Source organism: Crinia signifera, chromosome 8 (genome assembly GCF_055691185.1).
Source record: "Crinia signifera chromosome 8, ASM5569118v1, whole genome shotgun sequence".
NCBI lineage: Eukaryota > Metazoa > Chordata > Amphibia > Anura > Myobatrachidae > Crinia > Crinia signifera.
In genome coordinates this window covers 58,690,539-58,762,627 of record NC_139224.1, presented here as the reverse complement: position 1 = coordinate 58,762,627, position 72,089 = coordinate 58,690,539, and the positions used below count along the sequence as shown (strand labels likewise).

The window sequence follows — 72,089 nt, the reverse complement described above, 5'->3', positions numbered from 1 at the left end:
ATGCCATAAACAAAAGTGCTGATTCTCTAGGGTACAGTGATTCAAGTAAGTTTGGCAACCATTGAGCTAGTTTAATATATGTGCTGGCTGTCATACCCAATGAACAGCAGCACCGCTCTGCTTCGCTGACCTTGCCGCAGCATAGGACACCGCGCTCAGCTTGCCTGTCTTCTATAAGCCCACCCCCAGATTCCGGTAGGCTACTTTCCCTGGAATCTGGGGGTGGGTTTATAAAAGATAGACAAGCTGAGCGCTGTGTTCCATGCTACAGCAGGTCAGTGAAACACGGTTACGGTATAGATGATAGACAATGTCTACGTTGGCAGTCACTAGGTCGACACAAGCTTATGGTCGACATAGGCAAGGTCAATAGTTAAAAGGCTGGTACTGTATAAGGGTTACATGATTTTTTTGGTGTCTATGTAATCATACATCGACATGGAGACCATATATGTACCGCTTTGCTCGCCATACTATTATATTCCCACTTTATGCCCACTTGGATAGTAAAGTATGAAAATCCACCTTTTTTCTGAAAAAAATCATGAAAACCTCATGTCGACCATAAGTCACTAATCACTGTCCAAGGTGTCCATCTAGTCACTGTCGAACCATTAGTGGTCAACCTAGTGACCGTTGACCTAGACATTGTCTATCCACTGACCGGATACCCTGAAAAACACGGTGCTGCGGATCACTGGGTATGGTTGTCAGCACATATATATATATATATAAAACATACAACATTACATGTACATATGCTAACTGGCTCCCCCATGCAATGTGTGGTCGGTACTCCAAATTAGGGACAGCAGCAGCCACTGCTCCTTGATCACCTTCCCCTGTAAGCTCATGACCCACCTGCTGCCTCTGCACCGAATGCATCTCCCTCCATTAGCCATTCTTGCATACACTCCAGGAACAACCGGGAGGCTCCCGAAGGTTGGGTAGCCCTCCCAGCCCCTTGGGGCAATAGACAAGTTTCCTGGGTCATGCCGCACAGGCCCCACCCCAGGTAGCCCCTGCACCTGGCCATCGAATATAAAAATGGATAGATGCAAAAAAAAAAAAACAGGTACTTGTTTCCTAGAACGGCCACAATCGTGAGTGATCGTGGCTCTTAATTAAGGGACACGATCCTCACGATGTGGCCGATTTTTAACAATTTTTTCCCTTTGATTGACAGAAATCGGGTCAATCGGTCGGTCGCGACCAATTAAAATCGGCCGCGATGCGACCGACCGATTGACCCGATTTTTCCATAGACTTCAAAGTTAAAAAATCTTTTAACATTGAAATCGGGAGGATCTTGTCGGTCTTGTGCCATTATAATGGCACAAGATGAGATGGACTTGATTAAGTCCATCTCACATAGGGAAAAATGATAAAAAAGGTGAAATGGGCCAATATGACCCATTTCACATTTTTTATGTGCCCGCCATGACCCCACGATAGACGTCAACCCGAAGCGTGGCGAGCGCAGCGAGCCCGCGAGGGGTGGCGGTGCGCGTCCTCCGACCTTTTCATTCCCCTACTATCCACTAGGGCTTGGAGTGAGAATAGAATAGTGTGGCGAGCGCAGCGAGCCACCGAGCCCGAAGCGTGGCGAGCGCAGCGAGCCCCGCGAGGGGACGCGTATACCTGTGAAGTTATACGCGTCTCCTCGCGGGGCTCGCTGCGCTCGCCACGCTTCGGGCTCGGTGGCTCGCTGCGCTCGCCACACTATTCTATTCTCACTCCACGCCCTAGTGGATAGTAGGGGAATGAAAAGGTCGGAGGACGCGCACCGCCGCCCCTCGCGGGCTCGCTGCGCTCGCCACGCTTCGGGTTGACGTCTATCGTGGGGTCTAGCCCACTTAGTAACATTTGGGGGGGCAATTGAAAATAATCAAGTGAAAAAAAAAAAAAAATCGGGTGAAAAATCGGTCGATCGGATCGGTCGCATCGCATGCGACCAAATCGCATGCGATGCGATCGATCCGATTTTTTATCTTACGACCACAACGATCTAAATCGTTGTGGCCGTTCTAGGAAACAAGTACCAAAAAACATGTAGTAGTCAGGGGCGCCTGTTGGCACCCCTGACTGCTACATACATAATAACACCTTTCCTACATCCACTCCTCCAAAATCTTATTTTCTATATGACATTAGTTTTATTATTTTATTGAAAAATGTTTCTTTTTATTCATAAGGATAAAATTATGAGATATACTGTTGCAGTAATGGAGATCCAAATAACAAGATATGAAAAGATCAAATATAAATCAAATGAAACCTTTATTCTATAACTTTTAGTGTAAAACAACGTAAACTTCATTAACTATATAAAGAGGGACAAACTGTCAGCAAGGCACTGGTAGAGTGATCTCACAATAGCTTGTGATGTCACAATAGCTAGTGATGTCACGATGGAGCTTGGAGGGTAAAAAAAAAGCAGCACACTGCACAGAGAGCATTATTGTTGCAGAGTCACGGGACATAGAAGCAGCTCTGACAGATTTTGTCTTATTATCTTCTCAAACCATGGCGGAAATACCCTGCAACGTAGCGGTATACAGTACCTTATGTTTGGATGACCAAAAGATCGACTTGGTGTATTCAGTTTCAAAGCGAGTATGTGATGATGGTGAAATAATTCACCCAGGAGATCTACAAGAGGACCAACTGATGGTGACTATCAGGGATGGCTCTACAGAGATTGAGATGGTTGGTGCTCCAAAAGCATGGAGCTATGATCGTTATTTAGGCTGGATAGAAGAGGCACATAACTATAGTGCCATGTGGACGCTCACAGAAAGTCTACTGCCTCATACTGTCAGCACGGACGTGACTGGCGATGATAGGAGTGACAGAGAAAGGAGCGGACAGCTGGAGGAAAACATACAAGAGACTCCAAATGACGACATGATGGACGCATTACAGCTCAAAACAGAAGTGGAGGAGGAAATAAAAAAGAAAGAAGCTGAACTTAGAGAACTCCATCAAGTGAAGGAAATTTTAAATGACATTCTAAAAGAAAAGACCCCACGCTCAGGCTGGCGAGGCTTCGTCAGCAGCATTAGAGGGTCAGTGCGCAATATATTCAGAAGACGCAGCAGCACTTATTTCCTCACTACAGAGGGTGAAGCAGGCCCACAGGCTGAGACAGACATTAATCAATGGGGCTCCTGGGGAATGACATATTCCCAGCTCCTATACTAGATCAGATTTGTCCGTGGGATAGGCTGAACACCTCAGAGATGAGCATTGAAGTCGCAAGGCTGAGCTCATCTAGGTGCAGACATTCCACACCTGAGAGATGAGCATTGAAGTCGCAAGGCTGAGCTCATCTAGGTGCAGACATTCCACACCTGAGAGATGAGCATTGAAGTCGCAAGGCTGAGCTCATCTAGGTGCAGATATTCCACACCTGAGAGATGAGCATTGAAGCCCCTGCCCCTTACACACCCTCTGCTGCACCACATTATCCTGGAACAGAGATTCAACACCTGAGATCATCACATACAGCACCTGGGGATTAGGGCTACTGGCGAAACCCCATTAAAAAAACGACACAGTGCAGCCACCTCATGGGTGTGTTGGAAGAGCTGCTAATTATTTATAAAATGTTGACAGTTACATCTAACTTGTTGATAACTTATAATACCAAAAAATCAGTCGCAGTTCCGATATGTCAATTAGTACCAAAATTAAAACAATAACACCAAATAAATGAATTATGATGATCACACCGAAGATTTGGTAGTGCAGCTCCCAGAAGTAATTTGATTAGATTACTTGCAGAAATAGTTTTAAAAGGACAGAGAGTGCAAAACCAAAATCTGAATATTTGTTATAGGTTTATTAACCAGTAAAAAAAAAATCAAATATGCATTTGTAAATATATACAATAAAATACATTTATTACACACTGGTGCCCATCTATTTAAGAGTGTGACTCTGTTAAATAAAATAAATAATGTATTTTATTGTATATATTTACAAATGCATATTTTTATTGTTTTTTACTGGTTAATAAACCTATAACAAATATTCAGATTTCGGTTTTGCGCTCTCTTTCTTTTTAAAAATATTGTTGGTAACTTAATAACCTGAATATTTAAACCCAGGCAACGCTGGCTACTTCAGCTAGTGCAGTGATTCCCAACAGTGGTTCCCTTGGGTGCCACCTGACTCCTGCAGGGGTGTCGTCTTGCAGTAGGTTGGTGGTCAAGTTCCAAATCTTATTATTCATGGTTAAAACTATTGCCAAAACCAGCACTAGTGGCTGCCAATGATAAAACATGTGGACAAAAAGATGCACAACTATCAACCACAACAGAACTAAATAATGACAGGTAGGCAAAATTTACTTCATTTAATATTTTTCCCAAATTTGTCAATAAAAACAGCTTTTATCCTAGGGATGCCATAAACAAAAGTTCTGATTCCCTAGGGTACAGTGATTCAAGTAAGTTTGGCAACCATTGAGCTAGTTTAATATATGTGCTAGCTGTCATACCCAATGAACAGCAGCACCGCTCTGCTTCGCTGACCTTGCCGCAGTATAGGACACCGCGCTCAGCTTGCCTGTCTTCTATAAGCCCACCCCCAGATTCCGGTAGGCTACTTTCCCTGGAATCTGGGGGTGGGTTTATAAAAGATAGACAAGCTGATCGCTGTGTTCCGTGCTACAGCAGGTCAGTGAAACCACGGTTACGGTATAGATGATAGACAATGTCTAGGTTGGCAGTCACTAGGTCGACACAAGCTTATGGTCGACATAGGCAAGGTCAATAGTTAAAAGGCTGGTACTGTATGAGGGTTACATGATTTTTTTGGTGTCTATGTAATCATACATCGACATGGAGACCATATATGTACCGCTTTGCTCGCCATACTATTATATTCCCACTTTATGCCCACTTGGATAGTAAAGTATGAAAATCCACCTTTTTTCTGAAAAAAATCATGAAAACCTCATGTCGACCATAAGTCACTAGTCACTGTCCAAGGTGTCCATCTAGTCACTGTCGAACCATTAGTGGTCAACCTAGTGACCGTTGACCTAGACATTGTCTATCCACTGACCGGATACCCTGAAAAACACGGTGCTGCGGATCACTGGGTATGGTTGTCAGCACATATATATATAAAACATACAACATTACATGTACATATGCTAACTGGCTCCCCCATGCAATGTGTGGTCGGTACTCCAAATTAGGGACAGCAGCAGCCACTGCTCCTCGATCACCTTCCCCTGTAAGCTCATGACCCACCTGCTGCCTCTGCACCGAATGCATCTCCCTCCATTAGCCATTCTTGCATACACTCCAGGAACAACCGGGAGGCTCCCGAAGGTTGGGTAGCCCTCCCAGCCCCTTGGGGCAATAGACAAGTTTCCTGGGTCATGCCGCACAGGCCCCACCCCAGGTAGCCCCTGCACCTGGCCATCGAATATTAAAATGGATAGATGCAGAAAAAAAAAAACATGTAGTAGTCAGGAGCGCCTGTTGGCACCCCTGACTACTACATACATAATAACACCTTTCCTACATCCACTCCTCCAAAATCTTATTTTCTATATGACATTAGTTTTATTATTTTATTGAAAAATGTTTCTTTTTATTCATAAGGATAAAATTATGAGATATACTGTTGCAGTAATGGAGATCCAAATAACAAGATATGAAAAGATCAAATATAAATCAAATGAAACCTTTATTCTATAAGTTTTAGTGTAAAACAACGTAAACTTCATTAACTATATAAAGAGGGACAAACTGTCAGCAAGGCACTGGTAGAGTGATCTCACAATAGCTAGTGATGTCACGATGGAGCTTGGAGGGAAAAAAAAAAGCAGCACACTGCACAGAGAGCATTATTGTTGCAGAGTCACGGGACATAGAAGCAGCTCTGACAGATTTTGTCTTAATATCTTCTCAAACCATGGCGGAAATACCCTGCAACGTAGCGGTATACAGTACCTTATGTTTGGATGACCAAAAGATCGACTTGGTGTATTCAGTTTCAAAGCGAGTATGTGATGATGGTGAAATAATTCACCCAGGAGATCTACAAGAGGACCAACTGATGGTGACTATCAGGGATGGCTCTACAGAGATTGAGATGGTTGGTGCTCCAAAAGCATGGAGCTATGATCGTTATTTAGGCTGGATAGAAGAGGCACATAACTATAGTGCCATGTGGACGCTCACAGAAAGTCTACTGCCTCATACTGTCAGCACGGACGTGACTGGCGATGATAGGAGTGACAGAGAAAGGAGCGGACAGCTGGAGGAAAACATACAAGAGACTCCAAATGACGACATGATGGACGCATTACAGCTCAAAACAGAAGTGGAGGAGGAAATAAAAAAGAAAGAAGCTGAACTTAGAGAACTCCATCAAGTGAAGGAAAGTTTAAATGACATTCTAAAAGAAAAGACCCCACGCTCAGGCTGGCGAGGCTTCGTCAGCAGCATTAGAGGGTCAGTGCGCAATATATTCAGAAGACGCAGCAGCACTTATTTCCTCACTACAGAGGGTGAAGCAGGCCCACAGGCTGAGACAGACATTAATCAATGGGGCTCCTGGGGAATGACATATTCCCAGCTCCTATACTAGATCAGATTTGTCCGTGGGATAGGCTGAACACCTCAGAGATGAGCATTGAAGTCGCAAGGCTGAGCTCATCTAGGTGCAGACATTCCACACCTGAGAGATGAGCATTGAAGTCGCAAGGCTGAGCTCATCTAGGTGCAGACATTCCACACCTGAGAGATGAGCATTGAAGTCGCAAGGCTGAGCTCATCTAGGTGCAGACATTCCACACCTGAGAGATGAGCATTGAAGCCCCTGCCCCTTACACACCCTCTGCTGCATCACATTATCCTGGAACAGAGATTCAACACCTGAGATCATCACATACAGCACCTGGGGATTAGGGCTACTGGCGAAACCCCATTAAAAAAAACGACACAGTGCAGCCACCTCATGGGTGTGTTGGAAGAGCTGCTAATTATTTATAAAATGTTGACAGTTACATCTAACTTGTTGATAACTTATAATACCAAAAAATCAGTCGCAGTTCCGATATGTCAATTAGTACCAAAATTAAAACAATAACACCAAATAAATGAATTATGATGATCACACCGAAGATTTGGTAGTGCAGCTCCCAGAAGTAATTGGAATAGATTACTTGCAGAAATAGTTTTAAAAGGACAGAGAGTGCAAAAACAAAATCTGAATATTTGTTATAGGTTTATTAACCAGTAAAAAAAAATCGAATATGCATTTGTAAATATATACAATAAAATACATTTATTACACACTGGTGCCCATCTATTTAAGAGTGTGACTCTGTTAAATAAAATAAATAATGTATTTTATTGTATATATTTACAAATGCATATTTTTATTGTTTTTTACTGGTTAATAAACCTATAACAAATATTCAGATTTCGGTTTTGCGCTCTCTTTCTTTTTAAAAATATTGTTGGTAACTTAATAACCTGAATATTTAAACCCAGGCAACGCTGGCTACTTCAGCTAGTGCAGTGATTCCCAACAGTGGTTCCCTTGGGTGCCACCTGACTCCTGCAGGGGTGTCGTCTTGCAGTAGGTTGGTGGTCAAGTTCCAAATCTTATTATTCATGGTTAAAACTATTGCCAAAACCAGCACTAGTGGCTGCCAATGATAAAACATGTGGACAAAAAGATGCACAACTATCAACCACAACAGAACTAAATAATGACAGGTAGGCAAAATTTACTTCATTTAATATTTTTTCCAAATTTGTCAATAAAAACAGCTATTATCCTAGGGATGCCATAAACAAAAGTGCTGATTCCCTAGGGTACAGTGATTCAAGTAAGTTTGGCAACCATTGAGCTAGTTTAATATATGTGCTAGCTGTCATACCCAATGAACAGCAGCACCGCTCTGCTTCGCTGACCTTGCCGCAGTATAGGACACCGCGCTCAGCTTGCCTGTCTTCTATAAGCCCACCCCCAGATTCCGGTAGGCTACTTTCCCTGGAATCTGGGGGTGGGTTTATAAAAGATAGACAAGCTGAGCGCTGTGTTCCGTGCTACAGCAGGTCAGTGAGACAACGGTTACGGTATAGATGATAGACAATGTCTAGGTTGGCAGTCACTAGGTCGACACAAGCTTATGGTCGACATAGGCAAGGTCAATAGTTAAAAGGCTGGTACTGTATGAGGGTTACATGATTTTTTTGGTGTCTATGTAATCATACATCGACATGGAGACCATATATGTACCGCTTTGCTCGCCATACTATTATATTCCCACTTTATGCTCACTTGGATAGTAAAGTATGAAAATCCACCTTTTTTCTGAAAAAAATCATGAAAACCTCATGTCGACCATAAGTCACTAGTCACTGTCCAAGGTGTCCATCTAGTCACTGTCGAACCATTAGTGGTCAAGCTAGTGACCGTTGACCTAGACATTGTCTATCCACTGACCGGATACCCTGAAAAACACGGTGCTGCGGATCACTGGGTATGGTTGTCAGCACATATATATATAAAACATACAACATTACATGTACATATGCTAACTGGCTCCCCCATGCAATGTGTGGTCGGTACTCCAAATTAGGGACAGCAGCAGCCACTGCTCCTCGATCACCTTCCCCTGTAAGCTCATGACCCACCTGCTGCCTCTGCACCGAATGCATCTCCCTCCATTAGCCATTCTTGCATACACTCCAGGAACAACCGGGAGGCTCCCGAAGGTTGGGTAGCCCTCCCAGCCCCTTGGGGCAATAGACAAGTTTCCTGGGTCATGCCGCACAGGCCCCACCCCAGGTAGCCCCTGCACCTGGCCATCGAATATTAAAATGGATAGATGCAGAAAAAAAAAACATGTAGTAGTCAGGAGCGCCTGTTGGCACCCCTGACTACTACATACATAATAACACCTTTCCTACATCCACTCCTCCAAAATCTTATTTTCTATATGACATTAGTTTTATTATTTTATTGAAAAATGTTTCTTTTTATTCATAAGGATAAAATTATGAGATATACTGTTGCAGTAATGGAGATCCAAATAACAAGATATGAAAAGATCAAATATAAATCAAATGAAACCTTTATTCTATAAGTTTTAGTGTAAAACAACGTAAACTTCATTAACTATATAAAGAGGGACAAACTGTCAGCAAGGCACTGGTAGAGTGATCTCACAATAGCTTGTGATGTCACAATAGCTAGTGATGTCACGATGGAGCTTGGAGGGTAAAAAAAAAGCAGCACACTGCACAGAGAGCATTATTGTTGCAGAGTCACGGGACATAGAAGCAGCTCTGACAGATTTTGTCTTAATATCTTCTCAAACCATGGCGGAAATACCCTGCAACGTAGCGGTATACAGTACCTTATGTTTGGATGACCAAAAGATCGACTTGGTGTATTCAGTTTCAAAGCGAGTATGTGATGATGGTGAAATAATTCACCCAGGAGATCTACAAGAGGACCAACTGATGGTGACTATCAGGGATGGCTCTACAGAGATTGAGATGGTTGGTGCTCCAAAAGCATGGAGCTATGATCGTTATTTAGGCTGGATAGAAGAGGCACATAACTATAGTGCCATGTGGACGCTCACAGAAAGTCTACTGCCTCATACTGTCAGCACGGACGTGACTGGCGATGATAGGAGTGACAGAGAAAGGAGCGGACAGCTGGAGGAAAACATACAAGAGACTCCAAATGACGACATGATGGACGCATTACAGCTCAAAACAGAAGTGGAGGAGGAAATAAAAAAGAAAGAAGCTGAACTTAGAGAACTCCATCAAGTGAAGGAAAGTTTAAATGACATTCTAAAAGAAAAGACCCCACGCTCAGGCTGGCGAGGCTTCGTCAGCAGCATTAGAGGGTCAGTGCGCAATATATTCAGAAGACGCAGCAGCACTTATTTCCTCACTACAGAGGGTGAAGCAGGCCCACAGGCTGAGACAGACATTAATCAATGGGGCTCCTGGGGAATGACATATTCCCAGCTCCTATACTAGATCAGATTTGTCCGTGGGATAGGCTGAACACCTCAGAGATGAGCATTGAAGTCGCAAGGCTGAGCTCATCTAGGTGCAGACATTCCACACCTGAGAGATGAGCATTGAAGTCGCAAGGCTGAGCTCATCTAGGTGCAGACATTCCACACCTGAGAGATGAGCATTGAAGTCGCAAGGCTGAGCTCATCTAGGTGCAGACATTCCACACCTGAGAGATGAGCATTGAAGCCCCTGCCCCTTACACACCCTCTGCTGCACCACATTATCCTGGAACAGAGATTCAACACCTGAGATCATCACATACAGCACCTGGGGATTAGGGCTACTGGCGAAACCCCATTAAAAAAAACGACACAGTGCAGCCACCTCATGGGTGTGTTGGAAGAGCTGCTAATTACTTATAAAATGTTGACAGTTACATCTAACTTGTTGATAACTTATAATACCAAAAAATCAGTCGCAGTTCCGATATGTCAATTAGTACCAAAATTAAAACAATAACACCAAATAAATGAATTATGATGATCACACCGAAGATTTGGTAGTGCAGCTCCCAGAAGTAATTGGAATAGATTACTTGCAGAAATAGTTTTAAAAGGACAGAGAGTGCAAAACCAAAATCTGAATATTTGTTATAGGTTTATTAACCAGTAAAAAACAATTCAAATATGCATTTGTAAATATATACAATAAAATACATTTATTACACACTGGTGCCCATCTATTTAAGAGTGTGACTCTGTTAAATAAAATAAATAATGTATTTTATTGTATATATTTACAAATGCATATTTTTATTGTATTTTACTGGTTAATAAACCTATAACAAATATTCAGATTTCGGTTTTGCGCTCTCTTTCTTTTTAAAAATATTGTTGGTAACTCATCTCTCAGACATTCCACACCTGAGAGATGAGCATTGAAGCCCCTGCCCCTTACACACCCTCTGCTGCACCACATTATCCTGGAACAGAGATTCAACACCTGAGATCATCACATACAGCACCTGGGGATTAGGGCTACTGGCGAAACCCCATTAAAAAAAACGACACAGTGCAGCCACCTCATGGGTGTGTTGGAAGAGCTGCTAATTACTTATAAAATGTTGACAGTTACATCTAACTTGTTGATAACTTATAATACCAAAAAATCAGTCGCAGTTCCGATATGTCAATTAGTACCAAAATTAAAACAATAACACCAAATAAATGAATTATGATGATCACACCGAAGATTTGGTAGTGCAGCTCCCAGAAGTAATTGGAATAGATTACTTGCAGAAATAGTTTTAAAAGGACAGAGAGTGCAAAACCAAAATCTGAATATTTGTTATAGGTTTATTAACCAGTAAAAAACAATTCAAATATGCATTTGTAAATATATACAATAAAATACATTTATTACACACTGGTGCCCATCTATTTAAGAGTGTGACTCTGTTAAATAAAATAAATAATGTATTTTATTGTATATATTTACAAATGCATATTTTTATTGTATTTTACTGGTTAATAAACCTATAACAAATATTCAGATTTCGGTTTTGCGCTCTCTTTCTTTTTAAAAATATTGTTGGTAACTCATCTCTCAGACATTCCACACCTGAGAGATGAGCATTGAAGCCCCTGCCCCTTACACACCCTCTGCTGCACCACATTATCCTGGAACAGAGATTCAACACCTGAGATCATCACATACAGCACCTGGGGATTAGGGCTACTGGCGAAACCCCATTAAAAAAAACGACACAGTGCAGCCACCTCATGGGTGTGTTGGAAGAGCTGCTAATTACTTATAAAATGTTGACAGTTACATCTAACTTGTTGATAACTTATAATACCAAAAAATCAGTCGCAGTTCCGATATGTCAATTAGTACCAAAATTAAAACAATAACACCAAATAAATGAATTATGATGATCACACCGAAGATTTGGTAGTGCAGCTCCCAGAAGTAATTGGAATAGATTACTTGCAGAAATAGTTTTAAAAGGACAGAGAGTGCAAAAACAAAATCTGAATATTTGTTATAGGTTTATTAACCAGTAAAAAAAAATCGAATATGCATTTGTAAATATATACAATAAAATACATTTATTACACACTGGTGCCCATCTATTTAAGAGTGTGACTCTGTTAAATAAAATAAATAATGTATTTTATTGTATATATTTACAAATGCATATTTTTATTGTTTTTTACTGGTTAATAAACCTATAACAAATATTCAGATTTCGGTTTTGCGCTCTCTTTCTTTTTAAAAATATTGTTGGTAACTTAATAACCTGAATATTTAAACCCAGGCAACGCTGGCTACTTCAGCTAGTGCAGTGATTCCCAACAGTGGTTCCCTTGGGTGCCACCTGACTCCTGCAGGGGTGTCGTCTTGCAGTAGGTTGGTGGTCAAGTTCCAAATCTTATTATTCATGGTTAAAACTATTGCCAAAACCAGCACTAGTGGCTGCCAATGATAAAACATGTGGACAAAAAGATGCACAACTATCAACCACAACAGAACTAAATAATGACAGGTAGGCAAAATTTACTTCATTTAATATTTTTTCCAAATTTGTCAATAAAAACAGCTATTATCCTAGGGATGCCATAAACAAAAGTGCTGATTCCCTAGGGTACAGTGATTCAAGTAAGTTTGGCAACCATTGAGCTAGTTTAATATATGTGCTAGCTGTCATACCCAATGAACAGCAGCACCGCTCTGCTTCGCTGACCTTGCCGCAGTATAGGACACCGCGCTCAGCTTGCCTGTCTTCTATAAGCCCACCCCCAGATTCCGGTAGGCTACTTTCCCTGGAATCTGGGGGTGGGTTTATAAAAGATAGACAAGCTGAGCGCTGTGTTCCGTGCTACAGCAGGTCAGTGAGACCACGGTTACGGTATAGATGATAGACAATGTCTAGGTTGGCAGTCACTAGGTCGACACAAGCTTATGGTCGACATAGGCAAGGTCAATAGTTAAAAGGCTGGTACTGTATGAGGGTTACATGATTTTTTTGGTGTCTATGTAATCATACATCGACATGGAGACCATATATGTACCGCTTTGCTCGCCATACTATTATATTCCCACTTTATGCTCACTTGGATAGTAAAGTATGAAAATCCACCTTTTTTCTGAAAAAAATCATGAAAACCTCATGTCGACCATAAGTCACTAGTCACTGTCCAAGGTGTCCATCTGGTCACTGTCGAACCATTAGTGGTCAACCTAGTGACCGTTGACCTAGACATTGTCTATCCACTGACCGGATACCCTGAAAAACACGGTGCTGCGGATCACTGGGTATGGTTGTCAGCACATATATATATAAAACATACAACATTACATGTACATATGCTAACTGGCTCCCCCATGCAATGTGTGGTCGGTACTCCAAATTAGGGACAGCAGCAGCCACTGCTCCTCGATCACCTTCCCCTGTAAGCTCATGACCCACCTGCTGCCTCTGCACCGAATGCATCTCCCTCCATTAGCCATTCTTGCATACACTCCAGGAACAACCGGGAGGCTCCCGAAGGTTGGGTAGCCCTCCCAGCCCCTTGGGGCAATAGACAAGTTTCCTGGGTCATGCCGCACAGGCCCCACCCCAGGTAGCCCCTGCACCTGGCCATCGAATATTAAAATGGATAGATGCAGAAAAAAAAAACATGTAGTAGTCAGGAGCGCCTGTTGGCACCCCTGACTACTACATACATAATAACACCTTTCCTACATCCACTCCTCCAAAATCTTATTTTCTATATGACATTAGTTTTATTATTTTATTGAAAAATGTTTCTTTTTATTCATAAGGATAAAATTATGAGATATACTGTTGCAGTAATGGAGATCCAAATAACAAGATATGAAAAGATCAAATATAAATCAAATGAAACCTTTATTCTATAAGTTTTAGTGTAAAACAACGTAAACTTCATTAACTATATAAAGAGGGACAAACTGTCAGCAAGGCACTGGTAGAGTGATCTCACAATAGCTTGTGATGTCACAATAGCTAGTGATGTCACGATGGAGCTTGGAGGGTAAAAAAAAAGCAGCACACTGCACAGAGAGCATTATTGTTGCAGAGTCACGGGACATAGAAGCAGCTCTGACAGATTTTGTCTTAATATCTTCTCAAACCATGGCGGAAATACCCTGCAACGTAGCGGTATACAGTACCTTATGTTTGGATGACCAAAAGATCGACTTGGTGTATTCAGTTTCAAAGCGAGTATGTGATGATGGTGAAATAATTCACCCAGGAGATCTACAAGAGGACCAACTGATGGTGACTATCAGGGATGGCTCTACAGAGATTGAGATGGTTGGTGCTCCAAAAGCATGGAGCTATGATCGTTATTTAGGCTGGATAGAAGAGGCACATAACTATAGTGCCATGTGGACGCTCACAGAAAGTCTACTGCCTCATACTGTCAGCACGGACGTGACTGGCGATGATAGGAGTGACAGAGAAAGGAGCGGACAGCTGGAGGAAAACATACAAGAGACTCCAAATGACGACATGATGGACGCATTACAGCTCAAAACAGAAGTGGAGGAGGAAATAAAAAAGAAAGAAGCTGAACTTAGAGAACTCCATCAAGTGAAGGAAAGTTTAAATGACCTTCTAAAAGAAAAGACCCCACGCTCAGGCTGGCGAGGCTTCGTCAGCAGCATTAGAGGGTCAGTGCGCAATATATTCAGAAGACGCAGCAGCACTTATTTCCTCACTACAGAGGGTGAAGCAGGCCCACAGGCTGAGACAGACATTAATCAATGGGGCTCCTGGGGAATGACATATTCCCAGCTCCTATACTAGATCAGATTTGTCCGTGGGATAGGCTGAACACCTCAGAGATGAGCATTGAAGTCGCAAGGCTGAGCTCATCTAGGTGCAGACATTCCACACCTGAGAGATGAGCATTGAAGTCGCAAGGCTGAGCTCATCTAGGTGCAGACATTCCACACCTGAGAGATGAGCATTGAAGTCGCAAGGCTGAGCTCATCTAGGTGCAGACATTCCACACCTGAGAGATGAGCATTGAAGCCCCTGCCCCTTACACACCCTCTGCTGCACCACATTATCCTGGAACAGAGATTCAACACCTGAGATCATCACATACAGCACCTGGGGATTAGGGCTACTGGCGAAACCCCATTAAAAAAAACGACACAGTGCAGCCACCTCATGGGTGTGTTGGAAGAGCTGCTAATTACTTATAAAATGTTGACAGTTACATCTAACTTGTTGATAACTTATAATACCAAAAAATCAGTCGCAGTTCCGATATGTCAATTAGTACCAAAATTAAAACAATAACACCAAATAAATGAATTATGATGATCACACCGAAGATTTGGTAGTGCAGCTCCCAGAAGTAATTGGAATAGATTACTTGCAGAAATAGTTTTAAAAGGACAGAGAGTGCAAAACCAAAATCTGAATATTTGTTATAGGTTTATTAACCAGTAAAAAACAATTCAAATATGCATTTGTAAATATATACAATAAAATACATTTATTACACACTGGTGCCCATCTATTTAAGAGTGTGACTCTGTTAAATAAAATAAATAATGTATTTTATTGTATATATTTACAAATGCATATTTTTATTGTATTTTACTGGTTAATAAACCTATAACAAATATTCAGATTTCGGTTTTGCGCTCTCTTTCTTTTTAAAAATATTGTTGGTAACTCATCTCTCAGACATTCCACACCTGAGAGATGAGCATTGAAGCCCCTGCCCCTTACACACCCTCTGCTGCACCACATTATCCTGGAACAGAGATTCAACACCTGAGATCATCACATACAGCACCTGGGGATTAGGGCTACTGGCGAAACCCCATTAAAAAAAACGACACAGTGCAGCCACCTCATGGGTGTGTTGGAAGAGCTGCTAATTACTTATAAAATGTTGACAGTTACATCTAACTTGTTGATAACTTATAATACCAAAAAATCAGTCGCAGTTCCGATATGTCAATTAGTACCAAAATTAAAACAATAACACCAAATAAATGAATTATGATGATCACACCGAAGATTTGGTAGTGCAGCTCCCAGAAGTAATTGGAATAGATTACTTGCAGAAATAGTTTTAAAAGGACAGAGAGTGCAAAACCAAAATCTGAATATTTGTTATAGGTTTATTAACCAGTAAAAAACAATTCAAATATGCATTTGTAAATATATACAATAAAATACATTTATTACACACTGGTGCCCATCTATTTAAGAGTGTGACTCTGTTAAATAAAATAAATAATGTATTTTATTGTATATATTTACAAATGCATATTTTTATTGTATTTTACTGGTTAATAAACCTATAACAAATATTCAGATTTCGGTTTTGCGCTCTCTTTCTTTTTTAAAATATTGTTGGTAACTTAATAACCTGAATATTTAAACCCAGGCAACGCTGGCTACTTCAGCTAGTGCACTGATTCCCAACAGTGGTTCCCTTGAGTGCCACCTGACTCCTGCAGGGGTGTCGTCTTGCAGTAGGTTGGTGGTCAAGTTCCAAATCTAATTATTTATGGTTAAAACTATTGGCAAAACTAGCGCTAGTGGCTGCCAATGATAAAACATGTGGACAAAAAGATGCACAACTATCAACCACAACAGAACTAAATAATGACAGGTAGGCAAAATTTACTTCATTTAATATTTTTCCCAAATTTGTGAATAAAAACAGCTTTTATCCTAGGGATGCCATAAACAAAGGTGCTGATTCTCTAGGGTACAGTGATTCAAGTGTGATTGTCACCATTGCAGAAAAAGCCATTTTAATACACTGGACTCGTCGATCCATTCCCTCCCTTGCAGAGGTAAAACAAGAATTAATAATTAATTAATAAGTTCTATACTGTGACAGATGGTCTACTATTCCTGATGTTGAGACTGGAGTTGAAAAGTTTTACAAAAAATGGGAATTTTTTATTAACACACTAGATGAACACACTCAAAATCATATAATTAAGCTGTTTGAGAATACAACCTACAACTTCTTCAACAGATTGCTACTGGCTTATAAATAATAATGTTCTGAGTAGACATGTCGTAAGGTTTTATTGATTTTGATCTTGATAACCACAGATCTCTGATACAATTTTGTACTAGTTCTGCTATCCTTATCCATTGTTTCCTCCCCCTTTGTGTGTTCCTATCGTCTGTCCCCCCCCCCCCCCCCTTGATTTAAGCTTGATTTAGCTAAAGGTGGCCATACATCAGAAAGATATTGTACCCAATCATACAATCTCAATTGATTGTAAGATGGATTGTATGCAGATTGTGTGCACATCTTGTATACACAATCATGCAGCAGATGGATTGTATGACTGATTGTATGATGGATTGTGAGTAGATTTTGTGTCCAAAAACCACCAAGGACTGCCGGGGATTTCAAGGGAAATTGCACACAATCATGAGCGCAATCGATCTTAAGATTGATCTTTCTGATGTATGACCAGCTTTAGGGCGCTAATGCTCCTTACATATTATCAATTATTTATTGTATAATTCTATGTTCTAAATACCGGTAAGTGGAATTTTTTACAATTTCCAATACTATAATTGTTTTTCTGATGTAATATGCTATTTTTGTAATGATTGCATTTCTATCTGAAAACAAATAAAATATCTTTAAAAAAAATGGAGCAAATATATTGAAATCTTATAATATTTTAGTGTTTTATTGCTACGAGAGGTTGCCGATCAAAAGACTGCGTTTGTCCAGAATTCTTTTTGCACACGCACGCCACCAATTTGCTAATTACTTGGCGTTTAGGGGTGGAACATTGTGTTTTGTGGGTGCGTTTATCAAAACGCAGATGTGCCAAGGCAGGGGCGGTAACTATATATTCAGATAAATGTATATAACAAATATAACTGCATATAGCTGCACCCTTTGCCCTTTCTATGGTAGTTACGCCCTTGTGCCAAGGCCTTTTTCAGGTGGCATTCTTTATGTCAGTGATGACCACTTACTGCGCAGGCCCCTAAACATTTCATCCGTGCATAATTCGTCAGGATTGCGTACAAATCTGAACTATGTCCTACATGTGTATTATTATCATTAGAAATGCATGTAAAAAAAACTCCAGTGTGTACAAGACATTTTAATATTCCTTTATTTATTTTGCATCTGCCTAAAAGTAAAATCTGCCAACTATTATACAGTTGGCAGATTTTACTATACATTTTAGTATAATTGCGTAAAATATTTGACTACTTTTGTCATCCTCTTATTCAAACCCTTAAAAACATACAACCTAATACAAATTATATCACATCATTACACATTGGCCCTAGACCTAAATACAATAAAAATTGCAAGGTAGTCTTTTATGGCCCCCAGGGGTATGAACATCCCCATAATGCTCCAGTAGGGAAAAAGATGGCAGCTGTGAGGGATTGTCCATACTAAATGTGTAAAGCTAAAAAAATTCTATATGGCAGTAATGGGGAACTTGGCACTTCAGCTGTTTTTGAACTACACATCCCAGCATGCCCTGCAGCAGTTTTTGTATTACCAAAAAGCAAAACTGGTGCAGAGCATGCTGGGATTTATAGTTCAACAACAGCTGGAGTGCCAGGGTTCTCCATCACTGCTATATGTTATACATGCCTACTGTAATTATTGCTGTTGCGCCTTAAAATTGCCCACTATCACTACATATAGGCCCTTATTCTGGTTCACTTGCAAAGGCAAATTCCTTCTTAAATTAAGTGTGAGCGGTTCCCTCTCCAGGACAATACCATGTTTCACTGCAGGTAGGGCAAATATAAAATGTGCACATAGCATTAGATTTGGGTGAGTTATTTTGTTTCTGTGCAGGGTAAATACTGGCTGCTTTATTCTCACACTTCAATATAGATATCAGTTTGAACACACCCCACCCAAATCTAACCATCTCTGCACCCACCTGCAGTGCAGCATGGATTTTTCCACTAGAGAAAAAATTGCTTTGCGATGCGTGCTGAATTAGTCCCATGGATTAGTATGTAACAGACCACTCCTGTGAGAATGACTGAAATCTAAATGTTTCCCAATACTCGCCTTAGTCATTTTTTATTATTATTTTGCTTGTGTGTAAATAACACTTTTTAATCCCTCTTGGAAGGTTAGTAATTGATAATCCTAAATAAAAGTTAAAAAAAATGATTAGTGTTTTATTATCTATAGTTGGGTGACTTTGTTGCATCCAGCTGTGAGCTGCAGAATAAAGAGTTAATGATATATTCACATGAACACTCCCCTGACACACATCTTGCAGATTACACCCAGCTGTGAAATACTGATTCCCAGACTTGGTCCGTGCTGGACAGAAACAAGCTGCCCTTTTACTTACAAGTATTTTGGAAATATTTGTGAAATACCTTCCAAATCGTGTCTTCTCCATCACAAACTGTTACTGTAGACATATTAATACAGGTGGAGTTGCCCATTTCCCTACTGTATACTACTGTATTCTAGCTTTACTATCAGGGGCAAATACAGGAATTTTATGGGGGGGGGGGGTCTGTATGTATATGTGTGTGTAAAATATATAGGCCCTTATTCTGATCGGTGCGGCCGGATCCGATTATGCGGCCAGGACCGTGCGTGCGAAACCCCGCCTTCCATACGGATCGCCAACTCCGTCCGTACGCGGTAAGAAGCTGGCCGAACGGGCCGCACGTGTATTTTTCATGGAATACGCCTCCTCCATCTCAGGGAACCTCCCCCATCATTCGATGGTCGCAGACCATCGAATGCAGGACCGAGTGGTCCACCAGCTCCCGCAACCTCACGGACATTTTTCCGTGCAAAAGCAGGGATCTGGGCGGGCAGCTGACATCCGGCGATGTCATATGTCAGCCCCCTACACGTGCGTCACGGCCGCATTACCATACGTACGCCCAGCGTTTGCATGGGAACACCCATGAAACGCGGAGCGTATGCATATGGTAATGAGCCCAAATAGCCCTTCACGCCCCTCTCCACCCCCTGTTCGGAGTGTTCACATTTTATGCGGGATTTGGCCGTACGCCCGCTCACACATGCGCAGAGACGCCTCTGCACATGCGCAGACACAAAACATCGGCGGCACGAACGCACGTGGATATTACCGCACCGATCAGAATAAGGGCCATAGTGAGAATGTTCAGCATTCGCTCCTGCTCGTACAGCGTCCTGGGTGCCCTCCACGACTTAATAGATACAGGCAAGGGAATGGCGACACTAATGGTTAGTTTGCATTACTAATAACATATGTTAGTACATATGCAATTAGTATCGGTGGGATGGGTGGCAAAGTGTGTCGTGCTTGGTACATCCAGGCTTGAAAAGGATGCAGGGTGAGAGGGGAGATGCATGGAGAGGGGGGACAAAAAGTGGAAGAGGAGGTAAGGTGAGAGGGGGATGCAGAATGGGATAGGATGCAGGGTGAGAGGGGAGACGCAGGGTGAGAGGGGGGACTCATGGTGAGAGGGGGGACTCAGGGTGAGAGGGGGGACTCAGGGTTGGAGAGAATGCAGGGTGAGAGGCAGGGGCATAACTAGACCTTTATTGGCCCCAGTGTGACTGTGATGGGCAGTGAGGACTGAACTGGTGCTGGCTGGGGGTTAGGTGGGGGGGCAGAGGGTCAAGGTAGGAGGTTGAGAGACTTTGGGACAGCTGGGGCCTATTGGGCTGTAAAAGGGGGCACTGACCTAGGGGTGGCTTGTCTGGCTCAGGTCAGATCTGCATGCACATTCAGCTGCCCTTGACTGGCCCTCAGCTCCAGATGCAGCTGCTGAGATATGGGTTCTGGGGTGACTGCAGTCATGCCTTTCCCTGGTGGTGTGTGGCGGGGCATGATTAAGCCAGCCCTGGCGCCAGCTCAAGAATCTCAACAGGCTTGATGTCTCCCCTGCTTTCAGATTCATACACTTCTGCAGTGGTGGTGGTGGGGGGGGCAGCGAGGTGTATGTGAGAGCCGATCACTGCGGGGGGGGGGGGGGACGACAGACATGTTAGTAGTAGTAGTGCTGCAGCTTAATGTCAGCGGGCACGTGCTGGTGTAGACGTACCCCCCCCCCCCCTCACCCCCCTAGCGACGCCGCTGTCCATCCCTCACTACAGCCAGTGCTGTCTGGTCACTTCCTGAACTGTTGTCAGCGCTCCTCGGTCAGACGGTAGGAAACCACCTGACACGGAAGCGCTGACTGCAGAAGCAGCTACGGCAGTCATGGCCGAGCAGCTGAGATCGCAATGGCTCGCAGAAGTAATGCTTAAAAACAAATATTTGGTCCGTCGGGGGGGGGGGGGGGGGGGTAATGATAGTCTATGATCTAGTCAAAACTGCCTTGCCTGCACAGTCAATCTATGCTAGGCAATCTTAGCAAAATTGCTAGACAATTTTGATAAAGCAGGAGAAAAATAGGGAGATTTTGGTAACCTTCTAGGAGATTTTGACTATCTAGTCAAGAATTTCGTGCCAAAATCTCACCGTGTGTACACCCCTTAAGCTTTACTTACCAGGCCAGCCTAGAAGTACTGTACTGTACTGTAAAGGCCCCCATACACTGCGATTTGGTCCTATTTCAAGTGATTCCGATGGATCGGGCCAAAAAATGGGGTAAAATCATGCTGCGGTTGGGTCAGAGTTGGAGTTCAGACGTGCTGTACTTAAGATAAATCATATGTGCAGCCATCAGTGGCACATCGAGGGTGCTTGTTAGCAGCCACGATGTATCGCATCAAACTTCCTTTGAACTTCCCCGATAGCTCCCCAGGAGTCATTATATATACAATAAATCAAATGCAATTTATTGCATGTAATGTCCCTGTGCTTCTAATTCATATATTTCTACAATACAGATTACTTTCCCGGGGTCTCATCATGCACCACTTTCTGCACTTCCAACCTGAACTCACGCATCTGTCTAGCTAAATATTCCCGATAGTTACTAGTCAGCAATGTGTACAGGAGTGGATTCACACAGCTGTTAGCATAGGTTAAGCAGGTTACCCCATAGTTCAGATAAATCTGGGCAGATGGAGCCATCCCAAAAAGTTCATGTTGATAAGATTTAGCTAGCTGCCATGCCCAGAAAGGTACAAAACAAGCCCAATATACAACAATGATTGTGAATATACGCAACCCAACACACTGATTTAGCTTCCGGCTTGATCGTCGAACCTCTTGACCAGACATCCAGTATGCTCTAGCAAGACAGCTATAGAGATATAACAGGATCAATCCAGGTGCCAGAACACTGGTGCAGAAGAGGACAGTCAAGTACTGCCTAAAAGACTCTGGTGTCCAAGTGGGAAAACATATTTTCTTGCCAGATCCATACTGGCTATCCTGTAACCGTATCATGCACATCATGGGTAAGGCGAGGAGAAATGATGTGAGCCAGATCGTCAGACTGGTTAACTTTCGATGGCAGTGGGAAACGCGGGACTTTAATGGTCTTACAATTACTTTGTATCTCTCCAAGCTCATTGCAGTTAGCGTGTAGATGCTGGCATGCATGGTGAACAAGTCCATGCTCAAGAGAATTCTGCAGCCTACGTCTCCAAAGTACCAGTCCCGGGCCAAGTATGTACTCACTACAAAGGGAATGGTTGAGAGGTACAGAAGATCTGCCAAAGCAAGGTTCATCACATGGACAAACATGGAACCAACTGGTCTGTCTGACAACACAGTTATCACCAAGACATAGATGTTTCCAGATACCCCCAGGAGAAACATGACGGAAAGCACTGCACTTAAGGTCGATGTTACTAAAACCTCTTCTTCAATGGAACCTTCTTCAATGGACTCCATAGACATGTTGGTCATGTCATACCCATCCATGATTGCTTTGATGTGATCTCTACCTGTCAACAAACAATGGTTTTGAATCATGACATGTAAGACCACTGCAATGTGAAAAATAGTTCTCAGCTCCTCTCACTGGATCTTCTCGTTTTATTTAAAAAGGTTAAAAAACATCTCAGGTGTATCAGTCATTCGTCGTGTGGGATACACGTCAATAATATTTCATGTACAGTGACGATTTCATTGATGATAAATAATGCAAAAAAAAAGCAACAAAAAAATACAAAAGTCTTTACAGTACCAGAGTCCTTGGAGTTGTCCTTGCCACCACAATAGTCTTCTTGGTCTCTAGTTTTTAATTCCAAGTTTATTTCTTAGGAACGTTGGGCATGAACCCCATGAGTTGTGCACAGAGACAGCATTGACCATTATATAGTTACCCCTTGTTTTTCTGTGCTGTCCCTCACTTTAACTGTATGTATAGTATGTCCCACCTGAACAGAGATATTAAGGATAATAAAAAAATGTAATTTGCAAAAAAAAAAAACTAACAAACCATTGTTTACTCTAAATACTCCATTTTACAATTTGTCAAAGCAGTTTTGTAGACCAAAGTCCTCTGTTTGGTACAGAATTGAGAAATGCATTGCCAGTCAAGACAATGGCATCATAAACTGCCACACATGAGTATATCACACATTGAAATAGTAGGATAGAGAAACGTCCAATACTGTAGTTCAACGTCTGTTGTTGTCACTGAGAAATTTAAAGGGTAGGTACCTCCTGGTAATGTCAGCAAAGGGAATGTGTTAGGAGCGTTGTTTAAATTGAGCTTCAACTAGAAGGAAAGAAATTGACAATTAGTAACAATATGTTACATGCAAGGGACGTTGCTATTCCATTAGGTCAATTTAGAATAACACTTTTGGTTAATCTAGTCCCTAATGCTGTGTACACACGGGGGCGATAGGGGCTATAATAGCTGGGAATATGGTCGCAGGCGACCATATTGCCAGTGATGGAAGTGTGCCCCGGCGTAAAATCGCCGGGTGCGCGCTCCCGTTTTTTGCCCCATTGTAATCGCTGGTCGCAGGAGCTTGCTCCTGCGACCAGCTAATTACCTCTGCGGCTCCTCCGGCAGAGGTTACCTTTCATCAGTGACCAACTCTGGTCTGTGATGAAAAGGAGACACTGAGCAATATATTGCTCAGTAATATATTGCTAGCAATATATGGCTGAGCAATATATCTCCCCCCCGTGTGTACGCACCTTAAGAGTTTATCAAGACCTAATTAATACATTGTAAATGGGGCTGATTCTCATTTGGGATCAAATCACAAAAATTAGTAACTTTGCACCTTGTCAAAACCATATTTTACCTTTAATCTAATTTGCAGTGTAAAAACTGTCTAAATCTGTCCATTGTTTGTGAGCTATATGCAAAAGCAGCCAGTATTAACCCTGCATGCAAAAATAATAAATGTATAAGCACTTATTGCATCGTCCATGTGCTGATTTGCCACCCAATAGCTGTCCATAACTGATTTGCTACCCAATTGCTGTCATACTGAAAAATTACATTTAGAGGGGTATTCAATCACCGGCGAGCATCTCCCAACGGGGAGATGGCCGTCGGTCCCTATTCAATGCTGTCTTCCTCGACAGCATTGAACATCGGAGCTCGGCAGAACGAGTCCGACTTCACAAGCTGTCGGGCTCGTTCTACCAAGAACGGGCGGCAAGTGACGAGCTTTCAGCTGCATCTCACCTCTTCCGGCCGCAGCTCGTGGCCACGCCCCCTTCTCGCCCCGCTGCAGGCGGGACATTGAACCCCGCCTGCAAATTCTCGGTCGAGCTGACCGAGAACGGGACAGGGTCACAGCTGGGGGAGTGTTCCTTGGGGGATTGAGTCTGGACATATATTACATACAGTACATGATAACATGTGTATGTATATATATATATATGTATATATATATATATATATATATGTGTGTTTAGCGATCCCCCTTGCACTTCCTGGAGGCTGCTGTTTATATGAACATGCATATCTCTGACAGAACTTTGCGACTAATTAAATCTCACTATAAATATGTTATATCACCAATAGCTAACACAAATTATATTTATATTGCATTTACCCAGCAGATCAGGTAGAGATGTGTCCACATATGCCTATTTCCAAATCACAACAATTAATCCCATTTAGCGTGCCATGGACTTTGCTGCACCAAAATGAGAATCCTAAATACGAGTATACTATTAGCAATCTAAGATGCTAAAGTTACGCAAAAAAATTGCACAATGACGTAAAAAGTAGAAAAATCAAGGAAAAAGCACATGCTGTACTCTAGTGTAATAAGGCAAAAGACAGGTCTGACATGAGTGACCCTCACCATGCAGCATTATGCTTTATCTGGGACTAATTAAAAAAGAAAATCCTTAATCCTAATACCTAGTAGGTGATATTTAAAATGGAGGGAAAAGTAGCTATACTGAGGAGACGTGCCCAGTACAGGAAGTGTGACAGGCATCTTACGCTATATGTTACAAAAAGCATAGGTCGCATTTGTAGAAGTATATAAAGCTATTTAGCATATGTTAAGACACCATTTTTTCCAATACTATTCAAATAACTTATTTTTATCACATTTTGTCAATGCAATAAAGTTTTTTCTATTACATAAATTTTTCACTTAATTCTATTTCCCCATATATTTTCTATCTCTAAAAAGACTCTGTGGCTAGGATACACAATCGTTCAGCATTAGAAGTTGGGCCAGCACGGACGTTGTAATGGACTTAACATGTGTGCGCTATATAACTATACAAATAACTGGTAATAAATAAATAGTAGTAACATAAGACAAAATACTAAACAGAAGCGGTTGTTATTGTACGAACAATGCAGCAAAAGAAAAAATAAAGTAATGCTGAAAGCACAGAAGCGTAAATACAGTATAACAGTTAATCTTTCAATACATAAATGGATTATATCATGAGACAACAAGTGGGTACAAGATCTGAAAACACAGTAATGTAATACAATATATACAGTATTGCTTGTACTATCAAGAAGTTGGGGTTACAAGTAAATAACCTGCTGGGTTGTTCTTCTCATTTTACTTACCAAGATGCAACCCTGTTAAAGTCACTGGCACACTGACTGCCTTCATTCACCTGCTGTCATTTTGTTTCATAACTCATATGCCTTTATTACAGTTCCCCTCACTGTAACAGGATGGACTCGCTGGGCTCTCCTACTGAATGTTTCCTCGCACTGGCGTTTGTTTAAGAACTCAGCAGCAGACTGAGCCCTGCTCCTACCTCCACTCTCTCCCCCTTAAATTGTACAATCCATTCTTTCACCCTCAGTTACCTCACTTTATTTAACTGCTTGGAAAATGCATCCTATCTTCTTCTACTGGGACAATCTATCTTCATTTTCATTAACACAGCATAGCTACTGACTTCCTAAAGCTATAGGATTATTTTTAGATTCTAGTTACCACATTTTCAAAGAAAAGAGGAAAGATGGAGGGGAGAAGTAGGAAGCTTTACCTGTGGATTCTCGCATAGTCATGGGCAGGCTGATGACCTTCTTGAAAACTTTGAGCCAGCTTTCCCGTTCAGTCTCAGTCTCACATGTAAATATATACGTACGCTCAGGGGTACTAAAAGATATACCGTAGTGCCATAAGCTGCTTGGCACAGTTTCTGCCTTTACCTGGTACCCGTTCTCACTGCTCCCCAAAAACACCTCGCCTTTTGCAAAAGCATCCTGAGATAAAGAGGTACATGTTGTTATTTCATGTCCTGCATCCCCACAGTGGTTATACATGATAGATAAACAGCTATCAGACATAAGACATTTCAGGCAAAAAGGGATTTAACACTGCACTGGTGTCATGCATTTCATTTCATTTCTTGAGGTTTTTATTTTTTTTATTTTATTTTTAAATATATCAATTTTTATTCTTATATTTTTCCATAACTCAACAATTTCCACTCCACCTTACAGTAACTTCTCTCTATCTATTTCTTATACTCATTCTTACTTTTCTATACTTTATATCATCCAATTTCCCCTATTTTCAGTGCTTGAATTGAAAGAATTTAAACATAGAACCAAATAAGACATTTTGGGCTTCATTTGCAGTCGGAGACAAATTTATATGATGCTTATGATGCTATACATACATATTCTGGCATGTCACCCACACTTTTTACCTTTTGCATATTTTCCATGCAAGCAAAAATAGACACTAATAGAAAGCAAATGTTTGTTTGTATTTGTGGTGTCATAGATAGACACAGGCATTAACGGTTTATTAGACGTATGTGAGATTTTAACACATCCTATGCTTGAGCATTTGTTTAATCATTTTTAATTATTGTGTATTATATCATGGGTAATAGACATCCTTGGTCAGAGGTTGAGCCCATGATGACACAGGCGGCACTATCTAGTCGCTTCTGATTGGCTGTTTATATATTGCTCCCTTCAACTAATATCATTTGAATTATTGCAGGAAGGAGTATTCTCCTTATATTTATAAGGCAGCGAATAACAACAATATACATACATAGTAACATAGTAATTAAGGCTGAAAAAATGTGTTCGTCCATCGAGTTCAACCTATCTAACTTGTATCTACTGACTTGAGTAAGACATATCTATAGGATTCCCTTAATGGCCAAAAATGTATCCAGTTTTGATTTAAATTCATTAACAGTAGTTGCTGTAATCACCCCCGCCGGCAATGAGTTCCAGAATTTTACTGCTCTAATAGTGAAGAATCCTCTTCTTAATTCAGTACAGAATTTATTTTCCTCGAGCCTCAGTACATGATTGTGTGTCCTAAGTATAGACTTGTTAGTGAACAAATCATCTCCCAGTTCCATATTATTCCCAATCCTGTATTTGAACATACTAATCATATCACCTCTCAACCTCCGTTTCTCCAGTGGAAACATATTCAGCCTGGTTAACCTATCTTTGTATTCTAGTGATTCAAGACCTTCTCTGTACCTGTTCCAATTCATTTATGTGCTTTATAACTAAGGTGCGGTGCCCAGAACTGAACACAATATTCCAAGTGTGGTCTCACCAATGCCTTGTAAAGAGGCACTATCACACTGGCATCCCTTGAATCCATATCCCCTTTTATGCATGCTAATGTCCGGTTTGCTTTGCTGCTGCACTTGAGCAGTGTGCACTATTACCCAATTTTTCATCTAGGATGACCCCCAAGTCCTTATCTATAGCAGAATTTCCGGTACTTGTTTCCTAGCACGGCGCCCACTAAGCAAATAGCTTAGTGGGCTATTCTGCGTAGGAAAATCGCATTGCATTGCGATGTCCATATTAAGGCACAGGAGTGCTTATACAATGAAATATCGCATAGGATCGCATGGCACCAAATGCAATGCGATATTTCATTGTATAAGCACCCATGCCATGTGATGTGATGGGTGCTTACTATGCCAATGCATCACCCCCAGTATCCACGCCACCCCGAAGCGTGGCGAGTGACGGCGAGTGACGGCGGAACGCGTCCTCCGACCTTTTCATACCCCCACTATCCACGTCGGCATGGAGTCGATTTCATATAGTGTGGCGAGCGCAGCGAGCCACCGAGCCCAAAGCGTGGCACGCGCAGCGAGGCCGGCAAGGGGACGCGCAATACATGTAAAGAAATGCGCGTCCCCATGCGGGGCTCGCTGCGCTCCAGGCTCGGTGGCTTGCTGCGTTCGCCACACTTTATAAAATCAACTCCACGCCGATGTGGATAGTGGGGGTATGAAAAGGTTCGGAGGACGCGTTCCGCCGCCCCTTGTGGGGCTCGCTGTGCTCGCCATGCTTCGGGGTGGCGTGGATAGTGAGGGTGTTTTAGGAACGCATTCGCACCAGCCATATCATAAATGTGAAAATATGGAAAATCGCATCGCATGTCATGCAAAAAGCACATGCGATGTGATTTCACTACGTTAGCGTACGTAGAAAATATGGGTGCCGTGCTAGGAAACAAGTACCGAAATTCCTATAATAACTCCATTTAGCCTATAAGTAGCTTGTTCATTTTTGTTCCCATAATGAATTACTTTACATTTTTCAACGTTAAACGGCATTTTCCACCTTTCCAGTTTATTTAAGTCACTTTGTAGTGTGTTTCTTTACTCAATTTTGTGTTGTCTGCAAATATCTAATTCTCTCTGCACAAGTTACATCTGCCCCCCTGCAGTGCACATGGTTTTGTCCATCTAAGTTTTGGTGCAGCTAAATCATACAGTCCCTGGTAAGCTAAACGGGGTTATTTGGCGTCATTTGAGGATGGGTGAATGTGGACACATTTGTAAGCTGAAATAAAAAAAACCTAATGAACAAACAGGCCTTGGTAATGTATTATTTTTTTCTGGTTATCTTCTGTAATAATATTATAGCTATTCATTGCTGCATTTACTGTGAGATAAATATAAGTCAATGGCGGACTCACCAAGGGGTCTTTGAAGTACATTAGTCTCCGGTGATCAAGAGTGAACCATCTCTTTTTGAGAGCATCAGTTGGCTATGAAACAGAAATAATAGGTATAAATAATTTTGGTTTGGTATGCGATTTTGACTATAAGAATGGGGACACTGTGGAACACGGCATGCTGACACGCTAATAATGTAACTGAAAGCATATTAACTATATTGGCTTTAAAACTTCAACCAAGGGGACTGATTTAGATGTGACTGATGTAGAAGTCGCTGCTGTTTGCATAGAATCAGTAGCGATAGCACTAATATCATAATGCAGCAGGAGGTGTCCCAACACAACTGTGTCCCAGGCAGTGGCGTAGCTTGTGTAAGGCAGCTGACTGTGACTGACATGACATGACTGACATGACATGCTGCTGCAGTGCCGCCTGCCTGCCCAAGCGCCGGCTGAGCACGGGAGGCGAGTTGGCCGCAGCATGCCAGAGACAAACAAATCCCCGCCTCACTAGGCTGTACACAGAGCCGGCTATTGGCTACTGTGTACAGGATGGGTGGGAGGTTGGTCGGATGGAGGGGCGGGTGGGCCGGAGGGGGCGCATCTCCATTGTCTCCGGCTCCACTGTACTCAGCGGCCTCTGCTTCCCTCTGAGAGAAGAGGAGCAGGAGGGACCCGTCTTGTACCGGTGGTTACCTTTGCTGCAGCCTCCTGGACCCCGGGGTGGCCGGGGCAGCATACAGTAAGCTGCAGTAAAAAATCCCAGGAGGCACTGCAGTGGGGTCAGAGGAGCATTTGCTGAGCTCTGATTGGAGGAGAGCCCAGAACTTGCTCCTCTGATATATTCAGCAGCAGCAGCAGGAAATGGGACCCCCAGTCAGCACACAGCACCCAATGCAGCTTCCAGCAGTCACACTGTGTGCAGCTACCACCAGCTACAGCCAGGAGCTCCTTCCCCCATCACTTCCCCTGCATATGGCTCACACAGGTCAGTGAAATTACACAAGTAATGAAGTTTATACAGTGCAGGGTAGGAGCAGGGAGTGGGCTACAGCCAGAGACATATAAACTGCTACCCTCCTACAGCCTTACCCTAACCTTTCCCCTCCTGCACTCTTACCCTGGCCTCTCTCCTAACTTTCCCTTCCTGCAGCCTTACCCCAACTAATCCCCTACAGCAGCCTTACCTTTGAGTTTTTTACATTTTTTGTTGCCTATGTCAACAAAGGTCGACATAGAAACAGTATAAGTGTACCATGTCCCCACACATGCCTTGCTTTGCTCGTCATACTTAGGACTTTAATCTAACTAAGGTATGTTGACCTCTTGGGCCCTTTAAATCAGTGCCATAATAAGTTCCTATAACTGTTAATGGTATTCGTAGCTTTTATATATAACTACTTAATTTTTGGTTATCTCTTAAAGGTTAATTTAACTTTTCAAGCAGTTATTAGTTAATAGCTGTGACCTGCTGCCAGTGTCTGTAACGGCCCAGTGCCGGCACACCACTGTGATGGGAACCACCTGTAGACAGTAACGCTTGGAGGCCGTGCCAGCACATCTTGGACTGAGTATATGCATGTAGTTGCATATGGACAATTTTCCTGCGAGTTTTTCTTTTTAATCTACCTTTGGTCCGGACTTTTCCATAAATCCTTCCTTTAGGAAGTTCCTAGGCAAATGAGATACAATCTAGAAATGGATCAAAACGAAAATATATTTATTAAGTGAGATCAGCAGCTTGTGGCAATTACAAAGACATACAATGTATAACTCCATTAGCTGTAAAGCAAAGTATACATTGCCCAGCTCATAATACTGATGGTGAATCTGCTATTCTGCAAAGGGCAGACTCACATATTTCTATTGTCTCAGTATAAAGGTCATACACAGGGCTGCCATCAGAAACCGTGGGGCCCGAGACTGACAAAATTGGCAGTGCCCCCCTCTCCAAGGAAGCATAGGTGACTGGTGGGAGGCACAGGTGGGAGGAGATACAATGGGGCGGTATGAAATAGTGCATAATCATGTCATAATAAAGTGTATCAATGCGTACCCCAACCACAGCACAGTCTGCAAACAGCCAGCCTGACTCCCAGGACGCCCATGCAGACGGGACAGCTCGGCAGGTTTTACACACATTGCCATCCCGCAGCAAAGCTAATTTGATTTGCTGCCACACTGCTGCTTCAGCGCTGAGCAGCTGACAGCTTCCGGATTGCGTTCCGCAGCGGAACACAAATCACAGAAGCTCTGTTATGAGACGGCAAAGTGAGCGTAACCTGCTGAGCTGTTCTGTCTGCATGTGTGTCCTGGGAGTCGGACTGGCTGTTTCCCATGCTGCCCGCTGACAATGCACATCACTGACCATGGGTCCCCTTGTCTGCTCAGGCCCGGGACTCGGGTCCCCACAGTCCCCTCTGATGGCAGCCCTGGTCATGCATAAAAAATACATGTTTGCCACAATTGTGCCAAAATTCTAAAGCTATTTATAAAATGGTAAATTCCATACCTTTTACCAAAAAGTATTTACATAATAAAAACTAAAACCCACGGTCCAAAGATGGCAAGTTTATTAAGAAGCTGGAAAACCATGGGAACAATTTCATTTTAAAACACAGCGGATAAAATAGATATTCAGTATATTTCATACTTCCACACAGTTCCCCATCTTTCGTTCATCCGTTTACCTCTCTGTCACTTGCTGTTAGATAGGCAGCTTTCATGTAGTAAAACTGGGCCGCTCGGATGGCGTTATACCAGCTGACGATTTCCTGTGAGGGAGAAAGATGATGGTGTTTATGTGTACACTTACTGTGCCCTGCTCGCCCGATGCTTACCACAACACACCATGCTCGTCAGGCACTGTGTCCCCACTCCACTTACACTCATATTTCATTGCTACATTGCAGTCCGTATGCACACTAATTGTATGCATACCAGTGGTGCAAGTAGAAAAAATGACTTAGCGGTACTGTGCTGCGCACCGAAGGCGCGCGTCAAAAAATGGGCGTGGTCATATGACACAAGGGGGAGTGGCTACATGACAAAACTTTATGCACCCAGTGCCAGATATGCCCCCACAGTGCTAGGTATGCCCCCAGTGCCACACATATGCCCCACAGTGCCACACATATGCCCCCACAGTGCCACACATATGCCCCCACAGTGCTAGTTATGCCCCCAGTGCCAGATATGCCCCCACAATGCCACACATATGCCCCCACAGTGCAAAGTATGCCCCCAATGCCAGATATGCCCCCACAGTGCCACACATATGCCCCCACAGTGCGAAGTATGCCCCCAATGCCAGATATGCCCCCACAGTGCCACACATATACCCCCAGTCTTTTTACGGTATGTTTAGCAAAGCTGCAAAGAAGGAGCGAACTGGTGCAAGAAAACTGCACAACATCCATATTAACTAAAGCAAGTGGAAATAACTGCATGTCATTAGCTGTGTAGTTTGAGGTCACTGCATCGAATGAGTTCTGCAATGCACACATGTTATCCCAGTTACTTACACCCAAGGTGCTGAGATAATGATGTCACTTGCTTAATGTGATCATGGAAACTACTCCGAAATCACAAGGACTCCCCTTTGCTAAAACTGGCACTTTTATGGCTTTTCTTCTGGAAAGTCCCTGTCCGTCCAGAGCACACCGCCGAGCCTCTTCCATGAGAATAGCAAATACTCCCACTGGCAGCTATTGGTCTTCTAACTCTCCTAATCCACCTCTTAGCAGACGCTCACCCTGACCACAGGCGAGGAAAGCATCCCCTCAAGTTAGCTGGCAACAATAGGGAACGAGAGTCTACTTTTGAAAATCAGTTTCAGGGAGATTGCAGGTGTTAGATGAATGCTGCGCACATTTGCAGGAGTATCAAGCTCGGCCCAAGGGGCCACCTTTTTATTGCCACTCAGGTGTGCATCCTGCAATGGCAGGTAAAATCTATCTGTCTTTGTCTAATGCAAAAACAAATCTATATGCATTGGTGTGGGATTCTGTGTTTGTATGTCCCCTAATACCCCATTCACACCAGCCTAAATTCCCAGGTTGAGTCCGGGAACAACCCGGTACTAGCGCTGGTGAGAAAGGTTCCAGGGACAAAATCCCAGGCAAATTTTAACCCAGCTAGGTACCAGGGTTGTTCCCGGGTTCAACCCGGGGACCTGGCTGGTGTGAAAGGTACAGGGTATACTTACCCGGGTCGCCATGTCCTCCGTGTCCTGTCCGACGGGAATTAATGCAGGCGGCGGGCGCAAATGACGGGACAGCCGGTGGATGATGATGACGACGCAGCTCTCCGGTGGCAGTGAGGACGCCGGAGAGCTGCGTCATCTTCATCCGCAGCCTGTCCCGTCATTTGCGCCGCCGCCTGTGTGGATCCCTGGCCTGCACGGAGGACCAGCAACCGGGGTGAGTATTCTCCCCACCTCCGCCGCCATCCCACCGACTGCCCGCCTCCTCCCCACCTCCTGCCGGCCTCCTTCCCGCCCCCTTCTCACACCAGAAAATGCAGGGACATTTCTGGTGTGAATGGGTCCAAACCCGGGAATGTCCCTGCTTGTCCCGTGAACTGAATTCCCGGGTTTGTCCCTGCATTTCTGGTGTGAATGGGGTATTATGAAGGGGAGCACATCCCCGAAACATTGAATAAATAGGAGTGTATTTTTTTGTTGCCGTTACACCTAATATACATAGCACCAAACAACATTATACACAGCCCCTGCATATTACAGCTAGTATACACAGCACAATACTACATTATACACAGCCCCAAAATTACACATAGTATACATAGCACCAAACAACATTATACACAGCCCCTGCATATTACACCTAGTATACACAGCACAATACTACATTATACACTGCCCCTGCATATTACACCTAGTATACACAGCACAATACTACATTATACACAGCCCCTGCATATTACACCTAGTATACACAGCACAATACTACATAATGCACAGCCCCTGCATATTACAGCTAGTATACACAGCACAATACTACATTATACACAGCCCCAAAATTACACATAGTATACATAGCACCAAACAACATTATACACAGCCCCAAAATTACACATAGTATACATAGCACCAAACAACATTATACACAGCCCCTGCATATTACACCTAGTATACACAGCACCAAACAACACCCCCCCCCCCCCCAACCCTATTACATTACACACACATCTGCTCTCCCAGTACACAACACTCACCCATATTTCTCCCTCGGCCAGCAGGGGACACTGCAGAGTCATGACGTATGGGATAGAGTTGGCGCTGTGGAGTCGGCACTTTAAGACGCTTTTGAAGTGGCTGGCTCCTCCCCCCTCCACCCCCACCAAGCCCCAGTCTTAGTAAAAGTGCCCGATGGAGTCGGTCACTGCGTGTGAGTCCCCTTAGGGGACTCCATTTTTTTCTTATAATTTTTATTTGAAACTTTTAATTTTTATTGAGGACAGGCATCTGCCTGCTACGTGGGACCTGGAGGGGTCCGGTCGACACTGCACGCAGTGTTTCCTCCGGTACCCATGCCACCAGAGCCACCGCTCTGGGGATCCGTAGCGGCTGCACGCAGCTTAGCAGGACGGGTCCAAGGCTTATCCCCCGCACTCCAGGAGCTGCCTACGGGTAAGCGGCGCTGAGCGCCATTAACAAGGGGGCCGGCTGTAGTGAGCGCGTCAGCCGCGACGGAGACGGAGACAGCCGCAGCGTCCAGTGCTCGCGGCGGTCTCCATTACTGTTAACTTTAAATTTGGCGCCATTAATTCAGCGCGGGAAGGACGCAGCAGAAGGGAGGAGGAGTTTACGCTCCTTCTCTCCGGCGGCGCCATTGTTACCAGCAGCAAGTCTCCTGCACGCTGTGCATTGTTACCGGCAGCGCCTGGCTTCCAGCATCTGCGACGGTCAGCGCTCTCCCTGACGATCACAGGGACACTGTGAGTCTAAGGGGTTGAATTTGGGGGCGCCATTATATATATATTGGCAGCCTGTATTGGGAGGGTTGTGGCTCCTCTCTTCCTATCGAAGCACAAGCCTCACCTATCCTTCAACTGTCCTGTAATTGCTTTTTCTGTGTGAGTGTGTGTTACTTGTTATACACTGTTTGTCATGGCTGACAGGACCACTTCTTCTAAAGCAGCCCAAAAGGTTTACACCTGTAAGACTTGTAAAGGTCAATACACGCAGCATGTTAAGGGAGTATCCCTCTGTGAGTCATGCTATGCATCTAAGCAGGGAAACAGTGTAAGCCAGTCACCTCAGGCACCCTTACAGTCCCCAGAGGCTTTGCAGGCTATTCTGGCTAACCTCACAGCAGAGCTAGCAGCATCAAAAAGGGACAGGGAGGTTTTTCAGTCCCAATTGACTCAAATTTCCTCCACAGTGGATTCCCTGCAGCAGTCGGTGACTGCATCAGGACAGGGGAAAAGGAAGGCTACTTCAGTGGTTTTTGTCACAGATGATGATAACCAACCAGACCCTGACTATATAGACGATCCTTGCCAGTATCTACCTACTGATGATATAGATGATCAAGATGTTCAGGGCATTGAGGGTCTCATAAGAGAGATCAGATCTACTCTTAATATTGCGGACTCACCGATACCGCCTCAGGTATCTATTTTTGGCAGGGTTCAGAAACAGCCAATAACCTTTCCAGACTCTGAGGAATTAGATAACCCCTTAGTAAAAGTCTGGAAGACACCTGATAAGAAGTTTCAGATGTCAAAAAGATTTCATTCCTTATACCCATTTTCGGCTGAGTCGAGAGCTAAATGGGAGACTCCCCCCACTCCAGACGCCTCTTTGTCACGTTTATCAAAGAAAACCACCCTCCCCATTCCGGGAGCAGTATCGCTTAAAGAAGCACCAGACAAGCGTCTTGATAGTGCTCTCAAAAATATTTACACTACCGCAGGTGTTATATTACGTCCAGCTCTCGCCTCCTCATGGGTAGCCAGAGCAATGGAGACATGGGCCGCTGATTTAATTAGGGGCCTGGAACAGGATACCCCCAAGGAGGAATTGCTATCCTTGGCAGAATGTATCAGGGATGCTTCTACCTATGTTGGCGAAGCAGCCTCTGATGTTTCCACTTTAGCAGCAAAAGTGTCAGCGTCTGCCGTCTTGGCTAGACGCACTGTATGGCTACGTTCTTGGCAGGCCGAACCGGAAATTAAAAAAGCGGTGGAAGCCCTCCCCTTCGCAGGAGAGATGCTTTTCGGACCTGAATTGGACAAGCTCATTTCCCAGGCCACCGGGGGGAAGTCGACCTTTTTGCCCTCTTCAGCTCCTGCACCTAAGAGGCAATTTGTAAGTCCTTCCTTTCGGTCCTTTCGGGGTAATGCTGGCTTCAGGGGGAGAGCCAGAGGTGGGTTCTCTTCCTTCAGAGGCCGCCGAGGCAGAGGGGCCAGAGCCCCCCAGACCGCTGCAAATCTCTCTCTCAATACAAAGACCTCAGATAAGCCAGTGGCATGACGGCCTACCGGCTCACTTGGGGGATCCCAAGGTGGGCGCCAGATTGTTACTGTTCGCGGAGGAATGGAGGTCTCATTGCACCGACGCATGGGTTCTTCAGATTATCTCTCAGGGGTACAAACTGGAATTTGCCACACAACCTCCAAACAGATTCTTCCCAATAGGCCTACCTCCATTGGTAGACGCACGTTTGAGCCTAGTTGGGGCCATACAAACCCTGCTCGAGGCGGGAGTAGTTATCCCGGTGCCTGTTCATCAGCAGCGCACGGGATACTACTCAAGCATTTTCGTGGTCCCAAAACCAGACGGATCTGTCCGACCCATTTTAAATCTGAAACCCCTGAACGAATTTGTTATTTACCACAAATTCAAAATGGAATCGATTCGGTCAGTTATTGCATCCCTGGAGAAGGGAGAATTTCTCCTTTCTCTAGATATAAAGGATGCTTACCTACACGTCCCAATCTGGGAACCTCATCAGCGATTCTTGAGATTCGCACTGCAGGATCGCCATTTCCAGTTCCGAGGACTACCCTTCGGACTTTCTTCCGCTCCTCGGGTTTTTACAAAAATAATGGCATGTATGACCAAGGCTCTTCGTCTGCAGGGGATAACTATTATCCCCTACTTAGACGACCTCCTCCTCAAAGCTCCAACTCGGGAAAAGCTGATAGCAGATGCCATGACAACTTGCAAGTTTTTAGTGAAAAATGGGTGGGTTGTGAACTTCAGAAAATCACAACTCAACCCATCACAACGCCTACAATTTCTGGGCCTCATATTGGACACAGTAGAGGAAAGGATCTTTCTTCCACCAGACAAGATCATAGCCCTACAAGCAAAGGTCAGACAGGTACTTCATCAGAAAAGACTCTCAGCACATCTGTGCACTCAACTCTTGGGCTTAATGGTAGCTGCGTTCGAGGCGGTCCCCTACGGTCGCTTCCATTCTCGAACTTTCCAAGAGAATCTACTATCACAATGGTCGGGCTCACACCTTCAAATTCACAAGCGCATCATCTTGTTTCAGAAGGCCCGCTCTTCCCTGCTTTGGTGGCTTCACACCCCAAACCTGCTTCAAGGACGCAGCTTCAGCCCTTGCACATGGACAGTAGTCACAACAGACGCCAGTCTCAAGGGCTGGGGAGCAGTCGCCCTAGGCCACAGATTCCAAGGACGCTGGTCCCTGCAGGAGGCAAAGCTTCCAATCAACATCTTAGAACTACGAGCAATCAGACTAACTCTACTACAAGCTCACAGTCTGCTTCAGGGTCTACAGATCAGGATACAATCAGACAACGTGACCGCAGTCGCATATATAAACCGACAAGGGGGCACCAGGAGCAGGGCAGCCATGCGAGAGGTTCGTCCAATATTAGAATGGGCAGAAGCCCACTCCAGGGCCTTCTCAGCAATCTTTATTCCGGGAGTAGAGAATTGGCAGGCAGACTATCTAAGCCGCCAGACGTTCCTCCCAGGGGAATGGTCCCTTCACCCGGAGGTCTTCCATCAACTGACGCTTCGATGGGGGACCCCCGACATAGACCTGATGGCCTCCAGATTGAATCATCAGGTCCCTCTCTACTGTGCCAGGTCCCTGGATCCAGGAGCGGTGGCAGTCGATGCCTTATCAATACCATGGCACTACCAACTGGTATACATTTTTCCACCCTTCCCGTTACTTCCAAGAGTGCTGAAGAAGCTGAAAAGGGAATCAACAACAGCCATCCTAATTGCCCCGAACTGGCCGAGGAGGGCATGGTTCTCGGACCTAAGACTAATGTCAATAGACAACCCGTGGCCCCTACCTCAAAGAGAAGACTTACTTCTACAAGGACCGTTCACCTTCCAAAACTTACGGCTTCTGCATTTAACGGCATGGTTGTTGAGGCCGAATTGCTGAAACGCAGAGGTATCCCATCCAGGGTTATTCCAACAATGCTCCATGCTAGGAAGAGTGTGACTTCGGCACATTACCACAGGATTTGGAAGTCATATATTTCCTGGTGCGAAAAGCTTGGCTATCCTAAGGCGGTGTTTAGCCTTTCCAGGTTACTAGAATTTCTCCAGGAAGGACTGGACAAAGGTCTTCGTTTAGCCTCCCTGAAAGTGCAACTAGCGGCGCTATCTGTTTTCTTTCACCGCAGGGTAGCGGTCATTCCAGAGATACAAACGTTCTTAAAGGGGGTGTTGAGGCTTCAACCTCCCTTCAGATCACCCACTGAGCCCTGGGACTTATCAGTGGTTTTGCGATACTTGCAATCAGACCTTTTTGAACCGTTAGACTCGGTACACCTAAAATATGTTACATGGAAAACCGTTATGCTAGTTGCATTAGCCTCAGCGCGTCGTGTTTCGGAGCTAGGGGCCCTATCATGTCGGGCTCCTTTCCTACAATTCTTTTCTGACAGGGCAGAATTAAGGACTAATAGTTCTTTTCTCCCTAAGGTGGTTTCTTCTTTTCACCTTAACCAACCGATTATCATTCCAGCTTTCACTGAAGACTCTGCTTCCCTAGATGCTGTAAGGGCATTGCGAATATACTTAGAGAAAACGTCAGAATTGCGGAAGACTGATAGTCTTTTTATTCTCTATTGTCATGAACGCAGGGGATGGCCTGCGTCCAAAAGAACGTTGGCTCGTTGGATGTGCATCACCATTAAAGAAGCCTACAGACATGCAGACAGGAATGTCCCTTCAACAATTAAGGCTCATTCAACAAGATCTGTTAGCACATCGTGGGCCCTGGCAAGAGGGGTTTCCCTCTCTCAGGTGTGCAGAGCTGCAACTTGGGCAAGTGCAAACACCTTTGCCCGGTTCTATAAATTTGACACCTTTGCCAAGGCTGAAACATCCTTTGGCAGGGCTGTCCTGGGGGAATCTCAGCGCTCTCCCACCCGGGAGTAGTGCTTTGGTATTCTTCCCATACGTCATGACTCTGCAGTGTCCCCTGCTGGCCGAGGGAGAAATAAGGAATTTGGTACTCACCGATAATTCCCTTTCTCCAAGGCAGCAGGGGACACTGCACGCCCTCCCAGCGCTGTGTTCTAACCAGGTTATATAGGTTCTACATGTTCCTACAGGTTGGGCCTCCCTCAGGGGGACTCAGTTAATATGTTTATATCATTCATGTTGTTATTATGTTGGATGATTCTGTTATCTATACCTCTCTTACTAACTCAGATCGTTCATCTGATTAAATATTACATGTTGTATGTTGTATATCCTCCTCCTTCTAGTTCTTCTTCACTTGTTTCTCTTCCTCTCTCGGTCACAGTTTTACTAAGACTGGGGCTTGGTGGGGGTGGAGGGGGGAGGAGCCAGCCACTTCAAAAGCGTCTTAAAGTGCCGACTCCACAGCGCCAACTCTATCCCATACGTCATGACTCTGCAGTGTCCCCTGCTGCCTTGGAGAAAGGGAATTATCGGTGAGTACCAAATTCCTTATTTTTGGAGCCTTCCTTGGAAGAACATGGAACAGGCCCCAGGCAGTGTGTTGGAGGGAGGCTGTCCCTCAGGCAGAGGAGCAGGAAGTGAAACTGCAGAGCTGGGCAGGGCTGAAGCACGGAGACCACACTGACAGTGTGGCTGCCTCAGCAGGCAGAGGGCTGGCCAGGCAAGGCTAAAGCACGGAGCAGGCAGAGGAGCAGGAACTTTGAACAGCAGACGGCAGGTAGGGCTGATAGCACGGAGACCGGTGGGCGGAGTCAGCTTCACAGAAGCTGAACTCCTGGCAGCTGAGCGGGTCACTCTCTCATTAACTGCTATAGCTGACGAACAACCCCGCGGTGCCTATCTGCGACTATCCCCGGCAGGCCCCGCCCCCAGCTTTACTTACCACACTGTGGCCGGGCGGCAGAGGCCACGCCCCCCGACAATTACATATGCGCGCATGCGCAGTAAGCAGTTCAGGGGGTATTTGTTATGGCGGTACGGGGTACCGGCACAATATGTTTTACTGGTACGCCGTACCACCCCGTACCGCCATACTTGCACCACTGGGCATACTTATTCTATGCATGATTACCTATACTCATCTCTATATACAGAGCACCTTCCATGCACACTTATTCTGTGTATTATTACCTCTACTAACTTCCTTATACAGGGTACATGCTGATTCTCTGAATTAATATACTAAAAAATTAGCAATTAGTATACATTACTTATACAGGAATTTCCTAAGTACTATCTATCTTGTGGGCCGTACACACATAGGGGGCGATTCTCTAACACAGAAATGCAGTAAAAACCCCGCTATCTGGGTTTTTACCGCATTTCTGTATGCTGTATTGTTCCTCCGCAGTGGTAGCACTGTGGAGGGAATCGCCAGCAAAAGCTGGCGATTCCCTGCAGAAGCCTGAGGGCTTCTTACCGCAGCGCTGTTTGAGGGATCCGTCACGGATCCCTCCCAGCATGCCCTGCGGCCAATGCGTCACTCTGTGCATGCGCAGATGGACTCCCGGGTCACAGGAAATGCCTTAGTATCGGCATGTGTGTAGGCCCTATAACCCTAACATCACGTTCACCTATTGCAGACATGTGGCTATATTCAGACCTGCTTGCTAGGCTGCATGTATTCGGAGCCTAGTGAGCAGGTTAACACCGCCCAGGCGAACACATGCCCCTCCCCGGCTGGATTCCCTCGCTATGCTGCAAAAGGATGTGTGCACTTACACATTCGCTCGCAGGAGTAGGCACAGAGGAAAAATCATGACTTTTAGCTGAGGACTTACTTTTCTGCTGCTGACACCATCGGCCCACCCCGAGCAGGCAGGGGAACGCTTACATTCCCTGGGGCCCGCCCAGCCATTCTATGGGTGCGCCTCCATTTTTGTGGGCATGCCCATGAAACACTGGGTGTCCACCCGGTTAATGACATTTTCCCAAAAAGCCGCTCACTGCGGGGAACTGCACATGTGCTTTAATGCGTATGCGCCCCCCCCCCCCCCCCCGAATTCGGGCCTGTGTGAGCAGCTCTGAATCAGCCCCACGGTGTAAAGCAGCCAGGTGAGCAAACAAATCCAGTTTCCTTAACATACTCTTATGTAAACCATACAGTAGCTGCACGGTTCAGCTCTGGCTGCTTGCGTTGCTTACACATCCTGCATTACACCTTTAATTCACCTTCCCATCACTGTGGTATACAAATATATTCCTGGTCTTGTTGTCCTTGATATATGTGATCTGTAAGCCGTGTTCATGTTTCATCTTCTCAGGCTGGAAGGTGGCGTTAACGCTGTCAATTTTGATTACAGCTTTTGGTTCCTTGGCCTGAAAACAATGGAGTGGCAGAAGTTAGTTAAACTAACACAAACTGTGGTAAGTAAGGGTAGTCTATAAATATGTGCTGCACTGTGCATAGGAGCCTATTTATGACACTCATAAGGCTGACAGTACCCATGATAAAACTAGCACACTTACAGGGTCTGTCCGGAAAGTAATGAGACTGATTTTTTTCACGCCACGCAGAACAGACGCATGGCGGTATAATAGGGTGGGATGGGTGGAGGGGTGTCTCAGCTACACATTCCCATAGGCGGCAGTTGCCTGCAAGACTTTAAAGTTTATGGATCGAACACTAAATTAAGTGTCCTTTTTTACCTCGTCAAGGTTCATGAAGGAGCGTACCATTGATAAACAATATGCAATCAAGTTTTGTGTTAAACTCGGGAAATTGGGTACTGAGGGCCAGATTTATTAAGCTTGGTGAAGTGATAATGTGTCTGGTTTTTGTCACCGGCCAATCAGCTCCTACCTGTGAAGTTACAAGCTTGGTTTGACAGGTAGGAGCTGATTGGCCGGTGATAAAAAACAGACATTTTGTCACTTTTAATATTTATCACTTTTAATACTTTTCAATTTTATCCTGAGCAATTAGGTATTTTTTTTATTAAACAAAATTATAATTTATAAAAGGCCCCCTCATATTAAACATCATCATATTTTCTTATTATACTCACTTCTGGCTTTATGAAATATTTCAAGGTGCCATCCATCTCTGTCAGGACGAACTTTCTCAAGCAATACTGCCCATTATCTCTTCCTCGCTTGAACAACATTCCCTCCTTCACTCCTGCAACGAAACACATTTCTGTTGACATCTAGCGGAAACTTTATAGACTGAATCCCTAAGTATTCTACCCATACTTGCCTACCTGAAAATTTTCTGTTCCTGGACTTCCCTGACTGCCATCACCTGTGGTGAGCTGGTTAACTGATAAGAAAGGTGTTTCACCACAGGTGATGGCAATCATACATTACCATGGAAGTCAGGAACAGAGCATTTTCTCCCTCATATCTAAAGGAGCCCATACACGGTCCGTTGTGTATGGCTCCGTTCTGTACTATGCGATGCGCACTCCCGCGCATCACATAGTACGGTACAAAAAGTATGTGCTGCACATACTTTTTGTACTAGGTACACATCGGATCGGATCGCAGTGCATGCACACTGCATGCACTAGGGATCCGATCCGATCCTATGTGTGCTAATTAAGTCCCAAACGGATCCGTTAAACGGACCGTGTATGGGCTGCTTAATATAGTCCAAATACAAATCATGGGGCCAATGCAGAGATGAAGGCATGCCTGTTAGTGTAGTGTATCTGGCATCAATTTGCTTTGCACATGCTCCAAAAACAAATGCATACAAATGTGAGTATACAATGTTGAATGCACTTTATTTACAATAAACTTATGACCAAAGAGGCAAAGTTGGAGTATGATGGCAGTCCTCACATACAGTAGGCAGAGTAGACCAGCAATTACGTATACGCCTGTTGGGAATCATATATTTTACAGCTACTTTAGGACAGGAACAAGAGCACACTGGTGATCACAATCTGAAAAAAAATCAAGTGCATATGGGGCCTACTGTAAATCAGACCTGATTGCAGGACAAATTTGTTCTCAAATTGGACAAAACCTTGTGCACTGCAGGTGGGGGCAGATAACATGTGCAGAGAGATTTATATTTCGGTGGGTAATATTTTTGTTGCCTGCAGTGCAACATGCTGTTGCCCAGTTGTGTGCTTTTTTGCTTTGCTAACAAATTTGAATCAAGCCGGAATGGATTTGATAGCAGTATTCGGTAGGAGGAGCCGCCGGATGTTAACACACATCCCACATCTCATCCTGACAGTTTGTTCTGGTGCCAAGACACTCGGTTTTTGTTTTGCCAAGACCGTGGATGCTACTTGGAACGAAGAGGATGCGATCTACTCCGGTGGACCCCCGTGAGTATGGTTTCCTTCCACAGGTACCCATATTATATTTCTGCAGGACCATCAGATGGATACCTGTCAAGATAAATAAGTATCTGGATGAAACAGCCCCAGGCTTCGGCCTGGGTAGGTAAATTCTGGAAGGGGCGGACCCCTTCATTGAGAGGGTCCCCACTTCTCCAGGAACCCTGCCCAGGTGACTGGTCAGGGGGTTAATGCTTTGGCCGGGGGGACTTGTATAAAAAGTCTCCTCGCGGCTGTGGCATTACCCTGCTGGTTGGGCCTGGTGCTGGTTCTTAAAATATAGGCGACCCCCAGTCATTTTGTCCCTCGTAATTTGGGAACCAGGACTGGCTATTGGGCCTGGTGCTGGTTTAAAAAATATAGGGAACCCCTATTTGGCTTGCTGCCTGATTTTTTTAAACCAGGACCGGATCTTTAGGCCTGGGGTTGGTTATGGCTTTTTTTTATATTATTTATTTATTTAGTCTTTTTTTTTTTTTTTTTACACTGAAGCCTGCACATATCTTACTGATCTGTGCAGGCTTCTGCCAAATACACCTGGAATATGAAGCATATTTTCCAGGTGTATATCCCGCTAATTGCCGGTAATTAGCGGCTGCTTAGTAAATTAGGAATCGTCATTCTTTTGAATGGTGATTCCTATTTGTAGTCTTTCGATGGCGCATACATTTGTATTCCTAAATCCGAATATGAATGTGCCATAAATATAAATACGAATTGATGTAATTTCGGCATAGTAAATGCTGAAAATACGAATACGTATAAAATAGGCGTATTTTTGTATTTGTAAACAAATACACCTATTTTAACCAAATTTTTGTTAGTAAATTTCCCCCGCTATCTAGAAGGTGCTAAATAAATAAGAAGTAGAATCTGACTGGTTGCTATGGGTAACATCCCATCTTTAATAGAACTCCCATCTTAGTAAATTTACACTAATGAGTTCTGCAGACTTAAAGAAAAAAACACCTTACGTCCTACAGCAGCGGTAGCCAACTCCAGTCCTCGAGAGCTACCAACAGTTAATGTTTTCCAGGTCTCCTCACAGAATCACAAGTGATGTAATTAGCTCCACCTGTGGATATTTGAAAATGTTTCAGCTAGTAATGAGTGCACCTGTGCAGCATCTAGGTTGTCTGGAAAATGTGAACTGTTGGTAGCTCTCGAGGACCGTAGTTGGCTACCACTGTCCTACAGCATTAAGGGTCTGAGCCTGAGATAAAACAAATGCATTTGCAGATTGGAATTTAGCTGTGCTAAAATAACGTAATGTCACGTCATCTATTGATATGCAGCATTGCTCACAGATCAGTCGATTATTGATGTTTAGCGTAGCCCTATGGTCACACAGCATGGTCGCAGGAAGACGCCAGAGACATTGCATCTGTGTACAGGGTCACTGACACAGCCTGAAACATCCCCCCAAAATGATTAGAACATGCCTGCTTTTCTGCACCCTGTCCCCCATTACCTCCCGCAGATGGTCCATGACTGTACAGCGCAGGATGATTTAGATGCAGTGCGCAGACTGACGATAATCGATCAAATGCAAATTAGAACATCGCTAAATAAGGCCCAATAATAGTAATGAATGCTGGGGAATGCTTGCTGCCGTTGCTGTCATGTCGCTCGGGTGTTCCAGAGCAGTCTGGCAGCATCACAGTATAGCTCTGCTGTACACCTGACCACAGGTGGGACCTTAGTTTGGGGGAGTTGTTATCTCTAGCAGAGAATTAGGATGAAGCTTCATAAAGCCTGGGTATTATGGCAGGTATTACCTTTACTCAAAGGAAGGGGGAAAATAAAATAATTATGTTCTATCATTTGTGTTCATGTAAGGAAAACTCAATGGGCCTGGCCAAACTATGGTTCTCCAGCTGTTGTGAAACTACAAGTTCCAACATGCTTTGCCACAGTTAAGACCCAAACACACTACAATATCGCTCATTTTGGCCCTTCTGCGGGATATAGTTTATAATATTGCTTAGTATGCACGCTCAATGCAGAGCCGCATTGCTAAAGACAAGCAATCACTTTATTTGTTGTAACACTTTGTAGGCAGATTGTGGTCCCTGTGATCCAAGATATGTAGCAATAATAAATTACACTTATTGGGGCTCTGGGACCATTTTACATTGGTTCCGATGTAAAAATCAGATCGATCGCATCGCATGCCATTTGGTTGCATGCAATGCGATCGACGCAATTTTTTTGGACCCGATGGATACAATCAAAATCGCAGGCGCCGTGCTAGGAAACAAGTACCAATAAAGCAGTCAGTATATTCCCTGCACAGAAACAAAATAACTCACCCAAATCTAATGCTCTCTACACAAGTTACATCTGCCCCACCTGCAGTGCACATGGTTTTGTCCATTTGAGAAGGAATTTGCCTTTGCAAGTGAACCAAAGTAAAGGCCAAAACCTGGCACTAATTTACAAAAACTCACAATGCTGTTAGGTTGTTATAGATGTATATAAAGAGATAAGTATATATTATCTCATAAATCCACAAATGCTCTTAGAATCCTGATAAACACTTTGGGGGTTATTTTGGTTCACTCATTCTGGCAAATTTCTTCTTAGATGGACAAAACCATGTGCACTGCAGGGGGGCAGATGTAAAATGTGCAGAGAGATTTAGATTTGGGTGAGTTATTTTGTTTCTGTGCAAGGTAAATACTGGCTGCTTTATTTTTACACTGCAATATAGATCTCACTTTGAAGTAAAACCCCACTAAATCTAACTCTCTCTGCACAAGTAACATCTACCCCACCTGGGGTGCACATGGTTTTGTCCATCTAAGAAGGAATTTGCCAGAATGAGTGAACCAAAATAACCCCTTAAGTGCTCCCACAATTGCACCAACATGTAGATAACTGTAGTCATCCTTACCCCTCGGAAGGCCGTCTGAACCATCCCTTTTCACAAATTGTTTGTGCTCGTATTTTGCCCGAATCCACTGCTCTCGCAGCACACTGTAAGGAACAGCAAGGATTAGGAAGGCTAAGGCAAAGAGTTGACCATGCAAAAAAAAAAAAAAACAATAATAGGGAAAATGTCTAATGCTGGTCATAGACAAAACAATACTGGGGCAGATGTATTAAGCCTTAACAGGAGATAAATACATGTGTGATAAGGAGAGATAAACGTCCAGCCAATCACCTGCTAACTGCCATGTTACAGGCTGTGTTTGAAAAAAGTCAGTAAGGAGCTGATTGGCTGAACGTTTATCTCTCTTATATCAGCCTTGCATTTATCTCTTGTTAAGGCTTAATACATCTGCCCCAATGATACGAGCCGACCAAACAGTTAAGGTTCTGAGTGATTCAACTAATTGCCTGATGAACGGGCACTTTCTTCACATTGCAGTATGGAATAATCATTTTTTACTGCAAGAATAATGAAACATTAGAAAATGTAAAAATAAATAAAAATCACACATCTGCTGCGTGTCTAAAGCCCAATAGACGAGAAAGTAAAATATATCACTCAGAAGTGCCCTCTGGAGCGATATCTTTTACTTTCTCATCTAGTGTGTACACTGACCATCGATTCCCCCTGCTGATGACAATATCACCAGGTACACACATCACCTAGTGTGTACCCTGCTTAAAGCTACACCGCAGTAGAGCCGCATGTTCATGACCCGTGCCATGCATATCATCACAAGGAAGGGGAGATAGAAAAACACAGGCTTGTGTGCGCGTGCAACCCGAAGTCAGTGTCAGGGGAGAAGAAAAATCCCCTAACAGGAGCGGTCATGCCCACTGACTACTATCACCAGCATCAGGTGCAGCCCTAAAAGCACATCAGAACTTGCGCATGCACAACTGCACCTTCTTCTTCCCTGCAGCTTTTAGGGACTGCATCGGCTGCAGCCCTATAACTACATCGTAGCTAGCAGAGAGGCTTCCCATTATCTCATTTCCCAGTATCTGTCAATTACAGTCCAGTATGTGATATGTAGATAGGGCGATATCCTATTGGCAGAGGTGTTTTACTACTGCTAATAGGCTAGGCTGAGGATATACTATTAGCCTTGATACCTGGCATCCCTTCTCTTCAATTCCCCAATGGGGTTATTGGGTATTATGCTTCGCATGCCTTGCATAATACACAGGGGCGGATCCAGGATAAAATGACAGGGGGGGCACCATGATAAAAAAGGGTTTGGGTGGGGGAGGGGCGGTGTTAGTGGTGCCAGTGTACATGCTAAGAGAGCGGCAGGAGAGGGTGGGAATGGAATTAAAAATAGGCCCTGGCATTTAAAGTACGCAGGCCCACCAAGGCGACAAAAGTGAAGGATGTAGTTGTGCGAGCGCCAAAGGCGCGCTCCGGAAAAGGGTGTGTGGCCACTCAACAGGGGGCGTGTCAACACCATCTTCTACACATTATGCAACAAAATACTAGACCCCATTATACTTGCCCCTTACACATGATGCCAAATGGAATGAGCCAAAATTGACATAATTCCACATGGATTGAGACAAAATTGAAATAATGCCACATGGATTGTGTCAAAATTCACATAATGCCACATGGATTGAGCCAAAATTTACATAATAACACACATGGATTAAGCCAAAATTCACATAATGCCAAATGGATTGTGTCAAAATTCACATAATGCCACACGGATTGAGCCAAATGCATAAAATGCCATACGGATTGAGCCAAAATTCACATAATGCCACATGGATTGAGCCAAAATTCACATAATGCAACACGGATTGAACCAAAGTTCCCATAATGCCACATGGATTGAGCCAAAATTCACATTATGCCACACAGATTGAGACAAAATTCACATAATGCCACACCGATTGAGCCAGAATTTACATAATGACACACAGATTAAGCCAAAATTCACAATACACTTCATAAACAGGGACATTGTCCACCAAAGGCTCGCATTAAACATTTACACCATAATGTCCTTTACACGTTAAATTACACGCCATTATGTCCATTATGTGTTATGCCAAACACCATAATGCCTATTAAAAATTATGCTACATAAGTGCTGCTTCTCTACATGCTCATTGCCAAGGGTTCCATGCTCATTGCCAGAGGTTCCATGCTCGTTGCCATGTGGGATTACATGCTCATTGCCAAGGGGGAATACATGCTCATGGTAAATGGGGGACAGCCGCCGCCAGGCAGAAGTGATAGCCACTGACAGTGGCAGAGCCTGGCTGTATTCAGAGCACTTCAGGTCCCGGCTATTTGAAATAATACCCCTTTCACACCAGAAAATGCATTCCCAGGTTGGCCCCTTTTACACCAGCCTAGTCCCTGCATTTTCTGGTGTGAGGGGGAGAGAAAACCACCCCTCCCCCCTTTAACTAGTTATCTAATTTAACCGGCTATATCTTCGGAACCAACCAACAATTTACATGAGACAAGTATTATATTGAAGAACTTTTGAGTGGGCTTTGAATGATTTTGGTCCAGTGAAACTGGAACGTTTGGTTCCAGAGTAATTTGTCCTCAAAGAACATGAACAGCCATGAAATTACATTTCAAAAATAAAAAAATCGGTTTACACGCAATATCTCTGGAACCGATTGACCGATTTGGACCAGACTGGAGGCCCAGCGATTTGGAATTGAATGAAATCAACCCCAAGCTTCTGTGATGCCAGGGCGGGAACTGGCAGCCGTCGGAATCGGGTGGGGGTCGGAATTGACGGGTCCCATATTATCCTATGGGGAAAAAACGTTACAGGTTTGCCAGGCGATATCTCCGGTTCCCGGTGGGCTAGAGACACGGGGCTGGGCTCGTTGGAAAGCCCTGGTCCTCAGCTACAAAATAAATGACAGGGGGGGCACGTGCCCGGGTGCCCCCCCCCTGAATCCGCCACTGATAATACACAATAAACAGCCACCGGGACCTGCAATAACACGTGTTGTTGCATGATCGCAAATCTATGTTCGGCCAATAAAAACAGCTGCTAATAGATACTGCGATAATGACCAACGTTCATTAATCAAGGATAACCGGTCAAAAATCCATCGGGGCTAATAGAATATCGGCAATAGTGCTTCCCATATGAAGCCAGTTCAATTACTATGGGCTTACTGGTGATGGTAGATTTTTACATGATTGCAGACCTTCGAAAATCTACCACTGTTTCTAAACATGAATCAGGCTCATTGTACATATTACAGGGACAAACAAGGTCGTTTTTGTAGACCATTGCATGATGACTAGAAATGTACAGATATCTTGGCTGTTTTGCTTACTGACAGTCCTTGTGTGTGGGTTGGTAGTAATACACAGGAACATGGGCCTCGTATATTGCTTTAGCCAAGTCATTCCCGTGCCTGTCAAGAAACTGAGAGAGCAAAATGTGGGTTAGTAAGGCAAAGTAAAATAATACAAAGCTGATGAATACTGTGTATGGATTTTTGTTGATATAAGTCTGAACTTCACTGCAGCCTTAAACGTTTTAAAAGGCAAAAAAAACGGCAATATACCGTTTTAAAAGTGTGATGTGAAAGCTACATCACAGTCATGATACACCAGGAAGCAAATTATAAATAATAATAATTACATAGCTAGGATAAATCATGTCCACCTATTGCTTGGGTCAACCTTAAGACCATGTCAGCCTTTTTCTGGTGTCAACTTTTGGCCTGTCGACCAAAAGTTGTCGACCTATTGACTGACAACCATATTACTATGGACCCGATGAACACACCTAAAACATACACTGTGGGCCAAATGTAATAGGGTGAGAGTTTCAGAAAGTGAGAGATTTTGGGAGAGTTTCCCCATGTTTTTTAAAGCAGCAATCAATTACATGGCAGAATCAACCTGGTTTTGCAGTGTAATTGATTGCTGCTTTAAAAAAAGGGGGAAAACTCTCCCAAAATCTCTCACTTTCTGAAACTCTCACCCTTTTACATTTGGCCCCGTGTGTTGGACAATGTTATTTCACGATGAACGTATCCACTCATGTTCGCCAAACGATGGCCCTGCTATACTATAGGGAATGGGGCCAATGCATGTTCTGCAAACGGCACAGGCTGACACCTTATGGAGGTACAAACAAGTATTGTAAATAGCTACTGTGTTTATGTATGGGATGATCCTTATAATCTCCTTCCCTCACAAAAATGTGATGTGGTCAAAACCCAGAGGTATTGTGGCGGTTGGGATCCCGACATTGGTATTTCAACCACCGGGATTCTGACCCCCAGGATCTCATACCGAAACCCACAAAAACACAGGATGGACACCTGCATTAGAAACTTTCCCAAAACTCAGTCAGCCAAAGACGGACTAAATACTATATCTCCATGAACCAGCTATCCATATTGAGAACGGCTACTGGAGAGTCAGATGGTCACGATCATAAGTAAGAGAGAGAAAAAAGAAGAATCTAGGTACACGGTTTTGATTTAAATTGTATGCCCCTTAAACACGGTTTCATTTGGTCTATTTTTCTATTCGAATTTGCTTAAAAAAGCAAAATTGAATTGAAATCAAATTGATATCGATTTTCAGCCGCATTTGAAGCTGATTCGATCCCGATGTGCGGCCCCACAGCATGTAAATGGAATAGAAAAATAGACTGTACGATAATAATCCAAATTGAATGCGTTTTTGCTTGCCATTCAACTCGATTCGATCCCAATCGAACCGTGGTCGAATCACAAGCAAAATCGCACCGTGTGTGCACCCCTTTAGTTATAATTTCACTTTTATTATGTAGTTTTAAATATAATGGGAGAAATCTTATGCCCCGCACAGTGTCACATAGGCCCTTATTCTGATTGAGTCGGATGGCTCCGTGTGTGGTCGGACGTCTGATGTTTGGTATTTGCGCATGTGCAGAGGCGTATCTGTGCATGTGCGAACACCTCGCACATAGGTAGCCCTCGCCTCGTACGTCCGAACACGGAGTGAGGTCCGTGCAGAAACCGGTCGTACGGAACCATCCAAGCAGGAGGTGGAGAGGGGCGTGAAGGACTATTTGGGCTCATTACCATATGCGTATGGGCGTTCCCATGAAAACGCTGGGTAATGGTAATGCGGCCGTGAAGCACATGTGGGGAGTGCACTGACATAGCCAGGTGTCAGCTGCCCGCCCATATCCCTGCTTTCATACGGAAAAATGTCCGAGTGGTCTGGAGCACTCGGTGCTGCCTGACCGCTCGGTCCATCATTCGATGGTCAGTGACCATCGGAGGATGGGGAGGTTCCCACAGATTGAGGAGGTGTTCACATGAAACATCCACTCGTGGTCCGGTATGTGGTTGCTGTGAAAAATATTGGTAACACTCTCCTATTATCCGCAATCACTTATTGCAGGTAATAGACTTGCCTTGGACTATCTTATTAGCCCTGAAAAGCCGGACATGGGGATATTATCAGGGATATTGTTTCGCCTACCTTAGGCTGCAGAAACAGACAGATTTCACTGGAATGGAGCCCATTTATCATTCTATATTTGCGGCTAAATCCGGGGTTAGCCGCAAATATTAAGTATCAATATATCATTATGTATCAGGAGGGACCATCGAACAGTCCTTTCCTGTGATCCCTTCTGCACCGCCGCCCATCCCCCATAGGTTTCTATGGGGGATGCGAAGCTGCCTGATGTATCAACATCGGGCAGCAGTGCATCGCATCCCTGGGCTACTGCCTTTCTGAGATAGCGGTAGCCTATTGTAGCCTATGGGCTACGGATCGCACTGTTGTTGGGGCATTGCAGTCAGTGGGGTCGGCAGGGTTCAGTGCAGACCCCCCCAGCGCCCGGCTCAGCACATCGCAGGGACTGGCTCCTTTCGGAGCACTGTTCCTGCGAGAGGAGGATGATACATCCCGCCATTAGGATTGCATTTTACAATGTGATCCTGTGCAGTAATATTCTGCCCAGATCGCATTTTAAATTGATAAATGGGTCCCTTTGTGAGAACTCATGCCTTTTATTGGGTGATCTCCTGATAAATAAATCAGTAAAACATCAGGAAAAATTGCTAAAAAGTTTTTTTATCAGGATAATAGGATGTCCCTGATAGTCTTGTCAACGTTTATAGAATTCAAAACCTGTGTGGGCCAGAGCAGGTACCTGTGTCCTAATTACATTGTGGACTTGAAGTGTAAATGAGCATCTACTTTCAATGTTACTCCTACTATAATGCCACAATACCTGTGTTTTATGAATTTGCACGTTTTCTGAGAGTTGTTGCACTTTGTGTTTGGAATAGACTATTGCTATGCAGAAATTATTTTCCAAAATATCCTGTACCATATTTTTTAAGCTTATAGCAAGGGCATAGCTACCAAGGTGCAGGGACTACAGCTTGTATGGGGCCTACCTTTCCTGTCAAAGTTATTACATGTTTTATATACAGTTTTCACCATTGGTAAATACATTGGAGTCCTTACAAACCAAACGTACCTACTCCTAAAAACAGCTCTCAGGGAAACGCCCGGAGAGGAGAAGCGTTTGAGTGATTGATAAATGACCCAAATATGCATATTTTAGACTCGCCCCTTTTGAATTTGGGGTACTGTGTTGCTTAAAGTGCAGCCCTACAATGTGACATAAAATGAACTAGGGCCCTACTAGGGTTTACAAAATAAACTAGGGCATACTATGGGACATAGCATTAACTAAGGCCCTACTGTGGTTCACAAAATGAGCTAGGGCACTTTTATTGGTCATAACTTTAAAGGTGCCCATACACGGTACAATTATTGTATACAATTTGGGGTACTCTTTACTTAGTTGGGCGCACATCGCGGTGATCGCGGGCATCGCGGCCAGTACATTAACGGCCACGACGCGATGCCCGCGATCACCCATAGGGTTCAATGTTAAATTTAGTGCTGCCCGCGATTTTACATTCAATGCTTCAATGGCCGCGATTTGGCCATAGGAATCAATGTTAAATGGGCTACAGAGCCCAAATAGGCACAATTAACACTTAAATGTCCCCCCAAATTTGTAACGCCACCCCACGATCCACGCCAACCCGAAGCGTGGCGAGCGCAGCGTGACGCGTCCTCCGACCTTTTCATACCCCCACTATCCACGTCGGCGTGGAGTTGAGAATAGAATAGTGTGGCGAGCGCAGCGAGCCACCGAGCCCGAAGCGTGGCGAGCGCAGCGAGCCCCGCGAGGGGACGTGGATACCTGTGAAGCCCGCATAGGGCCACGTTTACCTCGCGCCGCTCGCCACGCTTCGGGCTCGCCACACTATTCTATTCTCAACTCCACGCCGACGTGGATAGTGGGGGTATGAAAAGGTCGGAGGACGCTTACCGCCGCCCCTCGCGGGCTCGCTGCGCTCGCCACGCTTCGGGTTGGCGTGGATCGTGGGGTGGCGTTACAAATTTGGGGGGACATTTAAGTGTTAATTGTGCCTATTTGGGCTCTGTAGCCCATTTAACATTGATTCCTATGGCCAAATCGCAGCCATTGAAGCATTGAATGTAAAATCGCGGGCAGCACTAAATTTAACATTGAACCCTATGGGAAATCGCGGTGATCGCGGGCATCGCGTCGCGGCCGTTAATGTACTGGCCGCGATGCCCGCGATCACCGCGATGGAGATCGTGGGCGCCGTGATAGGTAAAGAGTACCCAATTTGGACTAGATCGCATTGCATAGGTTTTGCAATGCAACGAGATGCAATGAGATGAGATCTAGTACAAAAAGTATGTGCAGCAAATTGTACCGTGTATAGGCACCTTAACAACTGCTGTGTAGAGGGGTCTCTACATGAATTGGGCCCCTTTGAAAGCTTGTTATGAGGCTGCATACTGTTTTTCTAGTTTATATACAATGTAAAAGCTGTAACTAGTAAGTACAGGTTGAGTAACTCTTATTCAATATCTGTTATCTAAATTATAAAAACCATATTTTCTGGAATTATCTCTTTTTTTTTTGTTAAAAAACATTACTGGGGACTTCTGTAACTGGCACTACTTGGGCCATGATATGTAACTGGCACTACTTGGGCCATGATATGTAACTGGCACTACTTGGGCCATGATATGTAACTGGCACTACTGGGGACATGATATGTAACTGGCACTACTACTAAATTCCGAGGGGGGGGGGAGTGTTTATTCCCCACTGCCAGCCGCGGGAGGGACAGCGGGACAGGCCCTCATAATCGGGACTGTCCCGCTGTAATCGTGACTGTTAGGAGGTATGATGATATGTAACTGGCACTACTGGGGACATGATATGTAACTGGCATTACTGGGGACATGATATGTAACTGGCACTACTGGGGACATCTGTAATTGGCACTACTGGGGACATGATATGTAACTGCCACTACTGGGGACATGATATGTAACTGGCACTACTGAAGACATGATACATATTTAACTGGCACTACTGGGGACATGATATGTAACTGGCACTACTGGGGACATGATATGTAACTGGCACTACTGGGGACATCTGTAATTGGCACTACTGGGGACATGATATGTAACTGCCACTACTGGGGACATCTGTAATTGGCACTACTGGGGACATGATATGTAACTGCCACTACTGGGGACATGATATGTAACTGCCACTACTGGGGACATGATATGTAACTGGCACTACTGAAGACATGATACATATTTAACTGGCACTACTGAGGACATGATATGTAATTGGCACTACTGGGGACATGATATGTAACTGGCACTACTGGGGACATCTGTAATTGGCACTACTGAGGACATGATATGTAACTGCCACTACTGGGGACATGATATGTAACTGGCACTACTGAAGACATGATACATATTTAACTGGCACTACTGGGGACATGATATGTAACTGGCACTATGGGGACATGATATGTAACTGCCACTACTGGGGACATCATATGTAACTAGCACTATATAGGTGCAAGAAAAGGATTGCTAAAGCCCCCATAGGCACGGGATGATGTTTACTTTCACTTTGTGCTGAGTGATCTAGTATGCACAGATTGCTTAACACGCTGCCCCTAAACACCCATAGGGGTATATTCAATGCAGCCGGCGAGGGGGTTAAACGGCGGGCATTGCCGAAAACAAACGATCCTCGCTGTTTAACTCCCGCACTGGCACTGGCACTCACCCTATTCAACATCCGGGGGAATCCTCGCTGTCAAAAGACAGTGAGGATTCCCCAAACAGCGAGAGTCGCGGCTAACGCAGGGAGCCTGTTGCATTTAGCTGCGAGCCTCACTGTTTTAGCGGCCGCACACGCCATTTCTCCCTCCCACCTAGCGAGGGGGAAACGCTGTGTGCAGGGGGACCCTGCAAACTGTGACAGCGAGCAGGCAGCACTGCTCGCTGTCACAGCTCGCAGAAAGCATTGAATACACCCCATAGAGATGTGTGCTGAGTGATCTGTCCTAACCCAGTGTTTATTAAGCACATGCAGACGATCTAACTAGATTTGTCTGCATGTGCTTAATATGAGAGATGGCGATGGTGAAGTGCATCACCATTGCTATGGGGTATACACACGGAGCGATCCATGCTTGATTTCTAAGCGATCAAGACAGATTACCTACAAAAGAGGCTATTATCGCTTTGTGTGTGTATGTTTGCCTCTTAACCATTCAAATTCAGTGCCTGAGATAGTACAAACTTTGTTTCATGTTTTGAAACCTTGTTTCATGCACAAATAAAATATATTTGTGTGTATTTCATGTGTTTATACAACATAAATGCATTTGTGTTCACATATGGGTCCTGTCCTAAAGATAACTAGTTGAAGTCTAAAAATATTCCGAAATACGGAATAATCCATTATCCGAAATGCTCCTGGTGCTGAGCATTTTGGATAAGGAATATTGGTACTTGTTTCCTAGCACGGCGCCAGCGATAAAAATTGTATCCATCGGGACCCTCCGAAATCGCGTTGATCGCATCGCATGCAACCAAATCGCATGTGATGCGATCAACGCGATTTTTACATTGGAATCAATGTAAAATGATCCCTGAGACCCGATTTTACATTGGCCCCAATGTTAAATGGCCCCCAGAACCCAATTTTTATTGTTTCCCAACCCTGAAGGGTCAAATGCCCCCCATTGTTAATGCCACCCGCCAACCCGAAGCGCGGCGAGCGCAGGGAGCCCGCGAGGGGCGGTGGTATGCGTCCTCCGACCTTTTCATACCCCCACTATCCACGTCGGCGTGGAGTTGATTATATATAGTGTGGCTCGCTGCGCTCGCCACCGAGCCCGAAGCGTGGCGAGCTCAGCTAACCCCGCGAGGGGACGCACATTACTTCACAGGTATTACGCGTCCCCTCGCGGGGCTCGCCATGCTTTGGGTTGCCGTTCATCGTGGGGTGGCGTTAACAATGGGGGGAGGGCATTTGTCATGTAAAATACCCATAAGGGTGGGTATACAATTAAAAAATCGGGTCCATTGGCCCATTTAACATTGTTCCCTATGTAAAATCGCTTCCATCGCATCGGTCGCTTCGCATGCCTTAACTTAAGGCATGCGATGGACGCGATTTTTTCATTGTCGGGGGAAAAGGCTAAAAATAGCCCTAAAATCGCGTCGGTCGCGTCCATCGCATACCTTAACTTAAGGTATGCGATCACCTACGACGGGCGCCGTGCTAGGAAACAAGTACCGGAATATTCAACCTGTACTGTGAATCATCACCAGTATTTTACTATTTTTATTTCAATTTGCTAAATATTTATTTATTTAAAAGGCAAAGGCCCTGATTCATGTTTGTAAGTATAACAAAACATTAAGCAACTAGGCAAGAATCAGGCCCAAAGTTCTGCTGTGTGGTGTGACAGAATTGATTTAATTTGGCGCAGAGTGAAAGAGTCCAGCAATGGGGAAGGTGTGATATCTTTTTGAAAAATTAGATACAATAAAATCATCAAGCTTCCAATCCATTTTGTTAATATTAGTTTTAGACTCTAAATTAATATTAAAATAATGTTGCAAATACAATAATCAGTATTTATTTTAAATATATGTTTTAGCAATGTCATATATAGGACTGCTTGGTCAGATTAGGGTCAATTAGAGTTTTGCTATTTCACGCAAAGCTCACTGTGGGTGGCCATTGTACATACTGGTATAACAAAAATAATCCCACTTTTTTGAACTGTCCATTTTCTTGTGTGCTTTCTGTTTTCCCTTGCATCATGTTAGAAGAGTAAAACAATCTCTTTCATCGGCCAGAGGGAGTTCCTGTGCAACTGGAAACCCACCCTAATTGCTAACTGTTTCATTAGAACTGTACATCACAGTTGTATAAGGGCCTAGGGGGAACCCGAGAAAATCTAAAGGGTAAAAGGCCCAATACACTAGTCCGACATGTCCCAATGACACGTCGGACCTGATTTCTCTTGAGCTCTTCCAGCAGCTCCCGAGAGGGCTTACATACGATTTGGCACTTGATGTGCCATTTTTTACATGCAATAAAGAAATTTATTGCATGTAATTCCCAGGGAACAGAATGTGGAGGGCAGGAGAATTAAAAAATAACCATTCAAAAAATTGATTGTCAGCAGCTGCACGTTCTTTTGTATTTGCCTTTTCAATTTCCTGTACACTGCCTGCCGCTCGCCACTTGCCTGGGATGCAGAGCCGGGGAGCTCCTCTTCTGTCCGGTGCTTCCCTGCAGATAGGTGTGTGCCAGTGGTGTGGTACAGCGCTGGCAAACAGCTGCAGGCCACATCGGATGCAATACATCACTGGCGCCGCCTGTCCAACCACCGACTCCAATCACAGGACCGCATCGAATGAGATCGGGCCCAAATCGGATATTGTATGGGGACCTTAATAGCTTTGCATTCCCTCCTGTTTGCACTAGTACCAATGCAGATAGAAGTGATGATGAAATACTACTGACTGAAAATCTGCAGTACAGTATGTACAGCACCTACTCTATATTCATCAAGTCCCAAATCCTCCCCATAATGTGAAGATTTCTGCCTTTTTCTAAAACATAAAACTGGTTTGATAAAACTAAGTGAACATCTCTCTGTGGTACATTTGTAACAAAATGGCTTGTGGATATACAAGGGGGTCAATACTATGCCCCACAATGCCACACTTAGATAGTTACATAGTAGGTGAGGTTGAATAAAGACTTGCGTCCATCTAGTTCAACCTATGTTTATAGTAGCTTATCCCTTGTTGTTCTGATATTTTAAAGACATATTGGGCGAAATGTAATGGGAGGCGTTTTTTTTTTTTTTTTGCGATTTTTCCCGTAAAATATGCCGTTTTCGGGCATTTCCCGAAAATCGCATATTTTATAGGGTGCGATTTGCGGGAAAAATCGCATTTTTTAAAGGTGCGATTTTTAGTTAGACTAAAAATCGCATCCAGATGTTTTCCCATTAAAAAGGATAGAAGTCGCATATTTAATGGGTTGCGATTTTTAGTAAAGCTTACTAAAAATCGCAAAAAAAATAGACCAGGTTCTGCCTGGCACTTTTATCAGAAACATGCACAGATCATTGAGATCTGTGCATGGTTCTGTTGTAAAAAAATAGTTAAAACAAAAAAAAAAAAAAAAAACGTCGTGCGGTCCCCCCTCCTAAGCATAACCAGCCCCGGGCTTAAAAAGCCGGTGCTGGTATAATAAAATCCAAGGAACAATCAAGTTGGGGTTCCCTGGATTTTATAAAACCAGCACCAGGCTCAAGGTCCGGCGCTGGTTCCCAAAATACGGGGGACAAAATGACTAGGGGTCCCCCGTATTTTAAGAACCAGCACCGGACACAACCAGCCAGCAGGGTAATGCCACAGCCGGGGGGAGACTTTTTATACAAGTCCCCCCGGCCAAAGCATTCAGCCCTCTGACCGGTCAGCATGGGCAGGGGTCCTGGGGGAGTGGGGACCTCCCCAAAGAAGGGGTCCCCCCCCTCCAGAACTTACCAGCCCATGCTGAAGCCCGGGGCTGTCCTCGATGCCCCTGGGCGGTGGGCATCGAGCTGATATTTGGTGTAAAAAAATAGATAAACTATTGTTTTTTACTGTGGCACTACAAGTGCCAGCAAGCCTCCCCAGCAAGCTGGGACTTGGAGAACCACAAGTCCCAGCCTGCTGGGCATTAAAGGGCCCGCTGGCACTTGTAGTTCCACAGTTAAAAAAATAGTGCACAAAACACACTGACACACATTTTAAATAAAACTTTAATACACACATTACACACATACTAATACTTACCTATCTTCTTCCCGTAGGTAGCCCTGGTCCTGATGTCCTCCGGTCCTGTGTCGGCGTTCCTCTTCATGTCGACGTCCTTCTTGAAGTCGACGTCCCTGTCGGCGATGGCGTCCGGTTCCGACGAAATCCATGGAGGAAGCTGTGGAAGGAAACCATACTCACCTGTCCCAGCGCGACGTAGTCCAGGTAAGGGTCTTGGAAAAAAAACAAACCGACACCCGAATCCAAGCGGACACGACGGAGACGCACGGTGTTTACATCGTGCGGCTCCGCCTCCCGAATGCCGCTATTGGCCGCCTTGCGGCCTAGCGGCCAATCAGGAGCCGCTAGGCCGCAAGGCGGCCAATAGCGGCATTCGGGAGGCGGAGCCGCACGATGTAAACAAACACACGTGCGTCTCCGTCGTGTCCGCTTGGATTCGGGTGTCGGTTTGTTTTTTTTCCAAGACCCTTACCTGGACTACGTCGCGCTGGGACAGGTGAGTATGGTTTCCTTCCACAGCTTCCTCCATGGATTTCGTCGGAACCGGACACCGGACGCCATCGCCGACAGGGACGTCGACTTCAAGAAGGACGTCGACATGAAGAGGAACGCCGACACAGGACCGGAGGACATCAGGACCAGGGCTACCTACGGGAAGAAGATAGGTAAGTATTAGTATGTGTGTAATGTGTGTATTAAAGTTTTATTTAAAATGTGTGTCAGTGTGTTTTGTGCACTATTTTTTTAACTGTGGAACTACAAGTGCCAGCGGGCCCTTTAATGCCCAGCAGGCTGGGACTTGTGGTTCTCCAAGTCCCAGCTTGCTGGGGAGGCTTGCTGGCACTTGTAGTGCCACAGTAAAAAACAATAGTTTATCTATTTTTTTACACCAAATATCAGCTCGATGCCCACCGCCCAGGGGCATCGAGGACAGCCCCGGGCTTCAGCATGGGCTGGTAAGTTCTGGAGGGGGGGGACCCCTTCTTTGGGGGGGTCCCCACTCCCCCAGGACCCCTGCCCATGCTGACCGGTCAGAGGGCTAAATGCTTTGGCCGGGGGGACTTGTATAAAAAGTCTCCCCCCGGCTGTGGCATTACCCTGCTGGCTGGTTGGGCCCGGTGCTGGTTCTTGAAATACGGGGGACCCCTAGTCATTTTGTCCCCCGTATTTTGGGAACCAGGACCGGCCCTTGAGCCTGGTGCTGGTTTTATAAAATGCACGGAACCCCAACTTGTTTGTTCCTGTGATTTTATGAAACCAGGACCGGCTCTTTCAGCCCGGGGCTGGTTATGCTCTGGAGGGGGGACCCCACGCCGTTTTTTTTTTATTTTATTTTTTTACCCAAAATCGCATATATGAAAATGCGCACATTTTCATGACTGAAAATGCGCACATTTTCATGACTGGAAATCGCGGCAAATCGCATTTTTTGCCGCTAATTCGCATCTCATTACATATGCGAATTCGCGGCAAAAAACGCGATTTTTAAAGGTGCGATTTGGTGCGATTTTTTTTTAGTCTAAAAAAACGCACCCTATTACATTTCGCCCCAAATGTTACTTATTCGTACCTATGGATGTTTTTAACCAATAAATGTTTATTTGACCTTATTTTAAACATATTCATAGTGTCTGCCGACACCACTTCTCCAGGAAGAGAGTTCCAAAGTTTGACTGCTCTGACTGTAAAGAAATTTTTTCTTCTAGATGAACAAAATTTTTTTTCTTCTAATCTAAACTCATGCCCTCGCATCCTAGATTCCTTTCTAGTAGAAAAAAGGGTGTTTGACAGTTCCTTATATTGGCCCCTAATATGTTTATACATGTTGAGCATGTCCCCCCTTAAACGTCTTTTCTCTAGAGTAAATAGTCCCAAATTGTTTAATCTTTCCTCATAGCATAAATTCTCCATCCCCCTAATAAGCTTTATTGCTCACTTATGATACCGCAACCCCCAGATTTGTGTTCACAGGCCCATAGGGCTACGAGCAAAAATCTGTGACTCAAGCAATACATGGGATGAGTTTGGGTGCCGTTGCTGTTGTTTGCATGACGCACCTTGCACCCTATGCAGAGAATTAGGTTGACCCTTAGTGTGGAAATGAATCAAGCCTTCTAAAATGTATGAAGCTTCAAGTTAGCACTTATTTGGTACATTCTATTAAAATGATAGGTAGAAGATTTAGGGAGGACAATCCTGGGATCGGCTAAATTCCTGGGATGAATTTGCACATGTGCTGTTTAGTTATTTATGTTGGGCAGTGCTGAGCACCTGCAGCACTCAGCTCAGCAAGCTATCCGGCTGTGTGGTGTGATGTCAGAGGTCCTTCTGAGCAGCCCCATGCCTGCCCGCCTCTACAGCCGCACCGGCCCACTTAAGCACTGCAGTACAGCAGTTCCTAGCCAAGTGCCCATGGTATGTGGCATCTCGAGTGGCACTCCCAGGTAACATGGGATTGAGACTTAAAAAAAAAAAAAAAAGGCACTGATTGGCCTTCCTAGGTTGATTGCTAATGGCAACTTCTCCATTTGTCCACTCTGAAGAAAAGGTACTATATATCCACTTCCATTATACTAAAGTGGGCCTTGCTTGGCCTGTATATTATATTCAAAACATGGTGGACAAGCCTAATGGGGAGAAAAACAAATGTGGAGTTGGGAACCCCGCTTAGCATTTAATAGTATATATAAAATCTTCTAAACTTTAGGAAGCAATGTGGAAAATACCTGAATTTGGTCCTCTTCCCAATTGGCCATACTCAGTGACTTCACTTTACTGATCTCGGAGATTTTCCGGTGTATGCCACAACAATTCACACACAAGAAGACACCCAGTGTGCAGGAAGCCCATTGAGGGCCTTCAGGGGAAAAAAAGTATTATAGTGAATAAGAGTTTTTCTGCTGCATATTACATTTATAACATACACCTACTATATTTGGACACTTTATCCCCTCAGTAAGCAAATGATTGGTACTCCCAACTCATGGGGCAGTATTCAATGCTCCCATTTTTCCTTTTTCTTTCGGCGAGGATCGCTTTTTTTTTTGGCGAGAAGGCCAGTCCTCTCACCAAAAATGTTCCTCGCCCTATTCGACGCTCCGGGTTGCCAAAAATAAACAGAGAGCTTTGCCCTGTTCGGCGCTATGTCATTTTGCATACCTCGCTGTTTGTGTATTCAATGTTAAAACGGAGTACGCTGCTCGCTGCTTTTTTTTTCTAATATCCCTCAACGTTTATGCTCTCGGCATCATTTTTTAGGTGATCTCAACGTATTTCTTTTTGGTGTCTACAAGTCTATTATTTTATTATTTGGAGGATTATTTATATAATTTTTTTTTCTTTAGAAGTCTCACATTAATATCTTTTTATGGTCATTTCCCCACCTCCCCACCTCCCCCCCCCCCCCCCCCCCATAATGCAGTTTTTTCTCACTGTATATTCTACCCATGATTCACCTCAGTTATTACCCATGATTCACCTCTTCTTCCTCACTCCTTCATTTGGTCTTTGAGGAGATACACTGCTTTTCACATATCAGCTGCTTTGGAATCGTTTTTTGGGGCTATTTCGGCATATCTCTGCAATATTAGAACACTGCCTATACATGGAGCCATTAGCTCCATGTACGCCGCAATGGTAAATGCTCGCTGTCAGGGTCTGTGAGGAGCTGACACATTGAATAGGGTGAGCAGGAGGCATGGCGAGGGGGCGAGGTATAGAAAAAATGGAGAATGCACGGCGAATGAAAAACAGAGAGCACTGTGCAGCGCTCGCCGGAGCATTGAATACACCCTATGGACTGCCTGCATTGCTGGCACCACTAAGAGTTTCAGCTTCAACTGACGACTACAGGCTGACTGTGCAGGTTATTGAGCAACAGTGGAAATGTTTCTAATAACTTCAAATCACAGCCTGCACATGCAATAGGGGAACTATGTCTAATGAAAGCCGCAGCAACAAGGAGGAGGACATGAGATTAAGATCCGTGTTACACTGAAACACGTTACATTGCATCTACAAACACATATCAATTTAGTGAAAGACAAAAACATTTTTTTTATTAAACATGTTCATACAAAAAAAAAGGAGACTTGTTTTTGAGATAGCATCCTGTCATGTAGGGGGTATTTATGGAGCAAGATAAAGTGGAGAAATACAGCACTAAACAATCAGCTTCTAACTCTACAGGTAAAATGACAGTTAGGAGTTGATTGGTTAGTGATACACCTCGCTCCATTTTTTGATAACCCCCTTACTTTACAAAAAATATTATATATGATTTTCCTGTTAACTGTGGTACAATTCCCATCATGCAAGTACTTGCTGCAAGATAAAAGAAATTCCAAGTGCACAAATCTTGGAGACATATCAAAGATATATTGAAACCCCACCCAGTTCCCAACCAAAAACGAAATGAGTTGGTAAACTTTGCACCATTGCATTCGCATCTCTCCTGAATAGTTTTAATCTGTGAAACTCTAATTTAATTTAATCCATTTCCTTTCTTCTACAAAGCACAGTAACAGAAAACATGTTGCACATGCTGATAATCACCTTCTCCTCTGCTCTGTGCTCCCTCCCTTTCGTTCATCGCCCTCCTGATTTTCTTCTTCTTCTCTGCCTAATCCCACCTCTCTATCCTTGCTTTCATTTCCTTTTTGCTCACCTGGCACTCCACAGTCTGCACATTGTGTGTTTCCTTCCTTTCTTGCCAAAACAATGATAGATTTCTTGTTCCAGTCCTGTTCTCCAGACATTCTGTAGATTCAGGTATTCTAGATTTTGCAGCTTCAATATTGCCCAGGCAGTGTATGATGTGCAGGGTTTCCTTTGCTAGATACAGTATGGCATCCAAGCTCTGTCTGGGTAGGGTACACACAGGATGCCTTAACCACGTAAATCTGTGTCCCGCAGAGCAAGGTGATTAGTAATGCCTGGCATGGCAGTGCTCTGAGTTTATGCAAACTCCTAAAAGGGGAGGGAGATTTAAATCAGTAAACCTGTTTTTCAACATTTCATTCTTACAAAACTCTCTTGAAAGAGAACACTGTGTATTCGCCAGGACTTGTACACACTCCACACTCCTACATTTGAAATTGTACAGTGATATTTAAAAGAAGTGTTATCCTGTATTTCTGATCACTAACACTGACATACAACATATAGTATATAGCAGGGTTGTCGACCCTCCCGGAATTACCGGGAGTCTCCCGAAAATAGGGTCCCCCTCCCGGCCCCCCGGAAGGGTGGGCAACCCTCCCCGTAATCAGGGGGACCCCCACTGAGCCCACCGATCACGGCATTTAAATGCCGCAATTCGCGGGTCTCAGAGGAGGGGGCGGAGCTAAAATGAAATCCGTTACCATCTGGCCAGAGGGGGCTATGGTTAGATTGCAGGACAGTCTAGATTCCACGGATTGGGATATGTTGGTTGAGGAAAGTATGGTAGACGGTGAAGTCGATGTTAATAACTTAGCATCATTGATTTTGGGCTATATTAATTGTTGTATAGAGAGTGTCACAAAGAATAAAAACATTAGAATATTCTCAAACGAGAAACCCTGGGTAACTGGTAAGGTTCACTCCTTATTGAAAGCCCGAAATAGGGCCTTTAAATCAGGTGACTCGTCATTGTATAGAACTGCTAAAAACGAACTTCGCAAGGGTATCAGACAGGCTAAAATTGACTACACTGCTAAAATCGAGATACAGAGTAGTCAAAACACTAATCCTAGACGCATGTGGCAGTTGATTCAAGAAATCACTGGTTACAAGGAAAGGAAAGCGGAGTTGGGGGGTGATAATAGTCTGTTAGTCAACGACCTAAACTCCTTCTACTCCAGATTTGACAAGGATAATAACATGCCTATTGTGCCTATAAATCCCCGGGAGGACGATTCCCCTATTAGGTTTGATGTTGGCTCAGTGGTGCGGTGCTTGCGTCAAACAGACCCGAGGAAATCTGCAGGGCCTGACGGGATTTGTGGTAGAGTCTTGGCAAACTGTGCAGATCAGTTGGGAGAGATTTTAACATTTTTATTTAATCAATCGCTACTGAGCTGCATAGTTCCCAAGTGCCTAAAAACCTCAACCATCATCCCAATTCCCAAAAATAAAGGTCTACCCAATTGTTTGAACGACTATCGTCCAATAGCGTTAACGTCTCTAGTAACCAAATGCATCGAGAGGCTGCTTGTAGGACAGATCCAGTCATCCTTGCCGGTTGACTTTGACCCCTTTCAATTTGCATATAGGAAAAACCGTTGTTCTGATGATGCTGTAGCCTCTGTTATGCACTCCACTTTAACACACTTGGAGCAGAAATCAGCCTACGTCAGGATTCTTCTGGTAGACTATAGTTCCGCGTTTAACACGGTTATTCCAATGTCACTAGCACTGAAACTATCCGATTTAGGTTTGAGCGGATCCACCTGTAATTGGATCCTAGATTTTTTAACTGATAGACCTCAGGTGGTCAAAATGGGGAATGATGTATCTGAGATGACAACAATTCATACTGGAGTGCCGCAGGGTTGTGTTCTCAGTCCCCTATTATACTCGCTGTTCACCCACGACTGCATATCGACCTCTGATTCTGTTAAGATCGTGAAATTCGCTGATGATATAGCAGTTGTGGGTTTGATCAGTGAGGACGACGAAACCCACTATAGAAAAGAAATAGCGAGACTTGTAGCCTGGAGTGAGGGTAATAATCTAGTGTTGAATGAAGGTAAAACAAAGGAACTAGTGATTGACTTCAGAAAGAAGCTAGTTATGCCGAAAAGACCTGTTTGCATTAACGAGGTAGATGTGGAAATGATGGAGTCAGTCAAGTTCTTGGGTCTTCAGGTATCAGCTAACTTGTCATGGTCTGGCAATATTTTAGCTCAATTAAAAAAATCCCAACAACGTCTCTTTTTTTTGAGGCGATTAAAAGCTGCTGGTGTGAGCAGGCCCACCATGACAAATTTTTATAGATGCTCGATTGAAAGTATCCTGACTTTCGGCATCATCGTCTGGTTTGGCAACTGCACGGCCAGAGATCGTTCAAAATTAGAACGTATTGTTAAGACCGCAGGAAAAATCATTGGAGTCAAGTTGCCAACCCTATTAGAGCTCTATAACTCTAGAATTCGAAAGCGTGCTAAAAACATTCTGGCCGACTCTAGTCACCCGTTTTCTAGCTCATTTGAGTTATTACCCTCGCAAAAAAGGTTTAGAACCCTTAGAGCACGCACTAGCCGCTTACATAACAGTTTCCTACCGTCAGCAGTACGGTTGTTGAATGCTTGACGCTCTTGTTTGGTTTTATGCATCTTGGCCCTTATTCAGATTCGGACGGTACGGCCCGCGTGCGGCCGTACCGCCGATGTTTTTACTCTGCACATGCGCAGAGGTCAATCTGCGCATGTGCAGCCCCCTTCGCCGCAGACGTATTTCGTCCGCCGCAAAGGGGGCGTATAGGGGCGTGAGGGGCTTCATACCCTCATTTCCCTATGTGTACGCCCCGCGTTTCATGGGCGTTCCCATGCAAACGCGGGGCGTATGCATGGTAATGAGGGCATGACGCAACTCATGGGGGCGGAAAGCTGACGTCGCCGGATGTCAGCTCTCAGCCCCCATACAAGCTACCACACGGACGATTGTCCGTGTGGTCTCAGCTTGCGGGAGCTGCTGGGGCGTGCGGACCTGCCTTCGATGGTCGACGACCATCGAATGCAGGGGGCAGCTCCCACCATGGTGGAGGCGTACGCCTCCACCATTTTTATGCGGATCGCCAGCCGTCCGTGTACGGACGGCCGTGGCGATCCGTCTCGTGGGCGGGGCTTGGTTTGTGCGGCCGGAGCACCGTGTGCGGCTCCGGCCGCACCAACCAGAATAAGGGCCCTTGTTTGGTTTTATGTATCTTTTATGTACCTCTTTTTGTATGTATGTATGTATCTATGCGGATATTGCTTTTATTGTACTGGTATCTTATGTATGATATAATTTCGTCTGCAGAGAGGGAGTTTCTCCTCTGTTGATGACAATAAACCTGACTTGACTTGACTTGACACACTCATGTCATTTTAGCCCCGCCCCCTCCATGGAGATCAGTGATTTAGACTGTTTCCCGTAATTTTCCTCCGATCGGGTAAGGAAAGACTCCTCTCCGGGCTTCTCCCGGAGAGGAGCATTTGAAAGTCGGCAACCCTGGTATATAGTTAGGATACAATACTTTGAAGAGCTTCTTTGTCATTTAAAGGCTGTGGACTTCAGGATTTCCGTTCATCTGTGCATGTATAGGTTGACTACAGTACAAAAATGATGCAGACAAGAACTTTATTTTTGCCACGGTTCTGAGCTAGCGTGGTTCTGGTATCACCTTATAAATTTTATTGGACACATCACGCACATCTAATTCCATTTCAACAGAGACACAAAAGTGTTCCTGTCATAAATGCAACTCCATTGTCCCATTACTATTATTAAGTAAGGAATCTCACATATGCCAGGTCACCTCAATCTGCCTCCAGCTCCATCCCACCCTTTCTCTCTGCTGCTCTGCACCCAGCTCTGACTGCTGCGCTGTCCTGTTTTAACCCCCCTCTGCTGATCGTTCACACCCTGCCACCCCCACTTCTTCCTAATCCCTTTCCCCTATGAGGTAATATAAAGTTTGCAGTACATTATTTAGTTCTGGTTCTGGTTTGGATCTGTCTATTACAACAAAGTCCCATAATCTTGCAACATAATTGTCCATATGCAAAAAAGGGATTTTTGTAAGAACTTACCATTCAAATCCCTTTCTCTGATTCTATCCTGGTGATGCAGTTTGACCTTGGGATGTAGGAGGGGTCCAAAGGAGCCAGGCACCTATGCTAAATTTTCAGAGAGGCAGGTTCCTCCCTTCTGCATCCCAGCATTCCTCAGTTCAACTTTTAGAGCACACTAGAATACAAAAACTCAGCACAACGCCTGAACATATTATATGCACAAATTATTCTTATTATAATTATTTTTAACATAACCATTATAACATGACAACTCATGAAAACGGCATTACTTACTGAGTGTAAGGGAGGGATCGCTGCGTCACCAGGATAGAATCAGAGAAAGGGTTTCGAACGGTAAGTTCTTACAAAACTCGCTTTTTCTCTTTCATCTATCCTGGTAACGCAGCTAGACCTTGGGACGTTCAAGGGAGGGTATGCTCAGGTCTGCAGTTCTCATTACTGCTCGCCCAAATGATGCGTCCTCATGGAACCTATAAAATTTGGTGAAGCAAGTGGCAGCCCTGCATAGCTTTCGCAGTAGCTCCATGGCGCACCGCCCAGGAGGCAGCCACTGTCCTGGTGGTATGTGCATTAATCCTTGAAGGCACAGGTCTGCCAACCTTAGTATAGGCAAAAGCAATGTTTGATTTTAACCACCTAGCAATGGTCTGTTTTGAAGCAGGCCAGCCCATCTTGTGAACATCATGGAGTACCAACAAAGAGTCTGTTTTACAGAGATCCTTCAATCTATCCACATAGATGCTCAAAGCGCGCAACACATACAAATTTTTGAGTCTGTCCCTTCTCTTGGCCTCTTCCTGAGGACTGAATACCGGAAGAACAATTTCTTGGTTTAAATGAAATGAAGAAACCACCTTAGGTAAAAACTTGGGAACTGTTCTAAGCCCATCCCTGTCATCATGAAAAACTAAAAACAGAGGCTTACAAGATAAAGCCCCTAATTCGGACACCCGCCTCGCTGAGGCGATAGCCAACAAAAAGGTCAATTTCCAGGTAAGGAATTTTAGGTCCGCCAACCTTAAAGGTTCAAAAGGAGACTTTTGTAAGACCGAGAGGACCAATGACAGGTCCCACGGTGCGACTGGTTGCTTATATAGAGGCTTAAGTGTAATCACCCCTTGGAGAAAAGTCTGTACCTCCGGTATCAAGGCTAATCTTTTCTAAAAATATTGATAAGACAGAAAGCAGAACCTTTAAAGACTGAAGGCCCAGTCCAGAGGAAAAACCATCCTGCAAATATTCTATAAGTCTGGAAACCTTAAACCTAGAGGTGTGACCCTTTTGTCGTTCACACCATCAAACATAAATCTTCCAAACACTATAATAATTTTTTGGCGCTACCGGTTTTCTGGCATTAATCATGGTACAAATGACCGCATCCAAAAAACCCTTCTTTTCAAGATGGAGGTCTCAAAAGCCAGGCCGTCAAACTTAGACGAGCAAGGTCCTGATGACAAAAGGGACATTGTCTGAGCAGATCTGGCCATAGAGTAAGACGCCACGACTGTGTCTGAATGATGGAATACCAGGACCTCTTTGGGCAATGTGGAGCTATCAATATCACCGGTATGCCCTGTGATCTCACTCTCTTCACCACCCGGGCAATCATTGGGAAGATATAAGCCAACTTGAACTTCCAGGGAATCATCATGGCATATATCGCCCAAGCCAGAGGATCCCTGGTCCTCGCACAGAATCTGGGTGCCTGGCAATTGTGCCTGGATGCCATTAAGTCCACTTCTGGAAGACCCCAGCGAGACACAATCTCCTGAGAGACCTTTGGATGCAGGGCCGTTTCTAGACAGTTTAGCTCCCAGGGCAAAGAAATAAAAATGCGCCCCCCCCCCCCCCCCCAAATATATAACATGGTACAGAAGAAATTGCGCGCGCCGAAGGCGCGCGCGCCAAAATAGGGTGTGTGGTTTATTTGTCGAAAGGGGCGTGGCTTAATATAAGGGGTTTGGTCTAGCAGGACAACAATTACCTTACATCTCACTTTTGCGACCTGCATGACCAGACATTGGTTACCGCAGGAATTGTCATTGTCCTCCCGCACTTAAGTTGGCCAGCTGAAGGCCACACAGTGACCTAGTACACCTCACAGATCAAGGCCAATGACAGCCTACTTAAATCATTATACACTATTTATCCGTGATTCCAATAACACATTACGTAGCACACTGTGATGACAATTACACATTATGTCGCACACCGTGATGACAATTACACATTATGTCGCACATCATGATGCCCATTAGACCCCACACTGTGATGCCCATTACACTCCACACTGTGATGGCAATTACGCAATACTCCCCACACCGTAACGCCTATTACACATTCGGTACTTGTGTAATATCTGGGCGCCCGATTTTTTCATTGTATTGCATCGCATCGCATGCAATATAGTGGCATACAATTCATGCGATGCGATTTTTCATTGTAAAGACCCGATTTTTAATTGTATAGTCACCCATGGGTGATTTCATACCCCCACTATCCAACTATGCATGGAGTTGATCTTATATAGTGTGGCGAGCGCAGCAAACCACCGAGCCGGAAGCGTGGCGAGTGCAGCGAGCCCCGCGAGGGGACGCAGAATACATGTAAAGTAATCTGCGTCCGCTCGCCACACTACAGTATATAAAATCAACTCCATGCTTAGTTGGATAGTGGGGGTATGAAATCACCCATGGGTGGCTATACAATGAAAAATCGGGTCTTTACAATGAAAAATCGCATCGCATGCAATGAAGAAAATTGGCCGCCCAGATAATACATAAGTACCACACATTCTGCCCCACGCACCGCTGCCGCCGTTTACTAATATGCCCCCACAGTGCCAGATATGCCCCCACAGTGCCATATATATATGCCCCCACAGTGGCAGATACGCACCCACATTGCCACACATATGCCCCCACAGTGACAGCTATGCACCCACAGTGCCACACATATGCCCCCACAGTGCCAAATATGCCCCCACAGAGCCACAGATACGCCCCCCACAGTGCCATACATATATGCCCCCACAGTGCCATACATATATGCCCCCACAGTGCCATACATATATGCCCCCACA

The 72,089-nt window shown here is 44.4% G+C and overlaps 2 protein-coding genes across 2 annotated transcripts; both read right to left on the bottom strand.

The window, feature by feature from the left end:
• Nucleotides 1-17,295: 17,295 nt before the first annotated feature.
• Nucleotides 17,296-22,928, bottom strand: LOC146026109 (urotensin-2 receptor-like). Its single transcript, XM_083156497.1, has one exon. It carries the CDS (start codon nucleotides 22,926-22,928, stop codon nucleotides 21,894-21,896), a length of 1,035 nt encoding a protein of 344 aa, XP_083012623.1. The 3' UTR covers nucleotides 17,296-21,893.
• LOC146026108 (arf-GAP with dual PH domain-containing protein 1-like) lies at nucleotides 22,763-70,837 on the bottom strand. Its single transcript, XM_083156496.1, has 12 exons — nucleotides 69,005-70,837; nucleotides 64,897-65,198; nucleotides 62,957-63,087; nucleotides 50,318-50,409; nucleotides 46,965-47,047; nucleotides 42,782-42,894; nucleotides 41,946-42,092; nucleotides 32,011-32,094; nucleotides 30,950-31,012; nucleotides 29,339-29,410; nucleotides 26,403-26,622; nucleotides 22,763-23,679 (listed from the first exon to the last, which is right to left on the bottom strand). Exons 2-12 carry the CDS (start codon nucleotides 64,985-64,987, stop codon nucleotides 23,651-23,653), a joined length of 1,125 nt encoding a protein of 374 aa, XP_083012622.1. The 5' UTR covers nucleotides 64,988-65,198; nucleotides 69,005-70,837; the 3' UTR covers nucleotides 22,763-23,650.
• Between the last annotated feature and the right edge of the window lie 1,252 nt (nucleotides 70,838-72,089).

What these genes read in the sequence shown, in the direction of transcription:
- LOC146026109 (XM_083156497.1), bottom strand. Translation starts at nt 22,928, where the DNA reads ATGATTCAAAACCATTGTTTGTTGACAGGTAGAGATCACATCAAAGCA.
- LOC146026108 (XM_083156496.1), bottom strand. Translation starts at nt 64,987, where the DNA reads ATGTCTGGAGAACAGGACTGGAACAAGAAATCTATCATTGTTTTGGCA. An exon ending in CCCACACACAAGGACTGTCA is followed by an intron (nt 47,048 to 50,317) that starts GTAAGCAAAACA and finishes TGTTCCTTACAG; the next exon opens with TGTGCTGCGAGAGCAGTGGA. An exon ending in TGGAAAAGTCCGGACCAAAG is followed by an intron (nt 29,411 to 30,949) that starts GTAGATTAAAAA and finishes TCTGTTTCATAG; the next exon opens with CCAACTGATGCTCTCAAAAA.